We start from the raw sequence: 72,089 nt of genomic DNA, 5'->3' as shown, positions 1-72,089 counted from the left end.
ATTATTTATCTGTTCTGTTTTGTTGCTCATGAGTGAAGTTGATGTTTCAAAAGTTATTCTGATCTTTTATGTAGGTACTTATAATTCCTGTCACACTGATGTATATGTCTATTTCTATTCTTTTGTAAAGCCTGTTTTACTACAAATGTTATCTGTATTGTCATGTTATTTAATGATGTATTTTGTACCTTTGTAATTGTATTCTCATGTTGTAAATTTATAATTGTATAGACACCAGTTCTTCAAATTAAGTATCATTTCACTGCACACGTTTTTGTTGGTCATAGTATATGGACAATATGTGAGAAGTAGGGACTGTTAGTGTTTACACGTGTGTTAATAATTCAGCAAGGGACTGGATAACAGCATTGCTGGTTCTAAGGACAATTAAAAAGCTTTGTGAGTGCACAAGTGGTGGTTTATGGACTTGCTATATTGTCCGCAAGACTTTTCGATGGTGATTGTGCACCTGCACATTTGCAACAGATGGCTGCTGGCCGTCTCTACAAGGACTACAGTGAGTCTGCGTCTTTGCTGACTCACCAGTACCATTATTTCTGCAAGGACTGCAGTGGGTCTGCGCCTCTGGTGGCCCACCGATACCGTAATCTCTACCAGGACTGCAGTTGGTCTGCTCTGTGATGACCTACCAAACGATATTCTTCAAAACTTCGATTGACTCCGCTGTGGGTTTGCTCTGTTGTGGCCCATTACCTGTTAGCATGTCAAGAGTCAGCACTGTCTTTCCGTTGGAAGGACAACACTACTTCTTCAAGACTGCATGGAAATCCACTACTTCTGTGTGCAATTTCTTTTACTAATGAGACTTTGTGAAAAAAAACTGTAATTACTATTATGATGAATGATCAGAACTATCTTTATGGACTGTGAGAAAATTTTAGCTTTTGACCAACATTGTATCAATAAGTGTGTGCATTTGATTTCTTTGTTATTGTAATTACGATTATGAAAAATTTTAACAAATATGTATTGCCCATTGCCCAAAACAATTTGTAAAATTTTTTGTGGGGAGCATGGGGGCTATGTAAGTAGGCTGTTTAGGTTTTTTTATTGGTAACGCCACCTCTGTATGAAAATCACTGGCTGTGCTGTGTGCAGTCTGTGGCTGTTTTGCATTGTTGTAATACTCGCCATTGTAGTGTTAGGCAGCTGGCTGTGAACAGCGCGTAGCGTTGCGCAGTTGGAGGTGAGCCGCCAGCAGTGGTGGCTGTGGGGAGAGAGATGGCGGAGTTTGGAAATTTGTAAGATATACAATGATCTGTTATGTATATTATGAGTTTTCAACATTATTAAGGTAAATACATTGTTTGTTCTCTATTAAAATCTTTCATTTGCTAACTATGCCTATCAGTAGTTAGTGCCTTCAGTAGTTTGAATCTTTTATTTAGCTGGCAGTAGTGGCGCTCGCTGTATTGCAATAGTTCGAGTAACCAAGATTTTTGTGAGGTAAGTGATTTGTGAAACGTATAGGTTAATGTTAGTCAGGGCCATTCTTTTGTAGGGATATTTGAAAGTCAGATTGCGTTGCGTTAAAAATATTGTGTGTCAGTTTAAGCACAGTCATGTATAATTGTTAAAAAGGGGACGTTTCAAAAGCTTGCTGGTGACAGAGTTTCGGCCTGGCGTGACTTCCACCTCTGTCATGGTCCAACCTACACCGATCCACCTTCAGTAGGTAGCGAAGGAACGTTGCGTTTAATGTGGATTGGGACCCACGGTGCAACCCCATGTTGTTCAACTGCTGTTACTAGAGGCGAACAGGGGATCTGTGTGCTTATTAAAAATGGTTGCTTGATGTGAGAGGAGAACACACAGCTTAAGCACGCGTAGCAAGAATCTTTTCAACAGAGCACCTAGGTACAAAGACCTCTGGTTCACATTCATATCCTAATGAAGTAGGCTCCACAGTAAAAGTGAGTCCTGATTCCCGGGAGGTTGATTACAACCTGTTAGAAACATTCATTTCCTTGTTCGTTCATATCGACATTCATTAGAAGATTTAGCTACACACTGCGTGCTTTCGATTTGATTTCATAATAACTGAAATAAAATCACATATCAGCTAGCTGCATGAACTGGCAACTCGCTAGCATGGAGAAATTTCTGCAGGAAGTATTGCTTTCACTTGCGATTCTCCGCTGATGTATTTAATTATGGGCTATTCATAAGTATGGAGCAGTGTAAACATATAGGCTAGATATCGACCGCACTCTCATCTTTACGTTTTTAAACCACATTTCGTCTCATATAATTACGCAGGCAAGGGCGTAGTGACATTTTCTCATACAGTATATTATCTCAAATGTATTGATATATGTAATCCACCAAGCTAAAGTTTACCTAAAAAAATCGGACAGGTGCAAGTAGGATTCGCGGTTCGAGGATTACATCAAATCTTAATTTATGTTTCTAGGTGATGATAATAATGATAATAATAATAATAAGAAGAATTTCGTGTCGACAATGCTCTGGTAGAAGCCTTTTTATTGGACGCCACTTTGGCGACTAAAATACAACAAGGATAATGGAACGGACACTTGAACGTGGAATCCGATACACGTGTTGTTTCTGACGACTCCTCAAAATGTTGAGAAGTCAAGATAAGGTTAAAAGAAAGATTGGAACAACAGTGGTCCGTCCGATGCTCGATCACGCGACCTGGCGGGTCGCTGGCACACGCACTTTATCGCAAAATCACCAAGACTACGTATGTATACAACCTCATCTATCGAAGATCAGTATCAAAATATGTGACATATATATGGTAGTATCTTTAGACTGCATTGACTTCGAATCTTAAATATTTTACACCACCAAAGACTGTAGACATTAGTATTTTACTTGATACCCATACCTGTTCCTGAGAAAAAAAAGTGTTAGCAGACATACAGGCAGACGAACTACAAAGGAACAAAAAATTAGTTCAAGAAAATAACGAAAAATCACTGTGTATTAACCTTATAAACAGAAAATAATGGTTGGCCCTAACAGAGAAGCAGAAGCATGGACAGAGAGTGCCCTCAAAATGTAGCTTTAGTGGCACAAAGAAGATGTTTTATGTTAAGAACTGCATCCCAGGGATGTGTCCATTGCAGTTGTGATCTGTTTTCAACAAGCGAGGCACATTGTGGTCGCAACATACGAAGAACGGCCAAGGAAACTGCCACTATAGTCTGTTTAATATTAAATGATAGGAGACGTCTGTCACTTGGCGCTGCAGTATTGCCACATCGGCAACCGCTCGATTCAAGGTGACGTGCAAACACAGTGTTGAAATGCTGTTCATGTAACGTAGAGCGATGTCGGAAGCTGCTGCCATTAGGTATGGCGGGAACGCGAGATGCTCTGTCCACAGCTGATTTTAAACTACCAATGACTGAACTGCAGCAGACAACGGGTTTTGTAGTCCTGAATTTACACTCGTCTGCTAACCTGGCAATCTTTTAATGTGCAATGTATCCGAGAACACGGCCGTTCGCAACCTACGGCAGAACTACTAATCACGGTCGCTCTGCTCCCAGCGATAAAAACTGACCTGTACGACGAAACTAAAGACAGAAAAAGTTCGGTTTCAGTGGCAAGAGTGAAGTGTAACGGCTTGCTGTTGCAACGCGAGCTGACGCGATACCGACCGATGAGCAGTCCTGGTTGGAACTCATTTACAGGTTATAGGCGACACAGGCAGACTGGTTGGTTGATTTGGAGGAGGGGACCAAACAGCGACGTCATCAGTCCCATCGGAGTAGAGAAGGATGGGGAAGGAAGTCGGCCGTGCTCTTTCAAAGGAATCATCTCTGCATTGACCTGAAGCGATTTAGGGAAATCACTGGAGACCAACATCAGAGTGGCCGGACAGGGGGTTTGAACCGTCGTCCTCCCGATTGCGAGTCCAGTGGGATAACCACTGCGCCATCTCGCCGGGTCTGAGGGATTTTAAAAGGAAAAAAGTATGATAGGAAATAAAAATCTGAAACCAGTTAACTGAAAATGAAATAACAACCAGAGTCATTGTGATAAAGATTTATAAATAAAAACTGTTATTGTCGCTGGATGGGACTCGAACCATCAATCTTCTGCTTTTCAAAATGTAGGTTTACTACTACCCTATGGAACACTTCACCTTACGCAGTTATATTTATTTATCCCTAAAACCAGTAGCAACGATCATTCGCGCCTCCAGGAAGTTCATTTCACACCGTGTCGTATGAAGTTTATCTACTGTAAGCCGATCTCTGTGGTGATATTATTTGAATTTGTGAAGCCGAATCGTGTCATGGGCGAAAATATCCTGTAGTCTTTGGCTATTGGCGTGTACGAATGTTATTTCGTTGCCATCGTTTCGTGTGTGTTGTTTTGGGTGTGTTTATCATGTGTGATTTAATTCGAATTAAAAGGGCCAGACCCAGGATTCGGGATACAAACACAACAAGAAAAAAAGCTAAACGAGGAACTGGAGGTGAAATGACCGTTTATTGTGGTCGTTTGGCAACGGCGAGCAGTTCGGCCGTGGCAAAGAGCGCTATGGTTGGAGGAAGATAACTCCAACACGTTGAAGTGTCACCTATCAAGTAGTGTTAATTACACTATTTCGTTGCTACTGTACGACACACGTATATGTGCACTCTGCTGATGTAACACAAAAAAGCAAAGAAAAAACCTATCCAGGAATTTGGATGGAAAGCAAACTCTTGTGCACTTATTCTTCAGATTTAGTGCTCCTTATCGAAAAACAATCTGGAACATTTTTTTGTGAAAGAAAATCAACTCTAAACTTGGATTTTCGTCGTACTGTACTCAATATCAGATGCTCTCTACAACTTTGGAATCCAAAAACTGCCTGACTATCGTCAGACCATTTCAGTTAATGAAATGAGGTGAATATATTGTTGATGATTCATCTCTCTCTTATGTTTTTCTGTTATATTTCATTAACCAAGGAGAAATGGCATAAAATATGCTCTGTTCAGATACAAATGAATTACAACTTCCCTTACAATTAAAGTGTAACTTAATAAAACGAATAGTACCTGTAACACAAGGCCGATCAAAACATCACGCATTAGCAAGAATTTACGCAATTTTAGACCCCCGTATGGTTTGTGTCTACGTGAAGTCCTCTGCCCACCCAAGAAGCCTTTCGGGATTACCACAGAAATATGTAAACTTTACACTGAGAATAGACCCAGAAAGAACCCAGTTATCAAATTATTCAATACCACACATAATCAGTTGAATTGTGTAACAAAAAAATCATAATGTATCTCAGTATCAGCAGGAAAATATATGTTTTAAGAAGGGTGCAAGGTCACAATTTCCTAAATTTTCGCCCTGTACATCTGCGGGGCGCTAAATTGAAATTGCTGATGCTGAAGTTAAGATTTCCTTAACAGTTTTCAATCTGGAAGCTTACAGTTCGATAAAAGAAGTAAAAAGCCAACAAAATATTTAGAGCTATAGCGAGATTAGACCCTAAAGCACGGCAACGTTTGTTACACAAGGCATTGGGTTACCGCTTCGATACCGAACCTGCACTGCTGGCAGTACACTGTCAGTGGAATATTCTTCAGTTATAAAGATCATTAGTAAAGCTAACAGATTAGTTATAGATTCTGCGTGGAATGATCTTTATGGAATCAAATAATAATTTTGGCGCCCCATTGTTACACCTTACGTGGGACTCAATCAGATTATTTATCAGAAATAGCAACGAAATATCAGGTGAATTTAGTAGGACTGTGCTGAATTGTGCCAGGAAGTAAATCGACGATCACAGAGTTGCCGAACATATCCTATAACGTTGGAAATTCTCAGTTAGACGAGCTACAGGAAGAATACGTCGGCTTAGCTGGTGTGCTGAGCTGGTTAGCACCTGGGAATATCTCCTTTCGGAGACGCTACCGCGTTGACTGGAGGCCGAAATGTCTGAAGCATAACCCAGAGTTATTTTTTACATTTCAGTAAGTATGATTTCGATGTAAAACATAGTTACGAATAATAACCAGACTCATCGCATGTAAATCGAACATCATAAATAAAGTGTATCGGGAAATATTTGGATGGTCATACTCTTCAGTAGCTGCCGTAAAAAACTTTCTCCCTCAAACTATGAAATTCATTTTTCGGCCTCCTTTGACTTCTTTTTATTTTCTGCCATCATCAGTGGGTACACTGTAAAAATTATGAGGAAACACGTTTTATTCTTTTGTTAATTATGAACGTATAAACAACGTTTCTTAAGAATAATTTTATTTGCTTATACGGAAATCTACGAATAACATTATATTTAAAATCAAGGAGGGGAAGTAAGCTCACAAATTTGCAAAGAAATTGACCCGGCGAGTGTGTGCAGAACAAACTCGATTCGTGTCTATGCTAACACGAAGAGAGAAGCAGCTCTCACCAGCGCAAGTAAACAAGAACACAGAACCCTAACGGTTTTGTCTGAATTACTTCATTAAACGAATTTGCCATTCAGTCTGCAAAAAATCAAAGTATCGAAAGGTACCATCTACTCGTAGTGAATACAATATAATCGCGATATTGCTTTGTCAATGAAAGCGGAATGTGTCTGATGAATGGCAGCGTCAACATGCAGTACACTTCCGATGGAGGGAAACCAAAATATCAGTAAGAGGTCCATCATGTTGAGCGTGGTGTGAAGTTTCTATGGTGCGCTTCGCATTGGCGATGTTTACTCGTCACTTACTTTCTAATTGTGTCACACTAGTGAAGCATCAAGACTGTCCGTAACTTCATATGAGAATTAATACACTGTAACTTTTAAAACACGTTACTACGTTAAACAGTAGTCTGCTGGTGGCTGAATATGACTCAGTCGGTGAACCTAATTTTAATTTTATTTCATCTGCTGATGACATGCAGTATTATTCCGAACTGCTATGAAAATAATGTTGCCTGCCTTGTTTAAAGTTCAAGGACAGCTTTGTATCGGCTGACAATAATAGGTGGTTGCAGACATGCGCAAAAACTCTTCGTTGTTGTTGACGGTCACTGCACATGTTCTGTGTGTTACAATTTGATAAATAATCAGTTCACTGACACATATCTACCACTGTTTTGAATTTTACTGAAAGTATGCACATCCTGAAGGAAAGTCCCAAAGAGTATAATACATTTTCGTAGACTTATTCCTGTTTTCACCTCACTTTCGAGCACTACTTCGACTACACAAGTTAACACCTCTTTAAAAAAGCGCAAAACAATTGCCGAAAGCCGAGACATTTGCTGCTTTTCAATGTTTTACCGTACTAAACAGATTCCTAATGTATTCTGACTATTGAAATGACTCATTCTGAAAGCTTCTACACAGAAACTTTCGCCTTTGGCAATTTATCTGGCACAATTGTATTCTCATTTGAAAAATGGAAAAGAAATTCGATTCGTTTGAGGCGTGGTTTTACATAAGAATAACGAAAAGTAAGTGTCTGAAAAGACAACAAATGAAAAGCTTTGCTGCAGAAAAGATGACGAAAAGAATAAGTGGACAATCTTAATTAAAACATAGTGACAGAACAGGTGTTAAGATAGTGGGAGGAAACATTCATGATATTAGAGAGAACCGTAGAGGGTAAAGGCTGCAGGGGAAGACAGATATTCAAACACATGCATCATATAACTGCAAAAGTTGAATACAAATGGAGAGCTTGGCATAATAGAAGAAGTCAAGGCCAGCTGCATCATATCAGCCAGAGGACTGGAGGAAACAAATACTTCATTAGAAAATTATGAATATGTTGTTGCTGTTTTGGTTTTTGGCCCAAACATCGGTTTGATCCAGTTCTCTAAGCTAATTCTACATGTGCCTTATCTCTACATAACTACTGCAACCTGCATCCACTTGGACATTCCTACCACATTGAAACCACGATCTTTTTCAACTGTTCCTAACCCCCCCCCCCTCCCAAGCCCTCTCCCCCACCCCACCCCACCCACCTGCACACACACTACCAGCCACTACCGAATCACCCGAATCACTAAAATAAATTTCTTTCCTTCATCGCCTCACCGTCCTCATACCCGATCTACCCTTCTAATCTTCACCATTCTTCTTATTCACCACATTTCAAAACCTTTTATTTTCTCCTTGTTAAAACTTTTTATAGCCCATATTTCAATTCCATTTACGGTTATGCTTCAGGCAGATAGCTTCCCAAAAGACTTTCCAACATTTATATTTACTGGGTGTAAACAAGCTTCCCATTCTCAGGAACTTTTTTCTTGCTGTTGTATCCTGCTTTTTTTTATCCTCTCTACATCGATCATCATCACTTATTTTGCTGCCTAAATAACAAAACTCATCTTCTACTTTTAGTGTTCCGTTGCCTTAACTAATTTCCTCAACACCAGCTGATTTAATTCGACTACGTTTCTTTATCCTTGTTTTACTTTTGGTTCAAAATGGTTCAAATGGCTCTGAGCACTATGGGACTCAACTGCTGAGGTCATTAGTCCCCTAGAACTTAGAACTAGTTAAACCTAACTAACCTAAGGACATCACAAACATCCATGCCCGAGGCAGGATTCGAACCTGCGACCGTAGCGGTCTTGCGGTTCCAGACTGCAGCGCCTTTAACCGCACGGCCACTTCGGCCGGCTTTACTTTTGGTGACATTTATCATATCACCTTTTTTCATGACGCTGTCCATTCCGCTCAGCTGCTCCAGTAAGTCTTTTGCCGTTACTAACAGAATTACAAAGTTATCGGCGAAACTCAAAGTTTTTATTTTGTCTTTCTGAACTTTAAGTTCCTTTCAGAATTTCTTCTTGGTTCCCTTGATTGGTTTCTCAGTGCAAAGAATGATTAACACCGGGAATAGACAACAATACTCTCTCACTGCCTTCTCAATAACTGCTACCCTTCACGGCCTTCAACCACAATCTGGTCTTTTATACAAGTCGTAAATAATCTTTCGTCCCTGTATTTTATATCTGCTACCTTCAGAATTTCAGTGTGTCTTCCAGTCAACGTTGTCAAAAGCTTTCTCAAAATCGATGAACGTTAGAAACTTGAGTTTGCCAGTCTTCAACCTGTTTTCTAAGATACAGTCATTATTGCTTCACGCGTCCCTACATTTCTTCCGAAGCCAAACCGATCATCGCCGAGACGGATTCCACAAGTTTTTTTTTTTTTCGTCGATACTTCTATAAATAACTGCCAAGACTTATTAGGACGGTAGCTCGGTAACAGTCTCATTTGTCAGTAAGTGCAACATTTGGCTTGGAATTATTATGTTCTTCTTAAAGTCTGAAGGTATTTTTCCTATGTCGTATATTTTTCATACCCGATAGAGTAGTCTTTAATGGTATTTTGTACGAAGGATCTCAGTAATTTAGAGGGAACGTCGTCTACCCCAAATGCCTTGGTTTGAGTTACGTCATTCATTGTTCTGTCAATTCAGTTCTGTATCTGATGTGTTATCCGACGACTTCGTTTATATATCACTAAAACTGCTGTTAGTGTTAAGCCTTGCAGCAACCAAACGGATTTAGTTCCAACAAGAATTTATATTTAGGAAAACAAGCAATAGACAGTGTAAATAATTTATTTACAAACCATGACGGGGCAATGGTGTAGCGTGTGAGGACATGGAGTCTTGATATACACTCCTGGAAATGGAAAAAAGAACACATTGACACCGGTGTGTCAGACCCACCATACTTGCTCCGGACACTGCGAGAGGGCTGTACAAGCAATGATCACACGCATGGCACAGCGGACACACCAGGAACCGCGGTGTTGGCCGTCGAATGGCGTTAGCTGCGCAGCATTTGTGCACCGCCGCCGTCAGTGTCAGCCAGTTTGCCGTGGCATACGGAGCTCCATCGCAGTCTTTAACACTGGTAGCATGCCGCGACAGCGTGGACGTGAACCGTATGTGCAGTTGACGGACTTTGAGCGAGGGCGTATAGTGGGCATGCGGGAGGCCGGGTGGACGTACCGCCGAATTGCTCAACACGTGGGGCGTGAGGTCTCCACAGTACATCGATGTTGTCGCCAGTGGTCGGCGGAAGGTGCACGTGCCCGTCGACCTGGGACCGGACCGCAGCGACGCACGGATGCACGCCAAGACCGTAGGATCCTACGCAGTGCCGTAGGGGACCGCACCGCCACTTCCCAGCAAATTAGGGACACTGTTGCTCCTGGGGTATCGGCGAGGACCATTCGCAGCCGTCTCCATGAAGCTGGGCTACGGTCCCGCACACCGTTAGGCCGTCTTCCGCTCACGCCCCAACATCGTGCAGCCCGCCTCCAGTGGTGTCGCGACAGGCGCGAATGGAGGGACGAATGGAGACGTGTCGTCTTCAGCGATGAGAGTCGCTTCTGCCTTGGTGCCAATGATGGTCGTATGCGTGTTTGGCGCCGTGCAGGTGAGCGCCACAATCAGGACTGCATACGACCGAGGCACACAGGGCCAACACCCGGCATCATGGTGTGGGGAGCGATCTCCTACACTGGCCGTACACCACTGGTGATCGTCGAGGGGACACTGAATAGTGCACGGTACATCCAAAACCGTCATCGAACCCATCGTTCTACCATTCCTAGACCGGCAAGGGAACTTGCTGTTCCAACAGGACAATGCACGTCCGCATGTATCCCGTGCCACCCAACGTGCTCTAGAAGGTGTAAGTCAACTACCCTGGCCAGCAAGATCTCCGGATCTGTCCCCCATTGAGCATGTTTGGGACTGGATGAAGCGTCGTCTCACGCGGTCTGCACGTCCAGCACGAACGCTGGTCCAACTGAGGCGCCAGGTGGAAATGGCATGGCAAGCCGTTCCACAGGACTACATCCAGCATCTCTACGATCGTCTCCATGGGAGAATAGCAGCCTGCATTGCTGCGAAAGGTGGATATACACTGTACTAGTGCCGACATTGTGCATGCTCTGTTGCCTGTGTCTATGTGCCTGTGGTTCTGTCAATGTGATCATGTGATGTATCTGACCCCAGGAATGTGTCAATAAAGTTTCCCCTTCCTGGGACAATGAGTTCACGGTGTTCTTATTTCAATTTCCAGGAGTGTAGTTAACATATAGTTGGGCAAATTTTTCCCTATCAGAAATGAAGTATGGGTTGTAATGACGCAATAAACAGGTGCTATTGAATTGTGTCTAGTTAAGGAAGTTTTCATTTTCCAGCTCACATAGCCGGCCCGGGTGGCCGTGCGGTTCTAGGCACTCCAGTCCGGAGCCGCGCTGCTGCTACGGCCGCAGGTTCGAATCCTGCCTCGGGCATGGATGTGTGTGATGTCCTTAGGTTAGTTAGGTTTAAGTAGTTTTAAGTTCTAGGGGACTGATAACCACAGGAGTTGAGTCCCTTAGTGCTCAGAGCCATTTTGAACCAGCTCACATAAGACAGAAAAAATACAACAGCTGCCGAAGAGTTGGGCCACCCAAATAATTCCATCTAATCTCGATTTATGATGTTTAAGATGTCGTGGGTGAATCTGAAAACTAATCATAACTACGATTCAGCTTTGACACGTAGTTACAGGAATGCAAATAAAATTCATGTTTGTTCTATGTCTTTCAAAAGTAAGTAGGTGACACTCATGATACAACTAAGCTGTGGAAATATTTCTCCTGCCACTAACTAGAGACCTGACAATGTCCTAGAACATATTTGTCAATGACGATTTGATAGCATTTGCGTTACGGGTGACTTGTTTTATTATAGAAGACTTCTGTTGTAATGTTACCACCATAAGTTGCAACTCATTTGTATTAGTGCAGTGTGTACTTCATAGCGTTCTCTTCGTTAATTAATTGAACTCAGGGAATAAACGTAAGAAATCTACATCTACATCTACATCCATACTCCGCAAGCCACCTGACGGTGTGTGGCGGAGGGTACCCTGAGTACCTCTATCGGTTCTCCCTTCTATTCCAGTCTCGTATTGTTCGTGGAAAGGATTGTCGGTATGCTTCTGTGTGGGCTCTAATCTCTCCGATTTTATCCTCATGGTCTCTTCGCGAGATATACGTAGGAGGGAGCAATATACTGCTTGACTCTTCGGTGAAGGTATGTTCTCGAGCTACTGAGCGTCTCTCCTGCTGAGTCTTCCACTGGAGTTTATCTATCATCTCCGTAACGCTTCCGCGATTGCTAAATGATCCTGTAACGAAGCGCGCTGCTCTCCGTTGGATCTTCTCTATCTCTTCTATCAACCCTATCTGGTACGGATCCCACACTGCTGAGCAGTATTCAAGCAGTTAATGTTAATCACCAGCAGTATAGTCTCCCAAATTACCTAACGTTATTGAACTTGCACTATACTGATGCGCTTATCTCATTTTCTTCAGAACTTTCTAAGTCCTATTTTTTGGTCGCTGAGATTTTTTTGCGCTGTTTGCGTTACTGATTTGAAAATGATTGTTATTTGTAGTTTATGAAAATGTTTGTATATGTTCGTGTTTCTTAATCAGTGTTATGCTGTCTTTTCATTTGTGTTCTTCTATGTTACAGGTTATGCCAACGAAAGCATTCTTAAGGAAAACTGCTTTAAGTGAATAACATTAAAAAGAAAGTTACTTAGTCATAATGTCGATAGTGTCACGTGATGCTAAAAAGCGAACCCCTTCTGGTTACTGAACTGTAAGTTTGCAGTACATGTAAGATATAGAAAATAGAAATAGTTACAAGAGCTACTCAACAGTAGGGCTATCCAAATACGTCCTCGTTCGTAACTATGTTTCAGATCAAAATCATAGTTACAGAAATGCAAAACAAAAAGAAAAGAACTCTGGGCTATGCTTGAGATATTTCGGCAGTCAGTCGACGCGGTGGCAGACAGTTTCCCCAAGTGCTAGCCAGCTCAGCACTTCAGCTGAGCCTATGTACTCTTCCTGTCGCTTGTCTAATGGAGCATTACCAACGTTGTAAACTACGTTTTGCAACTATGTGATCGTCAGGTTTCTTCCTCGTGTGATTTCGTACTCTCCTGCTAAATTCACCTAGAATTTAGTTGCTATTTCCGATAAATAACCTGTTGATTCTCACGTAAGGCGTAACATTGGGGTGTCATAATTATCATTTGATTCAATAAAAGTCATTCCATACAGAATCCTTAATTAATCTCATAGTCAACATTACTAATTCTCTCTATTGCTGCGGCATACCCCACTGAGAGCGTACTGCAGGCAGCACTGTCTCGCTAGGTAAGCGGTAACGTGACTGCTTTATGCAGAAACCGCTGCGTTTTTCTTGAGGAACTACCCTCGCTACAGTGGTAACGTTTTGTTGATTTATTACTTCTTCTATTACCAAGCTATAAGCTTCCAGATATAAAACCGTTAATGAAATGTTAACTTCAACAGCATAAGTACCGTAGTAGTTGCGATTTAGTCCCCCATAGATCTATCGGTCAAAAATTTAAGACATTGTGCCCATGCACCCTTGTTAAAACTTATATTTCCCTGCTGATACCGGCAAACATCAAAATTTTTTGTTACGCAATTCAGTTGATAACGTCCGACATTGAATAATTTGATAACTGGGTTCTTTCTGGGACTATTCTCAATGGTAAGTTTTACCTCTGTGGTAACACCGAAATGCTTCTTGGGAAGGACACAGGGCTTCACGTGGACACAGATCATATGGGGATCAAAAGTGCGTGATATATTGCTAAGACCTGATGTTTCGGGCAGCTTCGTATTACAGATACTATTCATTTTATTAAATTAGATTTTAATTGTAAGGGTATCTTGGTAAGTTGTAATTCATTTGTGTCTGCACAGAGCATATTTTTATAGCATTTCTCGTTGTTTTATGGAATATAACAGAAAAACACAAGACAGAAATGAAACAGCAACAATATATTCGCCCCTTCCTCCCCATTAACTACGAAAGTCTGACGATGGCCAGACAGTTTTTCGATTCCGCGGTTGTAGAGAGCCACTGGTTTGGAAATAACTATGTCGACAATCGAATTTTAAGCGCATTTTCGTCCACAAAGAAATGTTCGATAAGATAACAGCTTTAGGGCGCCAAATTTGAAGAAGAAATTCGCAAGGGTTGTTTTTCAGACTAACTCCTGGGTAGCTTCTTTTGTGAAATCAGCAGAGTTTATACGGGCGTTCTCTAGTTGCAGCTTCCTTGGTCGCTTTTCGTATGTTGCAACCACAAGGGGCCTCAGTTGTTGAAAACCGATCGCAACTGCTGTGGACACGTTCCTGTGCTCTTCATAATATCACATGCATAACGGAACGTTTTGAGGACTCACACTGACCTCTGCTTCAGACACTTTCTGTTAGGACCAACCACTGCTTTCTATTTCTGAAGCTAATGCACAATTGTTCAAATCCGCCTCTGACCATCCCGATTTAGGTTTCTGTCATTTCATTAAATCGAGTAAGGCAAACGGTGGGATCTTTCCTGCGTATGAGCAAAGTCGATTTCATTCTCCAACCTTTACAATCGAAGATTTTGCTTTGTCTCTAATGACCTCATAGCTTACTGGATGTTTAACCTTAAGCTTTCTGTTTTTCATTTTCACCCAACATCGCCGATTGAGTGGAAGTGTCTCGCGGATTAAATGGCCACATTTCATCACAGTTGCCAGTAACCCCATATTACATACTGGTAAACCATTAAAGTGCCATTCATCAAAGCCTGTTGGTCTTAGAGAATGTGGGAAATAATTCACGTCCAAGCGATTCTACTTGAAATGAGTAAACGATATTTGACGTGATTTCTTCTATGTAATTATATCGTACATGGCACAAATCTTTCCAGCTGCCTCCGTTGCCTGCAAACGTCTATTAAATCATAAGAGAACAGAATACAAAAATATTAGAGTTTCTCACATTGCACGCTCCGTTTTCTAACTCTTGATATACCGTACATTCCTCGTAACGTTCAAATAGGCAACATTCAGTGAGTTAGTCATGGCAGGAACAATTTAGAAAAAAATGACAACATGTAAGTATATTAAGAACATACCAAAGAAAATTACCATGAAGTTAGGTACCAACCTACGTTTTTCAGACAATTTTGGCCTTTGTGCCAATGCAATTACATGAGACGAAATGCTGTTTAGAAACGTAAATATGAGAACGTGCACGACATCTAGGCAATGCATTTACAGTGCATCATATTTATTAACCGACCATAAATAACGCAATTCAGAACAGAATTACAAGTGGAAAGCAACACTTTCTGCATGCATTTTCACCATCCTGCGCTGTTGCCATTTCATGCAGCTAACTGATGTGTGATTTTATGTCAGTGGTTATTAAAACAATTCGAAAGCACGCACTGGGTAGCCATCTGGTCTGCTATGAATGTCGATATGAACGAATAAGGAAATGAATGTTTCGAACAGGTTGTAAGCAGCCTCAGAGGACTCAGATTTCACTTTTAGTGTGGAGCATCCTTCATTACTACACGAAGGTGAATCAAAGTTCTTTGTTGCTTGGTGGTCTGTTGGAAAATTCTAGCAACGTATGCTTAAGGGATGGGTATTATTCTCACATCAAGCAACCACTTTTAATAAGACCCTCCTCTTCATCTTTAGTAACGCCAGTTGAGCAGCATGAGGTTGCACTGTGGTTCCCAATACACATTAAACACAACATCATATCTCTTCGCTATCTACTGGAGGTGAGTCGGTGTAGGTTGGGCACGATAGAAGTGGAAGTCACGACAGGCTGAAACTCTGTGAGTAAGCTTTCTTACATGAGAGATTTTTTTTTTGTATTACTGAGCCAATCGTGGCGTGTCTTGGTTCGTATCCTGGTCTGGTACAAAAGTTTCTGTTCTGTCATGTCACGTTGTAGTACGCGGACTCCAAACTAAAAATGACAAATTTTTATTATTTTTAACGCCTTTCCGCTCTTTGTCAACAATAACGATGGCTACTGCTTTCGACTCCCATTCAGACACAGAACTTTTCGTCACTCTCTGATGATAATGGATTCGGAAGTCAATTTTTCGTTATGTACAGTCAACAACGATGATACGCTTAGGGTTCGACTCCCAGTCATCATAGAACTTTTTGTCGTTTTATTTCCAGTTTAGATTGTGCACAGTTCGCTACTAGTGAAGAAAACCTGTAGTGAACGTCTGTTCTTGACTAAAAGTCAACGATGATAGGTACTGGTTTCAAATCCCGGTGAGGCAAAGCTTTTTCGTATCGTTGTTTGTTTCAGTTATATCGCTACTGGTGAAAGATTACGATTTATAATATTTGATTGTGCTTAGTTAACAATCCGATTAGGTGCTGGGTTAGAATCTTCGTCCAACACAAATCTCTGTGCCATGTCATTTCAAGTTAAAACGCCCGCATACTTTGTTATTTGTGAGTGAAACCGTATTTAAGATCTTTAGTTAACAGGAACAATAGTTGGTTGATTAGAGTACGGGATCCCAGTCCAGTAAAAAAATTTTCGTCATAAAATTTCATGTTGAAACTTTCTTTTTGAAATGTCATTTACTGTAAAAAATCTGAGTTTACAAGCGTAATGGCGATGTCATTTCCAATAACCTGTTTTCTGATACTGATCGTGGTATTAATTTGTATCTGGACTGAAAGCCAGGTAAAACAGTTACCGCTTTTGGCCTATTGTAGCAACCATTTTGTATAGCAAACGACGTGCAAGACAGTTATGTTACGTGGGTTGCTTACAAATTAGGCGAAACGCAATTCAGGTCGTTCGGATACTTTTGAGGATGACGTACTGCAACTGAGATGACGGTTGATATTTTAAAGTTCAATTTTAACTTAGAGTCTTAAGAGTTTTGAGGAGTACTAGAGGATATTTGACTGGTGGAATTTCGCACATTGAACTTCAAACGTTACTAGTTTACGAGTATCTCAGTTGTAGTACATGGTTTCGAGCATCATTCAAAGCTATTTCAAACGTTTCTCTAATCTGTCACTTTTAGACAAATCATTTCCCGAAACATTTTGTCCTCTTTCTTTCAAAATGTATTTTTATTAATTTATTTATGTAACAATGTTGTCCAAAGTCGTAGAAGACACTGTAAAAAGGTCTATGTCATTGCGTTTGTAGCAGGGAACCGTTCCTTGTAGAGAGTAGCTGCACAGATACCTCAAAGTTTATCTCATATATGCAGCATCTTTCCCTGTGAGATACACATCCGAATTTATAAACAGATCTTTGAAACACTTATGCCTTTGAGAGATAACAACTGGATAACACATTGTTTTATATTACCAAATTAGCATATACATCTTCCTTCAGCGATCTATACCGACAAATCTAAATTCAGTACTGCCACCTAAGCGTGGATATAGGTCTCCGTGACACATCACGCTAAAAATTATTATAAGTTCGAAATTACTGTCATGATGACAGATACAATATACATTCGTTTCATTGACTGGCAGCTGAGTGTTCGTTATTTTAACAGTTTACCATACAGTTCGGAAGACAGTCTTTGCAAACATTTTTATATATTTGTTTCAAGATTCATTGTTATTTACCGTTAAGTAAGCTGCAATTTTCTTCGCAAACTTTTTAAGACGTCTTACATACCTAAAGCAGACGGACCTTTTAAAAAGCTTGATGATGAATTTAGTTAAACATTATTTCCACATAACTTAGTGTCTGGTAAAATAGTTTTTGACTCAGCTCATTTGGATTCCTGTTTTGCCTCAGTACGTCTCTAATTCATGAACACTAACATGCGAGTCACTTTGAGCTAGATGCTGACGTAGGCACACAAGCGATTGATGACAGACGTTTTCACCAGCATACAAAACACAGGCGCCCTCGACAAGCAAGTTCTATGTAACGCCAGAGTGCGGACCGTTCGACACAGAGCACTTAATGGTTGAGAGAGCTACACGTAGGAAGTGTAGTCGTGTGTGTGAGCAACCACCTCGGTATTCGTCTGAGGCGGGTTCAGTGGGATCACGAAAATTCTTTTTCTTCTTTTTTTGAGATGTCTGTGTTCTTACTGGATTGATGCGATTCCCCACGAATTTCTCTCCTTTGCCAGCATTTTCATCTCAGAGTAGCACTTGCAATCTACGTCCTCAATTATTTGCTGGATGTATTCTAATCTTTGTATACCTCTACAGCATTTACCCTCTACAGCGCTCCTCTAGTACCGTGGAAGTTATTCCCTGATGTCTCAGCAGATGTCCCGCCATTCTGTCCCTTCTTCTCGTCAGTGTTTATCACATATTCCTTTCCTCGTCGGTTCTGTGAAGAACCTGCTCATTGAATGAGATTTTCACTCTGCAGCGGAGTGTGCGCTGAAATGAAACTTCCTGGCAAATTAAAACTGTGTGCTGGACCGAGACTCGAACTCGGGACCTTTGCCTTTCGCAGGCAAGTGCTCTACCTTACGAGCTACCCAAGTACGACTCACGGCCCGTCCTCACAGCTTTACTCGTCTCCTGCCGTTCCAAACTTTACAAAAGCTCTCCTGGGAACCGTGCAGAACTGACACTCCTGAAAGAAAGGATATTGCGGAGACATGGCTTAGCGACAGTCTTGGGGATGTTTTCAGAATGAGATTTTCACTCTGCAGCGGAGTGTGCGCTGATATGAAACTTCTCATTCTAGTGCGATATTCGCTGTGTCGAAGTGTATGAACAGGGGCAGTAAAACAGGAAGAATAATCAGTTCTCCACCCGCTGAAAGTTAACCGAATATCACTTTGAAAACTCTGTACACGAAGTTCAATTTAATTTAGGTGCAGTGTAAACTATTTTTCATTCAGGATTTATAATAACATCTTGTAATTTAAAACCTAATTCTAATAACAAATAAGTGTTATTCAGGGGAGTCCAGCTGTTAACAATTAAACTGAATCAACAAAATTATTTCTTCAACACAGACCGCTGTCAAACGATATTATTGTGTGATTTCATATTTAACTGACTGATTTCTTCTCTAGGCGTAACTGTCTTTTAGAAATATAATTGAAATTTTTGTTCTGTTGGTTATATTGCCAGAAAAAATCTTTGAACTTGAAACGCCAAGGGAAGATTTATTGGAAATTGTGATTATTATGGTTAATTTTAACAAAAACGTTTAAAATTGGACAGTATTAATGGCTGCGTGGCACGCAGTACTGAGTTTAGCCGTCCATTTGTGTTCTGTTAGTCATGTTACTTAAGTACATCAGTTGTGTGTATATGATTAATGCATGCATGTGGAGTTTAGTGTCAAGTCCATGTGTTATTCATGACGAAGATAGGGAGGAATTAGAGAGTAAAATACAGCGCTTCAACACAGCCTTCTGCTCCCTGACAGTATCAAAGGGAATAGCGCGCCTAAATTTCCCATTCGTGAGACTATCCCATCCTTACTCAATGAAACATTGTGGAGGTATTCATAGTTTAAAGAAGGACACTGGCGCGAAGTCTCGTGATGAGGAACTACACCACCACTTCTCCTCCCGTCGCAGGCTAAAGAACTATTGATGAAAATTTATCTCTGCACCCAGGTTACTACCCGTGCCGAGCGCCGCCCCAGGTAGCGGTGTTAGCGAGCTTCGCTACTCACCCGGATGATAATATTTGTATAGAATTTTATTTTCCTAGGTGACGTAATTCAGCTCTGGAAGAGAATGCATGTAGAACTGAGAAATCGGCTGACGACATCAGACTAGCATTAAATTCATTTTTGATGATACTGAAGTCGCGGCTAACATGGTTTTATTCAGGTACTTCTCTGCAAGATCTAGCTACGAAAACTTCTAACCGGCTCCTCATGGTCCGTTAGCCGTCGAAAATTATTCATTTCGGCTTGATAGACATGACAGCTGCGCCTTTATGTGAGCGAATTTAATATGGCATCTGCAACAATGGGACTGGGGTAGTAACAGGCCAGAATACGAGCAGATATTCTATACGCGTTATTACAACGTTGTTTAGACGCTCGACTGACGTCGTGTGCTTGCCACTATCGTTACAAAGGCTCAAAAGGACGGTTACTTACAGCGCAGGTATACGAGAACAATGAAGCACCCATCTTCAATGAACTTCTTGTCGTCTGATAGGTCGAGAATGGAAATGTGGAAGGGAAAGGGAAAGAGTGTACCAAGGGATTTTGTTCCATAAATGACTTCGAATGACTCTGTCATCGCGTCTTTGACGAGTACGAGCCCAGTTCTCTCAGTGTCCTTCCCTATCTGAGACCTCGCTGTTGACATCGACAATAGAGTAAACACTGAGGGAATAACAAAATAAACGAGACGAAAATGAGCGGTAAAACGAGTGGAAAGTTCACACTAAATTTCTGTCTCGGAACAAACTCAATTTTGGTTGCGAGCGGATATAATAAACATCTAAAACTTGGAATTTCCTAACATGTGCCTAGGTATATGTTTTTAGAGTACTGTTTAGTCTGGTAATTTTCTTAAAGAGGAACGGGTATTATAAATCGACGTACTCAGATATGTCTTTGTGCCAATTTTCAGGTCATTTACGGCATGTTAAATTACATTAACGGCCAAAGAGTTACAATCGGCTAAAACACTGCAGCCGTTAAACGGAACAGGTAGATCGTGTTTAGTTTGGGAAACACTTAAGTAAGGGGTTCTAAGGTTGGTTGGTTGTTTTGGGGAAGGAGACCAGACAGCGAGGTCATCAGTCTCATCGGGTTAGAGAAGGACGGGGAAGGAAGTCGGCCGTGCCCTTTGAAAGGAACCATCCCGGCATTTGCATGGAGCGATTTAGGGAAATCACGGAAAACCTAAATCAGGATGGCCGGACGAAGGGGTTCTAAGGAGTGCAATGGAATATATTTTCGTCCTGTAATGGAAATACACATCTCTGACATGTGCCATACAATAGTCGAAACAACGGCTATGCTGGTGCACGAGTTCTACAAAGAGTAAGAACAGAGATATTTTTCCATATGCGACCTTTCTTTCCCTATTTGCTCGTAGAATAATTACAGATTATCGGACTACTTTATGAGGTTACGTTTTCATCAACAGCAACTGTAGGTACTATCGTCTAAAAGAAGACATATGAAAATTCGACATCGCTCTCTGATTCTACATACCACATAGTTGGAACGTATACTTTGTTACTGTACAACGCGGCGGCGTTACGAATAGTAGCCGATGTGCACTTGACTATGTTTTACACATGACCTTGCCTTGTGTCGAATCTCATTGTATGCGACTATTTGTGTTCGGTTCACTCAATGATGTAGATTATATATCCTCCTGGTTCCCGAAGTATTGCTAGAACTGACGTGCCCTATCATCAGAGACCTGGAGATCATGTTTACCTGCTATTATCACAGAACTGTGGACATTTCTACGAATTAGTATGTTTGTGAAGGGAAGAATCGGCTGTATATTACATGGAATACACATTATTGCCGCTCTTACTTTAGGAATGTTTTGGATTAGATCATTGCTACAATTCGTGCTGAAGAGAAATCCATTGTTTTTAAACCAGTGGCGTTGAAAACACGCTTAGCAGTGAGAGAAACCGTACAAATTGAAACATTTGTTATAGGTGTAGTAAGAAAATTATGACTTTCATGTCCTCACCTTGCTGATGGGACGATATGCTTCATTAGAATCGGTTTATAAAGAGTTTTAGAATCAGAGTTTAACAGAGCTTCAGGACATTTGCGACCAAATAAGGTGGATGGCATAGATAAGATTTCTTCTGAATTTCTAAAATAATTGGGGGAAGTGGCAACGAAAAGGCTATTCAAGTTGATTTGTGTGATGTATGAGTCTGGAGAAACGTCATTAGACATTCCGGAAAACATCATCCACACAGTCCCTAAGATAGCAAGAACAGATAAGCGCGAGAACCGTTGCACAATCAGCTTAACATTTCATGCATCCAAGTCGTTGATAAGATTAATATTCAGAAGCTTGGAAAAAAATTTGAAGATCAGTTAGATGACAATCAATTTGACTTAGGAAATATAAAGACACTAGAGAAGCGGTTCTGATATTAGGGCTAGTAATGGAAGCAAGAGTTGAGAGAATGTCACACGTTCGTAGGATTTGTCTAAATGGAAAAAGCGTTTGACAGTGTACAGTCCTCGAAGATGTTCGAAAATCTCAGGAAAATAGGGACTGTTCAACCTATACGCCGAAGAAGCAACGACGAAAGTAAAAGAAAGTCTCAATAGTGGGATTGACATTCAGGGTGAATGTATATCTGTGATAATATTTGTGATGACATTGCTATCCTCAGTGAAAGAGAAGAAGAAAGACAGGACGTGTTGAATGGAATGTATAGTCTAATGAGTGCAGAGTATGGATTGAGGGTGAACCAAAGAAAGATGAAAGGAATGAGGAGTAGCAGAAATGAGATTAGCGATAAATTTAACATCAAAGCTGATGACTACGAAGTGAAGGAATTCTTCTACCTTTGAAGCAAAATAACATATGACATGCGAAGCAAGGAAGTCATTGAAAGGAAACTAGAGCAGGCAAAGCAACTCTACTAGTATCAAACATCTGTCTCAAGCTGAGTAAGGAATTGCTGAGAATGTGTGTTTGGAAGACAGCGCACTAAGGACGTGAAACATGGAATATGGGAATACAAGTATCGAAGAGAATCGATGTAGTTGAGATAAAGTGGTATGGAAAAAATGTTCAAGATTAGGCAGAGTGATAAGAAATGAAGTTCTCTGAAGAATCGGTGAGGAGAGGAACACATGGAAAAAACACTGGAGATGGAGGTCAGATGATGGGACGTGTGTTGAGACATTAAGGAATAACTTGCATGGTACTAGAGGAGGTTTTAGAGGGTAAAAACCATACAGGAAGACTGAGACTGGGGTATCCAGCAAATAATTGAGGACGTGGGGTGCAAGTGCTACTCTCAGATGAAGACGTCGGCACAGGAGAGGCAGCATCAAACTGATCAGTGGACTAATAACGGAAAAAAAGGGTAATCAGCTTCGACACAGAAAGAGGCAATAACCTTTATAACAAGCGAAACACCGAATTTTTGAAAATGTAAGGTGAAGTTTTCATGGTACTGCAGGGTGTGCACAGAGGAACAAATTAACGGAAAGAACTCATGTTCATAGCCTTGATCCCACTCCACTACAGAGCATCGAAAATATGGGGAACTGACCGCTTCGACCGCGTGGTCTGCATCCAGTGAACGTACTTCTCTAGAAACAATCGATGGCTATCGTTTAAGAATTCCTAGTGTAGTTCTCAACTCATAAGCTAAGAGAGACGACGTGTTGACATTATGATGAAATGGTACTGTGCTGGAGTACGCTGGCGCCAGCACACCATGCGGCATAGAGGTTACGAGAGTATCGATAGAGGCCAACGACAAGACTCACTGGAAACACACCGCCAACGCCCTCTCAGCCGCCAGTATTTAAGACAGCCGCCGCTGACTGGAGGGCCAGTTTGTTGGAGTTAGCCAGTCAGTTTAGCCAGTTAGTTCGAGTCTGTACGCCATGGAGTTACAGTATGTCACCGAGACGGAGCTGCAGACTTACCGTCTAGCACAGATACAGGCAGCACATAGCAACCGTATAGTGAACATAATGAACTTATACTTCAACAGGATTGAGGCTACGTTGACTATACAGAAAAGAGCTTGTACCACGGTAAACGGAAACTTATTGTGAAGTAGCTCTTTGTTTATGAATAAAGAACCCAGTTATTAATTGCGTGCAGTTTGTGTTATAGAACGAGGACACCGGTCACCAAGCAACATCCTCTTCTTGGTTCCCATGGTGCAACCCTATAGAGACAACGAGACGACATAAAAGCGGCTAACGCGAATACAACAGATACGTCTGATACCAGACACTGGGCTGCATGTGCGCAAAGTAGGCAAGTAGCATGGCTGGGTACGGGCATCCTAACTGAACATGCGAAACACCAATTTATTAAGTTATGCACAAGTGTCCGTGGTTAGTTTGAAATGACCGGAATTTTCAGTATTCACTCCGTGTTGGATTACATCAAGTTTACTTTTCTCATCCTGGGGATATATGTGTGGTGTCACCGCCAGACACCACACTTGCTAGGTGGTAGCCTTTAAATCGGCCGCGGTCTGTCAGTATACGTCAGACCCGCGTGTCGCCACTGTCAGTGATTGCAGACCGAGCGCCGCCACACGGCAGGTCTAGAGAGACTTCCTAGCACTCGCCCCAGTGGTACAACCGACTTTGCTAGCGATGGTTCACTGACAAAATACGCTCTCATTTGCCAAGACGATAGTTAGCATAGCCTTCAGCTACGTCATTTGCTACGAACTAGCAAGGCGCCATTACCACTTACTATTCATACTGAATCATGTACAGTCAAGAGCGACGCTCATCATTAATAGATTAAAGTTAAGTATTCCACCAGCTACGTCCGTTTTTCTAAATTCTAATTTCGTTGTCCTGTTCCAGACCTCACACCAGCCTGCGTGAGCTAAAACGCGTGCCTTTCGGCTTCCTCTAATAATCACGGTGTTGGCTCTCCTGCCAACCCACAACAGTGGCGACGAGGCAACACCGCGTTCGTAACTATACTGCCCTGACTTACTTGTGTAATGGCTTCGCCACAATCTCCAGATGCACTGTCCGAATTTTATCGCTTACAGAATCAGCAGACGCAGGCCTTACTGGATGCTCATGGACAGCCCATCCAGGATCAACATGCGATGCAAAACGATGCAGCAGCCGCCGCTCCACCGCTAACGCAGCCACAACACGCAGTTGCACCAACTTTTCATCCTTTTGATGCTGCACTGGAAAGCTGGACGGAGTGGTCACGCCAATTTGGATTCCATCTCGCCGCCTACAGAATTCAAGGTAACGTGCGGCAGCCTTTTTTGTTGTCCTCAGTTGGGGTGTACACGTACTGTGTGATAGTCAAATTATTCCCTTGACGCGACGTAGCAACTCTGTCCTACGACGAAATTTTGTCTGCATTAGATGCATATTTCAAAGAATCAGTCAATGTAGTTGCCAAACGGTATACCTTCTTTCGTACAAAATGTACGGCAGGTCAGACTAATCGGGAGTGGGTTGCAACCTTGCAAGGCCTTACTAGGGATTGTGCTTTTGAGTGTCAATGTGGACTCCCTTATTCAGATACTATCGTACGTGATGCAATTGCACAGAACGTTTCTGATGTTCGTATAAGGGAACAGATTTTGAAACTGGTCAATCCCTCTCTTCAACAAGTGATGGACATATTGGATCGGCAGGACACACTTGACTTTGCTCAGGAATCATTTGAAACTTTCCCACCCATGTGTCAGGTTAATCGGCCCGCCGGGCGACTGCACGGAACAGTAAACAGTCCTCGCGCCCAGTCACGCCGCTGCTGCCAGGCTTTCAGCCACGTGTACCGCGCCGGCAAGCAAATGCATTGCTAAAATCATGCCCGCGGTGTGCTACTAGACAATCGCGTGAGAATTGTCCGTCACGCCAAGCTACTTGCGTTTACTGTAATAAAGAAGGACATGTTCAAAGTGTTTGCCAGAATAAGCTCAGATCGGAAACTCAAAATCATTCCAGGCCCTTTGCTTTGTGCCGGAATCGGAATCGAACTAAGGATACTCAGGCTCGCGACACTTCGCCCATGGAAATTCATATAGTTCATTCCACTCCACCCAGTGCCACTCTCTCTAACAGTGACTGTGTTCGTCCCACAAATAGTGTGCGTCGACATCGCCGGAACTCCCGTCAAGTCGCAAGTGATTTTGTACCAGTGTCAGTTCACGTTGCACGAGACAGTCGCTCTTGTCGTCAGCAGGGCAATAAACTTTTTGTGGACTTGGACATTAACGGCAAAGTGATACCATTCCAGCTCGAAACTGGGGCTGCAGTTTCACTGATCAATCAAGACACTTACAAACTGCTGGGCACACCTCCATTGCGTGCCGCAACTGTTAACTAGCTATTCATCTCACAAGATCCCTGTGTTAGGACAGTGCAGCCTTCTTGCAACATACAAGGGACAAACAAAACTTGTGTCATTTTACGTCCTTCGTTCTTCTTCTGCAGTGAACTTGTTTGGTTTCGATTTATTTCAGTTGTTTAACTTGTCTATAGTAAATCAGGTCCTATCAGTGAACCAGACTGTGCCTTCCGACAGTGTTTCTCGTCTATGTGAAGAATTTGCAGACATTTTTGCACCGGGCCTCGGTTGCGCTAAGAACTATAAAGCACATTTGGAACTGAAAGTAAACGCGCAATCAAAATTTTTCAGAGCGCGCAATGTTCCCCACGCATTGCGTGACGAGGTCGCAAAAACATTACACGATTTGGAATCGCAAGGTGTAATTGAACGTGTGTAGGCTTCTCTCTGGGCATCACCCTTAGTAATTTTGCCAAAACCTTCCGGAAAATTGAGACTTTGTGTGGACTTCAAGGCAACAGTGAATCCACAACTAGTGACTGCAACTTTTCCTTTACCCTGCCCGGAAGATCTTTTTGACAAACTGTGCCCGGGTAAATATTTTTCGAAGTTGGACCTAGCAGATGTGTACTTGCAAATACCGGCGGACGAAGAATCCCAGAGCGTTTTGGTGGTTAACACGCATCTTGGTTTGTATCGATTCAAACGACTGCCATTCGGGTGTGCATCCGCCCCTGCATTGTTTCAGCAATATCTACAAACTGTTTGTGCGTCGGTCCCTACTGCAGCAAACTATCTGGACGATATTGTGATCTCCGGAAAGACGGAAGAAGAACATTTAGCCAATCTCAGAACATTATTTCAGGTCTTGCGACAAAATGGTCTTCGCTTGTGGAAGGACAAATGTGTGTTTTTTGCTCGTGACTTACCCTACCTGGGACATGTACTCAATGCCCAAGGCATACATCCCAGTCCAGAGCACCTCCGTGCCATACAAGACTTGCCTTCGCCGCAGAATTTGAAGCAGCTACAGAGTGTGCTGGGAAAGGTTAATTATTACCACAGATATGTTCCACAGGCCTCTTCCATTTCAGCTCCGCTTCATCGCTTACGCCGTAAAGGTGTTCCGTTCGTTTGGACGACGGAATGCGAACGCGCCTTTCGCCAGTTGAAATCGGCGTTGCTTTCCAATACTTGCCTTACGCTATTCAATCCCCGGAAGCCCCTTTTGTTGATGGTGGATGCATCGGATTTCGGGATCGGTGCTGTGCTTGCGCACAAAGATGGATCGCACGATCGCCCTATTGCCTTTGCGTCCAAATTGCTCTCGTCTACGCAAAGAAATTATTCACAGATCGAGAAAGAAGCATTGGCTCTTGTATTTGGTGTTACAAAGTTTCATGATTTCTTGTATAGTCGTCACTTTACCATCTTCACAGACCACAAACCTTTGCAATCGCTTTTTCATACGACCAAGCCTGTACCTCCACGTACAGCGCAGAAATTCATTCGCTGGTCTACTTTCCTCTCGCAGTACCGCTACGATATCTTGCATCGGTCCACTGCTAAGCACGGAAACGCCAATGCATTGTCCCGTTTGCCTGTTGCTGAGGATAGAGCATTCGATTCCTCCGAACTTGCTTGCATGTTCATTGATTCGGAAACCGATGACGTGGTCGAATCGTTTCCGATTGATTTTTGTCGTGTTGCTACAGCCACAGCTGCCGACCCTGTCCTTGCTACCGTTCTGCGTTTTGTTGCTACGCAATGGCCCTTGGCAAAGTCACGGATCGGGGATCCGTTGGTTCGCCGATTTTTTGCTCACCAGGAGAGACTTTTTGTGCGACGTGGTGTTTTTCTGTTGCGTTCTGATAATGATCAGTCCAGGGTCGTGGTCCCACGTTCGTTACAGTCCTCTGTCTTACAGCTTCTCCACCAAGGACATTGGGGTATAGTGAGAACGAAACAACTTGCTCATCAGCACTGTACTTGGTTCGGAATCGATGCCGCGATTACGAATATGTGCTCTTCTTGCATGGTGTGTGCTGAACAACAATCAGCACCACCGCGGAAAGTCTTGGCATGGACAAAAGTCACTTCCCCTTGGCAACGTTTACACATCGATTTTGCTGGTCCATTCTGGAATGCTCGATGGTTGGTTGTGGTAGATTCATTCAGTAATTTTCCTTTTGTTGTCCGGATGTCTTCCACGACGTCATCTGCCACCATCCAAGCGTTATCTACTATCTTTTGCATTGAAGGTCTTCCACAGACTATTGTTTCCGACAATGGCCCACAATTCATGTCCGCAGAATTTCAGTCATTCTGCAAGGCCAATGGTATTCAACATCTGACGTCCGCGCCGTTTTCGCCACAGTCAAACGGTGCCGCTGAACGATTGGTCAGGACTTTCAAGTCACAGATGTTGCAGTTGAAAGAGTCGCATTCTCGGGAGGACGCGTTATTGCTCTTCTTGTCCTCGTATCGCTCTCAGCCCCGAGATGGTCGCTCGCCAGCTGAGTTGCTTCACGGTCGCCCTCATCGAACCTTGATGTCTTTGCTACATCCGCCGCATCAGGTTCCTGTGCAGCGGCAGACACCTGCTTTCACCCCAGGCGACGTTGTCTACTACCGCCACTATCGAGGTTCACGGCGTTGGATCGAAGGGCGCATTCTTCGCTGCCTCGGCCGCGCTATGTATCTGGTTTTGGGGGCCTCTGGTGAGGTGCGTCGGCATCTCAATCAGCTGCGCCTCTCTCGTCCCACGGGTTCTGCCGCTCACCGTCTGCTTTCAGCGACGGTGCCGTCCGGTCAGCGCCCTGGGGACCCATCTACTGGCTCGTCTCAGCCCCAGGTGTTACCGACGCTGCCTTCCATTTTGCCCCATGGCGACGCGCCGCCGCCGCCGCCGCCGTCGCCGCCGCCTGTTCTCCCGCCGGCGACGCCTGCAGTGGACGCGTCGCTGCAACTGCCGGGCGCCTCCCAGGGTCACGCGCCGCCGATCGCTTCCCGTGACCAGTTGTCCTCCGACATGGAACTCTTGCCCGCTCCGGACCATATGTCGTCTTCGCCCGTCGGGTGCCCTGGCCCGATGGAGGTCGACCCTTCGGCCCCTCCTGTCTCTCTGAGGGCGCATACACCGCATGTTGGCGCGCACCCTGGAGCAGGTTTTCAGGTGTTTCCTAGCTCCCCGCGGTCCGAATGGCAGGGTGCGGGTGGCACAGCAGACACCACACTTGCTAGGTGGTAGCCTTTAAATCGGCCGCGGTCCGTTAGTATACGTCGGACACGCGCGTCGCCACTATCAGTGATTGCAGACCGAGCGCCGCCACACGACAGGTCTAGAGAGACTTCCTAGCACTCGCCCCAGTGGTACAACCGACTTTGCTAGCGATGGTCCACTGTCAAAATACGTTCTCATTTGCCGAGGCGATAGTTAGCATAGCCTTCAGCTACGTCATTTGCTACGAACTAGCAAGGCGCCATTACCATTTACTATTGATATTGAATCATGTACAGTCAAGAGCGACGCTCATCATTAATGGATTAAAGTTAAGTATTCCACCAGCTACGTCTGTTTTTCTAAATTCTAATTTCCTTGTCGTGTTCCATACCTCACGCCAGCCTGCGTGGGCTAAAACGCGTGCCTTTCGGCTTCCTCTAATAATCACGGTGTTGGCTCTCCTGCCAACCCACAACAATATGTTCCGAAACTTCTGGAAAGATGCTCATGCAAACTTGCATGCACGTCACTCGCCGTTTTCTTATATAGTATTGAGATACCACTGAGAAGGATAAGAGAAATTTGTTCATAGAGTTCATAAATAAAAATTTCTGATGGGATACTAATATTATTTGGTACTCGCATTTGGTTTAAGTTAGAGGATTGACTTCCATGTGAATACTAATGGAGAATGGCCAATGGCTGCTTTAATATCTTCGGGTGTGTTACTTAAGTAATTCTGGATGTACTCAGCATAGAAATGATACATACAGGAAGAAAGGACCACCGAGATGTCATTGGAATACAAGAACATTACTGGATCCAGAACTGACCCGTGTAACACTCCTGAGAGAAAATGTTTCCAGAACAAGTTTTCATTCCTACTCCCAAAGCACTGCTGTCTAATTTAGTATTAAGTTACCGAAAGGTGCCTATTCCTTACGTTTCGATGGCACGTTTTGCCAGGATTATTCTTTTTTATACGAGATTTATGTTATTAGTTCTTTAAACTAGAGGAAATTGTCGATGATTTAAATAATGAAAACTACACCAGTTTCTTATTGTTTGGTGCTTAGCACAACGCGTTTCGAGAATTTATTCTCATTTTCAAGCGAATTTGTACATTTGTTTGCATGAATACGTTGGGTGATGTTTGCATGTGTGATTTTCTGCCTCTTTTGCTTCTTTTTGAAGTTAGAAGTTACTGTGCCTCCTCCTTTATGCAGAAAATCCCATACGGCAAATCATCACTTACACTGTTTGTTTAAAAAACATGCTACAAACATAATCATGTAAAGATATGCACTTGAAAATGAGAACAAACTCTCGAGACGCGTTGTGCTAAGCATCAAAAAATAAATAACAGGTGCAGTTTTCATTATTTAAATCATGAATGACACTGTTGCAGACTTTCAGAAACATCTAATATGACGAACGAAATTAAGAAAATTGTCGAATTTAAAACAAGTGTTGGTAAGTACGTTCTAGGCTGAGTACCCCAGTGTCCTGTGATAAAGAATATGTGAACACAGGAGACAGTTAGTCACCCACCCGGGCGATAGCAGTACTGATATCTTGAGGTCGGGCAATTGAGGAAAGCTGGAGGTCATCAGCATAGGAATGGTACTTATAAGAGGACAAGATCGACGACATGTCATTAGGGTATAAAAAGAGGAATAGTGGGCTCAGAAATGACCGCTGTCGCACTCGTAATACGTGTTTTGGCATCCTTACTTTGTTTTTCCGCGCTCTCTCTCTACAAGTCATGTTAAGTTTAGGCATAGTTTTGAAACACTCAGTTGAGTAGTCTCGTTGCTTCCGTTTTGATACACAGCCACTAGGCTGAGGGTGGCTGCGTTCCAGCGTGCTCCTGGATGCTGCTCCCCAGAGTGCAGGCCCGGCCTGCTGAAAGGCCCACGGCTGCTGTGACGTACGGCTTCCGCGTGCCAGCGCAGCGTCGCCGGTGGACGTGCGGAGCCGGCAACAGGTGCGGTGCGGCCGCAGCTCAGCTCTGCACGGCGCGGCGCTAATTTCTTACGGCCAATTAGCCGGCATTACGCGGCCCACTGGCCGAGCCCCTTCCGGCCGCACTAATCACCGCGGCCGCAGGTGACGGCTCCATTCCGCTCCCAAGAAGCAAAGCCGGTCCGCCTGCTTTCCCTGTGCATTTCGGAATCGCCACAGCAACCGAAACTAACAGCAACTATCGAAGTTTACGTATACGGTGTCATTTAAAACTATGTTATCACTCAAACGATAGAAATGCATCTGGTCATGAAATGTGTATTTAAACGACTAGCGCTGTCCTTCCCCTCCTCATGTCATCTGCAGGCTGCCTGCGACGAATTAATGAAAAGACTTTTATTTCTCCTACAGTTGCTGGTGTGACAGTGTCTTGTCACGCCGAGCAAGTGCAAATCGTAGTATAACCAGGACTCAGACGATGCTTCAATAATATCCATACAAGTAAAATTTTCTTTTATTTAAATACGATTCTTCTACAGCAGATCCTTTTCGCTAACAAGAAGCAGACTCGTGGACAATTTGGACGTGTAATGGTGAATCATGCTCGTGGGATAGTTTGCGACGTTGTGAAACAAAGGAAGACTCCATATCTCGCTATTTCAACAACACGATAATCTCTGGTGGCAATGTCCTCTTTCACACTCTAGCCATAGGCCTTTACTTGATTACGTAAGCGTCTCAATAACTCACTTCAAACGATACAGTCAAATATCAGTGTTCATGTCAGCTACGAATGGCTCCTTGACCATTCTCCACAACCAAAAATCACACCGTATCAAGTCCGTTGGTAATGGAGGACAACCCAATGGTCCTGATACTTATAAAGGAAAATGTTTGTTCAAAACATGTACGAACAGTGCGTGCATAAAACGTTGGTGCGCTATCTCCTTGGAAGAAACCCAAAGTGTTCGATTTGTAACTCAATTTCATCAGTGGCCTGTTCTTGCAGTATCATTAAGTATACATCTGTAATCACTGTAGGTTGTTAGTTGCTTTAGTGGGAGGGACCAAACAGTGATGTCACGGTCCTATCGGATTGGGGAAGAATGATGAAGGAAGTCGGCCGTGCCGTTTCAGAGGAACCATCCCGTCCTTTGCCAGAAGCTATTTATGGAAATCATCGAAAACCTAACTGAGGATGACCGGACGCGAGTCTGAACCATCGTCCTCCCGAATCCGAGTCCAATGTGTTAACTACTGCGCCACCTCGCGCTCGGTAAGATGAGGAGCGGGGTGGGGGGGTGGGGGGGCGAGGGGGTGGAGGGGGGGGGGCAAGGGCATGCTAGGGGGGTACGGCAACATTAAAGTAAAACATTCTTAATAACAAACAGTCACGTTTATATATGTGATGTGTGTTGCTTCGGACACATCAAGACATAAACGAATTAACGTTAGCTGTCCTGGGGCATTGAGTTATATCAATCGGGTAAACTGAAAATTTGGGCCGAGCCAGGATTCGAACTTGAGTCTCCTACTAACTCGGCAGATGCGCTGCCCACTACGCCGTTCAGACACACCACAACCGCATGGACCACCGTAGCGCAGAACAGGGAATCAGTGATCATAAGGCCGTTGCAGCATCCCTGAATATGGAAGAAAATGTTGTTGTTGTTGTACTCTTCAGTCCTGAGACTGGTTTGATGCAGCTCTCCATACTACTCTATCCTGTGCAAGCTTCTTCATCTCCCAGCACCTACTGCAACCTACATCCTTCTGAATCTGCTTAGTGTATTGATCTCTTGGTCTCCCTCTACGATTTTTACCCTCCACGCTGCCCTCCAATGCTAAATTTGTGATCCTTTGATGCCTCAAAACATGTCCTACCAACCGAACCCTTCTTCTAGTCAAGTTGTGCCACAAACTTCTCTTCTCCCCAATCCTATTCAGTACCTCCTCATTAGTTACGTGATCTACTTACCTAATCTTCAGCATTCTTCTGTAGCACCACATTTCGAAAGCTTCTATTCTCTTCTTGTCCAAAATATTTATCGTCCATGTTTCACTTCCATACATGGCTACACTCCATACAAATACTTTCAGAAACGACTTCCTGACACTTAAATCTATACTCGATGTTAACAAATTTCTCTTCTTCAGAAACGATTTCCTTGCCATTGCCAGTCTACATTTTATATCCTCTCTACTTCGACCATTATCAGTTATTTTGCTCCCCAAATAGCAAAACTCCTTTGCTACTTTAAGTGTCTCATTTCCTAATATGATTCCCTCAGCATCACCAGACTTAATTCGACTACATTCCATTATCCTCGTTTTGCTTTTGTTGATGTTCATCTTATACCCTCCTTTCAAGACACTGTCCATTCCGTTCAACTGCTCTTCCAAGTCCTTTGCTGTGTCTGACAGAATTACAATGTCATCGGCGATCCCTCAATGTTTTTATTTCTTCTCCATGGAAGTAAATAGTAATATAAAGAAAGGGAGGAAGGTTTATCTGTTTAGCAAGAGTAATAGGAAGCAGATTTCAGACTACCTAACAGATCAAAACGAAAATTTCTGTTCCGACACTGACAATGTTGAGTGTTTATAGAAAAAGTTCAAGGCAATCATAAAATACATTTTAGACAGGTACGTGCAGAGTAAAACTGTGAGGGAAGGGGAAAACCCACCGTGGTTCAACAACAAAGTTAGGAAACTACTGCGAAAGCAAAGAGAGCTTCACTGCAAGTTTAAACGCAGTCAAAACCTCTCAGACAAACAGAAGCTAAACGATGTCAAAGTTAGCGTAAGGAAGGCTATGCGTGAAGCGTTCAGTGAATTCGAAAGTAAAATTCTATGTACCGACTTGAAATCAGTGAGTGGATCGAAACAGTATATCCAGACACTCTGGGATGGTGGCATTGAAACAGAGGATGACACGCGTAAAGCTGAAATACTAAACACCTTTTTCAAAGCTGTTTCACAGAGGAAGACCGCACTGCAGTTCCTTCTCTAAATCCTCGCACAAACGAAAAAATAGCTGACATCGAAATAAGTGTCCAAGGAATAGAAAAGCAACTGAAATCACTCAACAGAGGAAAGTCCACTGCACCTGACGGGATACCAACTCGATTCTACACAGAGTACGCGAAAGAACTTGCCCCCCTTCTAACAGCCATGTACCGCAAGTCTCTAGAGGAACGGAAGGTTCCAAATGATTGGAAAAGAGCACGGGTAGTCCCAGTTTTCAAGAAGGGTCGTCGAGCAGATGGGCAAAACTATAGGCGTATATCTCTGACATCGATCTGTTGTAGAATTTTAGAACATGTTTTTTGCTCGCGAATTATGTCATTTCTGGAAACCCAGAATCTATTCTGTAGGAATCAACATGGATTCCGGAAACAGCGATCGTGTGAGAGCCAACTCGCTTTATTTGTTCACGAGACCCAGAAAATATTAGATACAGGCTTCCAGGTAGATGCCATTTTCCTTTACTTCCGTAAGGCGTTCGATACAGTTCTGCACTGTCGCCTGATAAAGCAAGAGCCAACGGAATATCAGACCAGCTGTGTGGCTGGATTGAAGAGTTTTTAGCAAACAGAACACAGCATGTTGTTGTCAATGGAGAGGCGTCAACAGACGTTAAAGTACTCTGGCGTGCCACAGGGGAGTGTTATGGGACCATTGCTTTTCACAATATATATAATGACCTAGTAGATAGTGTCGGAAGTTCCATGCGGCTTGTCGCGGATGATGCTGTAGTATACAGAGAAGTCGCAGCATTAGAAAATTGCAGCGAAATGCAGGAAGATGTGCAGCGGATAGGCACTTGGTGCAGGGAGTGGCAACTGACCCTTAACAAAGACAAATGTAATGTATTGCGAATACATAGAAAGAAGGATCCTTTATTGTATGATTATATGAGAGTGGAACAAAGACTGGTAGCAGTTACTTCTGTAAAATATCTGGGAGTATGCGTACGGAACGAATCGAAGTGGAATGATCATATAAAATTAATTGTTGGCAAGGCAGGTACCAGGTTGATATTCATTGGAAGAGTCCTTAGAAAATGTAGTCCATCAACAAAGGAGGTGGGCTACAAAACGCTCGTTCGGCGTATACTTGAGTATTGCTCATCAGTATGGGATCCGTACCAGGTCGGGTTGACAGAGGAGATAGAGAAGATCCAAAGAAGAGCGGCGCCATTCGTCACAGGGTTATTTGGTAAGCGTGATAGCGTTACGGAGATGTTTAGCAAACTCAAGTGGCAGACTCTGCAAGAGAGGCGCTCTGCATCGCGGTGTAGATTGCTGTCCAGGTTTCGAGAGGGTGCGTTTCTGGATGAGGTATCGAATATATTGCTTCCCCTTACTTATACTTCCCGAGGAGATCACGAATGTAAAATTAGAGAGATTCGAGCGTGCACGGAGGCTTTCTGGTAGACGTTCTTCCCGCGAACCATACGTGAGTGGAACAGGAAAGGGAGGTAATGACAGTGGCACGTAAAGTGCCCTTCGCCACACACCGTTGGGTGGCTTGCGGAGTATAAATGAAGATGTAGATGTAGAGCACGCCTTCTGTCAACTTATACCACACATAAATGACGCAGTGCCCCTGCTCATTATCCACAGTACTCGCGGCATCCCCCCGATTCTCATAAGCTCGGGCTTGGTTTGCATCTGCACTGAAAGGATCACTGACTGTCACCGCCTTCATTATATGTGTAGTGTCTGTTTTTTCGGACATGAACTGGTCCAGCACAAACCTTCAACTTGCCTCACTGATATAAGTGAATGCCGTCTGGCAGCTGATGTCTTTAACATTTATTTTTTCCTCCGAACAAATAATGGCCGTTGATATGGACTGTTTCAGTCTTAACGCCAGACGCAGTCGACTACACTGAAGCCGTGCTCATATTTTTAGCGTAGTTTGATATGATAGGGCTAGCCGGCGACGACGGGCCGGCAACGGGATCTCCCCTTGCTGGTTGCACTGTGACGATGGTTCATAAAATGGCTCTGAGCACTATGCGACATAACTTCTGAGGTCATCAGTCGCCTAGAACTTAGAACTAATTAAACCTAACTAACCTAAGGACATCACACACATCCATGTCCGAGGCAGGATTCGAACCTGCGACCGTAGCGGTCGCTCGGTTCCAGACTGTAGCGCCCAGAACCGAACGGCCACTCCGGCCGGCCACTGTGACGAGTGTGTCCTTACCTGTAGCATGAAGTGCAAGATTTGGCTCAAGTGTCTCGACGTCTCCTTAACAGTCATTCAGACTTCTCGACACTAAAGCGGTTCCTTGTTTGTGACAGATATGAACACACTAGTAGCCAATGAAATGGCACCGAGGAGGGAGATACTCCAAAGGCGAAAACGAGAGGCTACGATGAGAACTATTGATTGTGGACTTCAAGAAAACTACGATCAATCGTGAAAAATTTCTACAGCACATAATTCTAAATCTACATCTTTACTCTGCGAACAACTGTGAAGTGCATGGCAGAGGGGCGTTCCATCACACCGTTTATTAGCGCTTTTCCCCTTTCCGTTTACATATAGAGAGCGGGAAAAATAATTGTTTAAGTGTCTCTGTGGCCGAGCGGTTCTAGGCGCTTCAGTCCGGAGCCGCGCTGCTGCTGTGGTCGCAGGTTCGAATCCTGCCTTGGGAATGGATGTGTGTGATGTCCTTAGGTTAGTTAGGTTTAAGTAGTTTTAAGTCTAGGGGACCGATGACCTCAGATGTTAAGTCCCATAGTGCTCAGAGCTATTTGAATAAGTGTCTCTGTGCGTGCTGTAATTAATGTAATCTTATCCTCATGATCCGTATGCATGCGATATGTGAGGGGTTGTAGTATATTCCTACAGTCATCGTTTAAAGCTGACTCTTGAAACTTTGTTAGAAGACTTTCTGGGAGTTTTGTCTGCCTTCAGGAGCCTTCCAGTTCAGTTTCTTCAGTGTCTCTGCGATACTCTCCTACAGATCAAACTACCCTGTGGCCATTCGTGCTGCTCTTCTCTGTGTACGTTCAATATCCCCTTCTAGTGCTATTTGTTACAGGTCCTACACACTGGAACAATATTCTAGAATGGGTCGCACGAGTGATTTGCAGGCAATCTACTTTGTAGACTGATTACATTTCCCTGGTATTCTATCAATAAATCGAAGCCTGCTAACTTCTTAGCTAACGACTGGGTCTATGTCCCTACTAAGTGTTACACCCAAGTACTGGCATGAGATTACAGAATACAGCTGTGACTCACTAGTATTGCATTCGTAGGATACTATTTTTTTTTTCGTTTGGTGAAGTGCACAGTTTTACCTTTTTGAACATTTAAAGCAAGCTGCAAATCATTGCACCCCTTGAAATCTTATCAAGGATGGGATAGTTTGGGGGAGGAGACCAGACAGTGAGGTCATCGGTCTCATCGGATTAGGGAAGGACGGGGAAGGAAGTCGGCCGTGCCCTTTCACAGGAATCATCCCGGCATTTGCCTGGAGAGATTTAGGGAAATCACGGAAAACCTAAATCAGGATGGCCGGACGCGGGATTGAACCGTCGTCCTCCCGAATGCGATCTTATCAAGGACTGACAATATTAGTTCTACTTTGTTCAGATTGTACTACTTGCGAGAAGTCTGAGGTTGCTAGTGATATTGTTCACAAGATCATTAATATTTATACATCTGTCGATGACTCTTCATCCAGGATAACATCCTGCGTTCTCCCTACCAATAAATCCTCAATCCAGTCACGTAATTGTTTAACCATTTTAGTTGCTTATAGCACGAAGACTAACAAGTTAGAGAGACATCTTGGAACGAAACATCCTGAATTAATGGGGAAACTAAAAGAATTTTTGTCAGGATACTAAATATTTTACTGTCTACCCAGAAGAAATGAAACGACGAATGTGATTTCTAAGGCCATTTACCTGATTGCACATAGGATTGTTAAATGAAGAAAACCACGCACGGTTGCAGAAACTCTGGGTTTATCAGCAGCGATTGATATAGTATTAACAATTTTTGGTGACTTATTTGCTCAACAGTTGAAGAGTATTTCTGACTATAATGGTACAGCGCGTGTAGTTTTAGATATTTCTGATGATTTATTCGAGCTGTTAATCGACAAACTGCATAACAATTGTTCCGCACTTCAAATGGACGAAGCGACTGATATCCATAAAGACGCTCATTTGTTTGCTTATGTTCGTTTCGTCGACGAGTTGAATATTCGAGAGAAATTGTTTTTCTGTGAGCCGATACTGAAAACAGCTACAGATCAAAGTCTTTTTGAGACGATGAATTTTTTAAATCATAACGAGATATCACGGAATAGGTGCATTGGCGTATGCTCTGATGGAGCTCGCTCAATGCCTTGAACTCGTGGAGGACGGCAAACAAACATTCAAACTGTAGCTCCTGATCCTGTATATGATCCATCGGGAGGATGTAACTGCTAAAGAACTTAGCTCAACCCTTCATGAAGTGCTACAGACGGTTATAGAAACAGTTAAATTAATTGAGATAAAATCTATAAATTCAAGCCTTTTTAAAGTGCTGTGTGAGGAAATGGGTGCTGAACACACTCATTTGCTTTTTTTTTATTAATGTTTGATGGCTTTCAATTCAAAGTACTGAAAAGAATGTTTGAAGTGAGGAATGAACACTGTTTTTTTTTAAGAGAGGAAATTCGCTCTCTGGCAGACTGTTTCAGCGACGGAGGTTTTCTGTTGAGAATGGCGTATTTGACTGATTGTTTTGAGAAACTAAGTATTTTTAAGACCTCAGAGTAATCAGGCAACTGAAATGAAAAAGTGAAGGCGTTCATTAGGAAGTTAGAGCTGTGGAAAAACAGAAAGGAAAGAGGCATGTTAGATATGTTCCCTATTCTAGTGTCGCTGTTAGAGGACACAGATAATCTAACACTTACAATGGAGATAAAAGGTTGCCTTCTTCACCATGTTGCAACAGTAAAAGCTCACTCCGAAAAGTATTACAGCGACGATTTTGACAAATTTAATTGGATTAAAAATCCGTTCAAACCTGCTCCATGACCATCATATCTAGATACACATATGAAAAAAAAGTTTTGCATCACCTCGGTTCCAAGAGTTCCGGAACCTGCATAGAAAATTGTAATAGAGATCAACATAAACATCATTTTCGCCCTTTTTATTGTTCATTAAAACCACACATTGCATCTTGTACCACCACAAAGCGAGACCTTCAGAGGTGGTGGCCAGATTACTGTATACGCCGGCATATCTAATACGCAGTAGCACGTCCTCTTGAATTGATGCATGCTTGTATTCGTTGTGGCATAATAACCACAAGTTCATCAAGGCACTGTTGGTCCAGATTGTCCCACTCCTCAAAGGCGATTCGGTGTAGATACCTCAGAGTAGTTAGTGGGTCTTGTCGTCCATAAACAGACCCTTTTAATCTATCCCAGGCATGTTCGATAGCGTCCATGTCTGGAGAACATGCTGGCCACTTTAGTCGATCGATGTCATTATCCTGAAGGAAGTCATTCACAAGATGTGCACGATGGGGGCGCGAATTGTCGTCCATAAAGACGAATGCCTCGCCAATATGCTGCCGGTATGGTTGCACTATCGGTCGGAGGATGGAATTCACGTATCGTACAGCCATTATGGCGCCCTCCATGACCACCAGCGGCGTACATCGACCCCACGTAATGCCACCCCAAAACAGCAGGATACCTTCACCTTGCTGGACAGTGTGTCTAAGGCGTCAGCCTGACCGGGTTGCCTCCAAACACATCCCGGACAATTGTCTGGTTGAAGGCATATGCGACACTCATCGGTAAAGAGAACGTGATGCCAATCCCGAGCAGTCTATTCGACTTGTTGTTGGGCCCATCTGTACCGCGCTGCATAGTGTCGTGGTTGCAAAAATAGACCTCGCCATGGACGTCGGGAATGAAGTTGCGCATCATGCAACCTATTGCACACAGGTTGACTCGTAACACGACTTCCTGTGGCTGCACGAAAAGCATTGTTGAAAATGGTGGCGTTGCTGTCAGGGTTCCTCCAAGCCATAATCCGTAGGTAGCGGTCATCCACTACAGTAGTCTGCCTTGGGAGGCCTGAGCGAGAAATGTCATCGACAGTTCCTGTCTCTCTGTATCTCCTCCATGTCCGAACAACATCGCTTTGGTTCACTTCTTCTTCTTCTTCTTTTTTTTTTTTTTTTTTTTTGAGATGCCTGGACACTTCCCTTGTTGAGAGTCCTTCTTGGCACAAAGTGACAATGCGGACGCTATCGAACTGCGGTATTGGCCGTCTAGGCATGGTTGAACTACAGGCAACACAAGCGGTGTACCTCCTTCCTGGTGGAATGACGAACTGATCGGCTGTCGCCCCCCCCTCCCCCCTCCCCCCCGTACGTCTAGTAGGCGCTGCTCATGCAGGGTTGTTTACATCTTCGGGCGGGTTTAGTGACATCTCTGAACAGTCAAAGGGACTGTATCTGCGACACAATATCCACAGTCAACGTCTATTTTCAGGAGTTCTGGGATCCGCGGTGATGCAAAACTTTTTTTGATGTGTGTATAAAAGGACAATCACTTGTGATACGGCACTGAAGAATAAATTTAATGAAGTGTCTTTCTTGGAACGTTAGAGACATATTAGCAGATAGATTCCCAACGCTGAGACAAAACGCAGTGAAGGTCCTAATTCCTACTGCAACAACGTACTTGTGCGAGAACGGAATTGGCTTCAGTAGCTATGAAGTCGAGCTGCCGTTCAAAGCAAAGGAACTTCGAGTGGCTGTTTCTGCTAGTTCTAGAGAATCTTCCTTCTCAAAAGCACATTGAACTTTTTCATTTAAATTTTTGATGCTGTTGTGATCGTAGTTTGCTGAATTGTAAAATATTGTTGGTTTCATAATTTTTAAATAAATGTAACTGTGAGAATCAGTTTGTTCCGTATGTTCGTTATAATAATTTCTGTAGCTTTGATTTGTGTTACGTAAAATCCTTCTACATCAAATTTGGTAAAACAGAGAGTAAGGGAAAGAAATTATAAAAAAGACTACATTCGTTAGTAAAATAGGCTGCGGGTAGGGTGGCTGACGCTATTTTTCTACGTGAAACAGGTCCAGAGGAAAAAAGTTTGAGAACCACTGGTCTAAACAAAATATCTCAACAGTCGGTCTGGTCGCCATCTTGAAGTGCGAACGCCGTTTCCTCATCTCACCGGAACTCATTCATGCCAGGAACAACGGAAATGATTAAACTCTGTCAATACATTCTGCCGGCCGAGTCAAAGAGCGTTTATTTTTAATGTGAGATAAAACAGGATTTCATATTTTCTTTAAAGGGTAGCCCTTGCCTGTATTTATTACTTTAGCAGCCAGTCCAATTTCGTTACATTCCCTTAAGGCAGAGTCTCTATAGAGGGATGCAGAGAAAACTGTGTTGCCATATATCATTTTTGCATCCTCTCCGCCACAGCAGATTCCTCAGGTTGTAATAAACGTGTGTCGCTATGGTGTTTTTGACACATCGGTTGTGGACGGTACGAATTGTCTGGCCACTGTTTCCACAATGGAAAGGGCTTTTCGTAAACGCCCGACTTCACAGACCTACATCGTTTTTAACTGACACAAGTATCGTTCTAATCTTGGGTGGCGGACAAAACTCGTCTAATATTATAGGTGGTTAAAATCATTCGTATGTTTGAAGATGTATCCCCAGAAAATGATGGGAAAGCAACCGATCTTCTGCAGTTTCCACGAAGGCTCAGACTTCAAAGCATGACAAATCTGTTTATCCGTATAGTCATTCAGTTTTTACACGAGTTTAAGGAGTTCTAACTCTCATGTCAAGGTTTCCACTTCCGAGATACCTTAAGGAAACGACTAAAAAGTGACACTACATCAAAGCTCACCAGAAAATCCGAGGTAGCAAGACACAAGGACTTCGAACGATGAATAAAAACCATAGAAGTGGAGACATGGTATCCTTCTGTAGATCAGTAAGCCCAGAAGTGGAAGCTATACATTCCTTTCGACCGCCATTGTCTACGTGATGCTGGAATGAAGGAGAAGAAAATAATCCAGGAAATGTTTGAGAGCGTCTAGGTTAGTCGTGGGCAACCTTTGGTGACACGCAGGCCTCATTTACTTTTTACTTAAGCTCGCGAACCGTTTGTTCACGTGACTCGACAGCGGCGCACCTAGTGCATGAAGTGAAAGTTATAGCGTCCGTTAAGTCAATACTTGTGGATAGTATATTCCACTCCGTGCCATGCTTCCCGATACGTCAGCACAATGAAGTATACTTCAAACTACAGCTTTTCAATATAACCTGGACATTATTAATCATAGAAACTTTGTAAGTTGCTGCTGCATATTGGAAATTATTATTTTAATTTTATCTTTCCACACTTTCTCTGTAATGTGTTATTAACCAATGTGTGTCATAGAAAATTGGCTTTTCGTGTATTTTTATTTACATTCACTATACAATAAGCAGACTGGTTTGTCTCTGTACTTGAAAAGGAAATAATCCTCCGAAATTGTCGACATTCAGCATCAGCATTCGTGACATTCAGGATGGCCACGCAAACAAACTTGTTCTACTTTTCTCTTCTTAATATCAGGCATTTTTCGGATAAACTCAAAAAAGATGCATGGAAATACTTGTACGAAATTAACAAACGAGTAGGACAGAACATTACGAGTGAGCTGAAAAGAGATTAGGTTATGACCCCTGCTGCCTTGTTCAAATCGGCGCATTTCGCGACTAGTCGTTAATTTTCGTGCTATGGCCACCTACTGCGGACGTCTGTGTGGCACAGTTGTACACAGTAATCAGTAAACAACGTGTGTGTATTGTCAGCACTGATGCAGAGACGAAATACTTCTCCCCGTAGGGAGCTGTCTCCGCCAGTCTCGGCACGCACATAAGCACAAGGACCGTTGATTCCCGCGCAGACTGGAACCGTTTTTCTCTTTGTTGTTCAATCACAGCGGCGACGAATAGTTGTTGCACGTGTGCGGAGCAACCAAAACATTCGCTTGTCTCCGTCATCAAGTGCAAACACACTACGAGCCGAGCGTCAGTGAAAATGCGTTCCGGGCGAGGTACAATGTGAGCACCTTGATCTCTCCCTCTCCCGCGAATTGCTTCCGCTGGCCGTATTGAAACCAATCGCAGGCCGGATACGGCCGGCGGGCCGCCGATTGCGCGTCCGTGGTCTACGTCACGTGACTTCATCACAAACGTACCAAGATGTCTAAGAAGATTGGTAGGCTTCTAAAACGCCGTGCCCGTCTACACATACATCTACATGGCTACTTTGCAATCACACTTAAGTACCTGGCAAGAATGTTCATCGAACCAACTGCACAATGATTTCCTATAATTCCACTCTCGAACAGCGTGCGGGTAGAACGAACATCTATATCTTTCGGTGCGAGCTCTGATTTCCCATATTTTATTATGATGATGGTGTAGGTGGGCGTCTTGTCTTCAAAATCTTCCATAAATAAATTGTCAACTATGGTCGATATTGGACTTCCCATCTCGACTCCGTCAATTTGTTCAAAATGTCACTGAATAAAATAAGTCAGCATCAGAACTTCATGCCAGTGTTCAGCGTTGCTGATTCTCGCTGGCATAGAATTATCATGCAATGGAACGCTGGAAATCGAGCTCTTGAATGTAGGACCACATAAGCCAACGTTGCTTGCAAGGACACAAGTGTTCTTACATTTCATTTATATAAAAATGTCTGTACGAAAATATGACACCTTGTGTTTACAGAAGCTTTCCTGGCATTTCAACTGACGATGTTCTAGTCTGGTCTACAGCCGGATCATACAGTTATCTAGACACAATATTTCTACAGTTCGTCTGGTCACCGTCTTCAGGTGATAATGCTGCTTGGTAATCTTACCGGAACTTATTCATACCCGCAATGGCAGCAGTTATATACCTTGCGGAAATTCACAGCACGTGCCGTCTTGTGCGTCCGATGAAGGACATACTAACATTTGTGAATGAAAATGAAATGAAGTCCCATGCTTCTTTACAGAGCGTAGGGGAACGATGCGGGAGACCCGCACCGCCTTACTAGGCAAGGTCCTAATGGAGGTGGTTTGCCGTTGCCTTCCTCCGACCGTAATGGAGATGAATGATGATCATGAAGACGACAGACGAAAACTTGGATCCTAAACGTAATTGAAAAACGCACCGTAACATTGCATGTGCATGCATGTGAAAGGGATACCCCTCAAAATAAAAAAAAAAAAATGTAGTTTTGCGGGTAAGTTAAAATCTACCTCAAATTTTTATTTGTCACGCAAAAGACACAGTCTTGTGAAAACGGATGAATCTTCTTGAAGCTTCTTGTAGAACTGAACGAATAATAACGAATTTTTGTTATCATTTACGTGTAGAGCAGAATAAGAATAAGAAGTATAACAAGAAGTCTAGAGAATAGAACAAATAATAAAAAAATAATAATAAATCACGCTCTGTTTCAAATTCAGTGCCGAACAATTAAACAATAATGGGATTAACCGCAGGTTTCCAGGAATGCGGATCAGTTGCAAAGGAGAGAACGGGGGACCGGGCAATTTGACGGACGATAAACTGACTGAGGCGAGGGATATTATGCTGCGTTCAGCCTCAAAACGTTTCAAGAGACTATGTGTCCAGTCCCATGTTTCGTCTGGTAGTGCTCAGACGGCGATGCAGAAGTTAAAATGTAGCGCATATCATTTTCGTAGTGTGCAATAACTGAAGGCGGTGGGTAAAGGAAAGCATCTAGCTTATTGCGCATGGTTTCGGTCATTTGACATCGAACTGTCAGTTTAATAAGCCACGGCTGCAAAATAATAACACCAATTCTTTACAGACGAATGGAAAAACTGGTAGAAGCCGACCTTGGGGAAGATCAGTTTGAATTCCGTAGAAATATTGGAACACGTGAGGCAATACTGACTCTACGACTTATCTTAGAAAATAGATTAAGGAAAGGCAAACCTATATTTCTAGCATTTGTAGACTTAGAGAAAGATTTTGACAATGTTGACTGGAATACTGTCTTTCAAATTCTGAAGGAGGCAGGGGTAAAATACAGGGAGCGAAAGGCTATTTACAATCTGTACAGAAACCAGGTGGCAGTTATAAGAGTCGAGGGACATGAAAGGGAGGCAGTGGTTGGGAAGGGAGTGAGACAGTGTTGTAGCCTCTCCCCGATGTTATTCAATCTGTATATTGAGCAAGCAGTAAAGGAGACAAAATAAAAATTCGGAGTGGGTATTAAAATCCATGGAGAAGAAATAAAAAATTTGAGGTTCGCCGATGACAATTTAATTCTGTCAGAGACAACAAAGGACTTGGAAGAGCAGTTGAACGGAATGGACAGTGTTCTGAAAGGAGAATATAAGATGAACATTAATAAAACCAAAACGAGGATAATGGAATGTATTCGAATTACGTCGGGTGATGCTGAGGGAAGTAGATTAGGAAATGAGACACTTAAAGCAGTAAATGAGTTTTGCTATTTGGGGAGCAAAATAACTGATGATGGTGGAAGTAGAGAGGATATAAAATGTAGACTGGCAATGGCAAGGAAAGAGTTTCTGAAGAAGAGAAATCTGTTAACTTCGAGTATAGATTTAAGTGTCAGAAAGTCGTTTCTGAAAGTATTTGTATGGAGTGTAGCCATGTATGGAAGTGAAACATGGACGATAAACAGTTTGGACAGGAAGAGAATAGAAGCTTTCAAAATGTGGTGCTACAGAAGAATGCTGAGGATTAGTTGGGCAGATCACATAACTAATGAGGGGAGGAGTTTGTGGCACAACTTGAGTTGAAGGAGGGATCGGTTGGTAGGACATGCTCTGAGGCATCAAGGGATCATCAATTTAGTATTGGAGGAGACCGTGGAGGGCAAAAATCGTAGAGGGAGACCAAGAGATGAATACACTAAGCAGATTCAGAAGGATGTAGGTTGCAGTAGGTACTGGGGATGAAGACGCTTGCACACGTAGAGTAGCATGGAGAGCTGCATCAAACGAGTCTCAGGACTGAAGACCACTACAACAAGAGAATAATGGAAATGTACCGTATTTTCTTCACTGATGAGGAATGGGTTCACCTGAAGTGAATATGTGAATACCCAAACACAAGAATTTTAATGATGGGAAACCAACATTCCTTTCATTACAACACCCTGCATGGTCAGAAGATTGAAGTGTAGTGTGCTGTATCGCTTCATCGAATAATAGTCTGCTGGTGGTGGTAGTGGTGGTGGTGGAGGGGGGGGGGGTGTATTTTTTGAAGCTACAATGAGCAGTGTTTTCAGCATGACGTCGTTACGCAGTTTAATTCGCTTCTTGAGATAGATGAACCCTATTGTTGCCTGCAGTTGGACGGAGACACTTGTAACACATCTACTGAAATCGTTTTTTAATCAATGTCTTTGTTTATCGAATCATGTCAAAAAGACTATGGCTCTCACGTCCTTGCAGTTTAACGTCTACAGACTTCCCGTGTGTGGCTACCTTAAAGAAAGGGCTATGAAAACAAGCTGCACACACTGGCTGAACTAACATAATCATAACACATCAGAGATTAACATCAGTGTCAACATGACCCCAATTCTGGAAATACGAGTTCTTGAAAATGTTTATGAACAAGGTAACGATTTTGGGCACATGTTACAGTGTGTGTGAGGTCATAACATAAGATTCATATAGTAAAAAACACAAAGTCCAAAAATGGTTGAAATGGCTCTAAGCACCATGGGACTTAACATCTGAGGTCATCAGTCCCCTAGACTTAGAACTACTTACATCACACACATCCATGCCCGAAACAGGACTCGAACTTGCGACCCTAGCAGCGGCGCGGATCTGGACTGAAGTGCCTAGAACCGCTTGGCCACTACGGCCGCCACACAAAGACAGACAGACAGACAGACACACACACACACACACACACACACACACACACACACACACACACACACACACACACACGTACATACATGCACAAATGCAGGCAATACACAATTATATTTAGTGTGTGCGACTTTTTGATCGGCCTGGTACCTGAATGCTACCTGGTACCTGAATGGTATCTATTATTACATCTGCAGCTACAGTTCTATTAACATACAGTTACTATGAATTTCTCATGTTTGTGACCTGCATCCACATGACTATGAGGATCAGTCCGATCGCCGTGTCACAGTAACACTAATTTCATATATACCATAACTCACTTGTTTTTTAAACAAAGCCGCCCGCATCTCGTGGTCGTGCGGTAGCGTTCTCGCTTCCCACGCCCGGGTTCCCGGGTTCAATTCCCGGCGGGGTCAGGGATTTTCTCTGCCTCGTGATGGCTGGGTGTTGTGTGCTGTCCTTAGGTTAGTTAGGTTTAAGTAGTTCTAAGTTCTAGGGGACTGATGACCATAGATGTTAAGTCCCATAGTGCTCAGAGCCATTTGAACCATTTTAAACAAAGCTTCAGCATTGGATGTTTAGGAAGGAAGTACGAACGACACAAGTACAGGCAGTCGAAGAGGTGAAAACTTTCCTTTGTATGGTTCATTATATTCATTGTTTTTCTACACTTGTGCTGATAGCTTAGGTTCAAAAATGGTTCAAATGGCTCTGAGCACTATGGGACTTAACTTCTGAGGTCATCAGTCCCCTAGGACTTAGAACTACTTAAACCTAACTAACCTAAGGACATCACACACATCCATTCCCGAGGCAGGATTCGAACCTGCGACCGTAGCGATCGCGCGGTTCCAGACTGTAGCGCCTAGAACCGCTCGACCACTCCGGCCGGCGATATCTTAGGGCTTCGGCCGTTATACAAATACAATCTGGACCCAAGGAGATAAATCCGCCTACAGTGCGGATACAATACGTGCAGTAGAGCCAAATGTATTAAAAAAAAAAAAAAGAAAAAAACGGTCGGTGTGCTACTGAATGCGATCGCCCATAGCAGTATCCCTCCATCTCACATACATGTTGGGAAGTTAAAGGTATTGGCCATCTGGTCTCATCACCACTGATAGTTCAAACAGTGCAAGAGAGTATTTGTGACATCATAAAGTACTGAAATAAAATCAGTTTCTTGTTTTTGAAATGGAACTTCGCTATGGTTCGGGATCCAGAATGACATTTGTCAGTTGTTAACTTCAGTGCTATCAGTATGCCAATGAGCAATGAATTAGGTTCAGATACTTTTGGGAAAGAGGACATTCCTGTCGCCTGGGCGATTAGAGTTGTTCAACTTGTCACGTGACTAGGATGTTGCAAAACCTCATGAAAGAGGAGGAAGTTAGTGACTGCGCTATTTCGCTAGATCGCAAGATCTCCTGAAACGTTACTTACTCCTCTTACTCCACGGATGATGTGTTACACGTATACTAGCAGTCAGTGTGACATTATATGGGGGGATCTGTAGTTAAGCTGGATAGGTCATGTAAAACGCCATACAGCAATTGAAGTGTGACTTGACTGAACATAAATTAAGCAAGACGTGTTTCGGAATTATTTCCTTCTTATGAAATCCAAGTGTGAAGGTGGCACAAGGAGAAGAGCTTTACCAGTAGTGTGTGTAACATGAAATGACAGACTAGACTGGCATCTACTTTAGCATTTAGTCTGTCAGTGTTAACAGTTGAGAGATGATTGGGCAAGACACAATTAATCAACCCATTTGATCTAGGCCAGATTGTTCGTTACCTCATGTACTGAGCACACCACCATCTAGGTCGCGAAGACACTGGGCTCTTTACGTGCAACTGTGACAAGGGTGTACTGTTAGTACCACCTTAGGGGACAATCGCTGTCTGCAATTCTCGGAGCACTAAAGTGCAAATGAGAGGTGTCACTGCCGACTAAATCGGATTGAAAAACTCATGTCCGGTTGTAGTATGGCAACTTAAGAACTTGAAACACAGCTCGTTTCCGCTGCCTTGTTTCATATTTGTGAACACGCTTACTATGCACCAGTAATATTTATTTTCACAGATTTGGGTCGTTGGCAGTTTATCTTGCAAGCAGCTCCATCTTTGCCCTGCATCGCGTGGTAGGTCTCAGTTGCTCTCGAAATCTTGGCTTATGTCAGTCAACATAGTCATGTAGTGGTGTCTTGCAGAACAAAGCATCACTATTACCTCTGCTTTTTTTTCGATTGGGCGCAAAGTAGATGCCAGTCTTGTGTGAATAGAGACGGCTGCTTTCGACATGTCATTTCAAAGGTCTTAGAGACCTGTCTGCTTTGCTCATTCGCGTTTCACTTACACTGATGGAATCTTACGTATGCTTTAAAGCTATGCTGAATCAAACTAATCTCTCCAGTTTACTGACGGAATTTAATATTATTTGAGTCCGTTCGATTACACCCGAACACATGGAGAACATATCGAGCGATAGGTCATCCATCTGTAGACACAAGCGACTTGCAGTATCTTTCTCTCGTAAAAGCACAGTAAACATATCTGTAATATTCTATTGTCGGTTTAGTGACTAGGTATCTGTGAGGGTTTCAAATGGTTCAAATGGCTCCGAGCACTATGGGACTTAACATCTGAGCTCATCAATCCCCTAGAACTTAGAACTACTTAAACCTAACTAACCTAAGGACATCACACACATCCATGATCAAGGCACGATTCGAACCGGCCACCGTAGCAGTCGCTCGATTCCAGACTGAAGTGCCTAGAACCGCTCGGCCATCGCGGCCGGCCGTGAGCGTTTCCAGACGAAAGTGTAAAGCACAAATTTACTGGAGGACCATGAATTTAGGAAAGCAGTATAATGGTTCGAATCCATTTGGATTGTAATGAATGATATACATATCTGCTGTTTCACATGGCGCGCGATAGGGACAGCCTACCGAGCGAGAGTCCGGTCACTACTGTAACAGTCCTGTTCAGCCCTCGCTGCGGTGAGTGTACCGTTATGTTCCCTTGCAAAGATGACCTGCTGACCATTGTCCCACAGGCAGAGATATTTCCATACAGTGCAGCACTCTCCAGAGGCCCAGCCGGATGTATCGACCGAACATAATGGCTGCCAAATAAATACTGATTTCATTCCTAAATAGTACAAGTAACACAAGTCTTGCTAAATCATTGGAAACAACACAAGAAATACACAATGATTGTCTCTTTCAACCAGGTATTCTATCCACAGAGTTTGTAACTGATGCTTGAAAATCACAATCACAAACAAAAAATACACTGAAACATAAAAAATGACGAAGTACATTGAGTCTGCTGCTAGGTACACACAGGACAACGAACAGAAAACATACAGGGTACAGAACAAGAATAACAGTTCACTTTTGCATCACATCACTGGGTAAAGGACATAGCTTGCAGACAGCTCTCTTGAAATCCCCTTGTTGCATACGAATAACGGCTACTCAACGGCCTTGCCGGAGTGGATACACCGGTTCCCATCAAATCACCGAAGTTAAGCGCTGTCGGGTGTGGCCGGCACTTGGATGGGTGACCATCCGGGCCACCATGCGCTGTTGCCATTTTTCGGGGTGCAGCCAGCCTCGTGATGCCAATTGAGGAGCTACTCGACCGAAGGGTAGCGGCTCCGGTCACAGAAAACCATCATCACGACTGGGAGAGCGGTGGGCTGACCACACGCCCCTCCTATCCGCATCCTCAACTAAGGATGACACGGCGGTCGGATGGTCCCGATGGGCCACTTGCGGCCTTAAGACGGAGTGTGCACCATTCCATCACGCCCAGGGTGTATCCCTTCAATGATGGTAAGGTTCCAGGATAAGAGTCGTAGGTTATCTTCCCTTACTATGATCAGTGCTCCACGTTACACATTCCGACTGTGGGGGTGTCAATTCTTTGAATGTTGGCATATGGTTCCCAGCGTCCGCGGCAAGTGTTCCTTACTACTTCCCATACTCTGCCAGACTGTGGTGATGCAGGAGGAATAAAGCGACATTCGATGCCATCTTCGAGTCTAAAGCTTTTCGTCTGTGTCTGCTGATAATGACTGATCACAGCAGATTTTGTACCTTGCGTAACTCCGACTAACTCCAACAAAATTCGTCCCATTGTCGCTGAACAGATTTTGCCATCTACACATTTGTGCTACAAATTCATAAGAGCCGACCGAAATGCTTCACTCTTCATGTTGCCAGCTACCTCTAATTGCACCGCTCAAGAAGCCAGGCACACAAATAGGGAAACGTAGCAATTTTCCTTTAACTTGGACCTCCGTGAACCAGTTTTCACAAAAAACGGTCCTGTGTAATCTATCCAATAATTGAAGAATAGCCTCACAGCTACTAGACGTGGCCGTGTCAGTTCTCCCACGAGCCGTTGTGCAGACTTTGCCTTTAATCGCTGACAAGTCCAGCAGTGACACAGAACACGCCGGATTGCATTTCGTCCGTTAGGTATCCAGCATTGCTTCCTGAGAGATGTAAGCAATAGTTGCCACCCACCGTGATAAACACGACGATGTTGACGCTCTACTATTAGTCTCGTGAGACGGAGGTGAGTTGGCAGTACGAGCTGTTGATTCTCTTCATACAACAGACCAGCATTTAGTAGCTTGCCTCCAACCCGTAGTAATCGCATGTCATCGAGGATAGGATACAGTGATTTGAACTAGCTATTTTTATCTATTAGCTCGTTGGTCTCCAACTGGTGGATTTCCGTACCATATGTGGCTTCTTGTGCTATTTTGACACACTGTAACAACGTGTCATGCAGTCTATTGCGAGAGGGTTCAGCAGTTACTCTTGTTTCCTTTGCTGTCTTGCAATTATTGAGACAGTATGCCATTATCCGCTCCAGATTTGATGAGTTCGAGAACCGACAGACGAGATCGTCTACGATTGCTTTATTGATGTTACAGATCACTCAAAGTCATTCTTCTGGTACTTAAAGCTATACATAGACGTTGTGTCCCATGTAGACACGAAGTACCTTCTTTAAGATGAGGTGATCCCTCCCATCGGAGGTTCTTTCTTGCGGGTTTACAACGAACACTTCTCGTGACATCAGATGAGCTGGGTTCTCCATTGTGGATGCCTGGTAGAACATCTTGGCTCCTGTGATCTTCTGTATCTCTGACACACGGTACCCCATGAATGTCTTCATATCGTCTTATGGACTCAATGTAGCTTCCCTTAAGCTTCCGCTGGATCTCTTATCTCTGTTAATTGCGAGAGAAGCGTTTGCTGCACTGTGAATAGAGTCACCAAGCTGACTTGGCTCTTCGCAAAATGGAAGTTGGACAACGAATATGCATGGTGAATATTTCGTGGTTGTTGTTGTTGTTGTGGCCTTCAATCCCGAGACTGGTCTGATGCAGCTCTCCATGCTACTCTATCCTGTGCAAGCCTCTTCATCTCCCAGTACCTACAGCAGCCTACATCCTTCTGAATCTGCTTAGTGTACTTATCTCTTGGTCTCCCTCTACCATTATTGCCCTCCACGGTCCCCTCCAATACTAAATTGGTGATCCCTTGATGCCTCAGAACATGTCCTACCAACCGATCCCTTCTTCTAGTCAAGTTGTGCCACAAACTCCTCTTCTCCCCAATTCTGTTCAATACCTCCTAATTAGTTGTGTGATCTACACATCTAATCTTCAGCATTCTTCTGTAGCACCACATTTCGAAAGCTTCTATTCTCTTCTTGTCTAAACTATTTATCGTCCACGTTTCACTTCCATACATGGCTACACTCCATACAAATACTTTCAGAAACGACTTTCTGACATTTAAATCTATACTCGATGTTAACAAATTTTTCTTCTTCAGAAACGTTTTCCTTGCCATTGCCAGTCTACATTTTATATCCTCTGTACTTCGACCATCGTCAGTTATTTTGCTCCCTAAATAGCAAAACTCCTTTACTACTTTAAGTGTCTCATTTCCTAATCCAACTCCCCCAGCATCACCCGACTTAATTCGACTACATTCCATTATCCTCGTTTTGCTTTTGTTGATGTTCATCTTATACCCTCCTTTCAAGACACTGTCCATTCCGTTCAACTGCTCTTCCAAGTCCTTTGCTGTTTCTGACAGAATTACAATGTCATCGGCGAACCTCAAAGTTTTTATTTCTACTCCATGGATGTTAATACCTACTCCGAACTTTTCTTTTGTTTCCTTTACTGCTTGCTCAATATACAGATTGAATAACATCGGGGAGAGGCTACAACCTTGTCTCACTCCCTTCCCAACCACTGCTTCCCTTTCATGTCCCTCACTCTTATAACTGCCATCTGGTTTCTGAACAGATTGTAAATAGCCTTTCGCTCCCTGTATTTTACCCCTGCCACCTTCAGAATTTGAAAGACAGTATTCCAGTCAACATTGTCAAAGGCTTTCTGTAATTCCACAAATGCTAGAAATATAGGTTTGCCTTTCCGTAATCTTTCTTCTAAGATAAGTCGTAGGGTCAGTATTGCCTCACGTGTTCCAACATTTCTACGGAATCCAAACTGATCTTCCCAGAGGTCGGCTTCTACCAGTTTTTCCATTCGTCTGTAAAGAATTCGCGTTAGTATTTTGCAGCTGTGACTTATTAAACTGATAGTTGGGTAATTTTCACATCTGTCAACACCTGCTTTCTTTGGGATTGGAATTATTATATTCTTCTTGAAGTCTGAGGGAATTTCGCCTATCTCATACATCTTGCTCACCAGATGGTAGAGTTTTGTCAGGACTGGCTCTCCCAAGGCTGTCAGTAGTTCTAATGGAATGCTGTCTACTCCCGGGGTCTTGTTTTGACTTAGGTCTTTCAGTGCTCTGTCAAACCCTTCACTCTGTATCATATCTCCCATTTCATCTTCATCTACATCCTCTTCCATTTCCATGATATTGTTCTCAAGAACATCGCCCCTGTATAGACCCTCTGCTTTCCCATCTTTGCTTAGAACTGGGTTTCCATCTGAGCTCTTGATATTCATGCAAGTGGTTCTCTTTTCTCCAAAGGTATCTTTAATTTTCCTGAGGCAGTATCTATCTTACCCCTCGTGGGATAACTCTCTACATCCTTACATTTGTCCTCTAGCCATCCCTGCTTAGCCATTTTGCAGTTCCTGTCGATCTTGTTTTTGAGACGTTTGTATTCCTTTTTGCCTGCTTCACTTACTTCATTTTTGAATTTTCTCCTTGCGTCAATTAAATTCAGTATCTCTTCTGTTACCCAAGGATTTCTACCAGCCCTCGTCTTTTTACCTACTTGATCCTCTGCTGCCTTCACTATTTCATTCCTCAAAGCTACCCATTCTTCTTCTCGTGTATTTCTTTCCCCCATTCCTGTCAATTGTTCCCTTATGCTCTCCCTGAAACTCTGTACAACCTCTGGTTCTTTCAGTTTATCCAGGTCCCATCTCCTTAAATTCCCACCTTTTTGCAGTTTTTTCAGTTTTAATCTGCAGTTCATAACCAATAGATTGTAGTCAGAGTCCACATATGCCCCAGAAAACGTCTTACAATTTAAAACCTGGTTCCTAAATCTCTGTCTTACCATTATATAATCTATCTGAAACCTTTTAGTATCTCCAGGGTTCTTCCATGTATACAACCTTCTTTCATGATTCTTGGACCAAGTGTTAGCTATGATTAAGTTATGCTCTGTGCGAAATTCTACCAGGCGGCTTCCTCTTTCATTTCTTAGCCCCAATCCATATTCACCTACTACGTTTCCTTCTCTTCCTTTTCCTACTGTCGAATTCCAGTCACCCATGACTATTAAATTTTCGTTTCCCTTCACTACCTGAATAATTTCTTTCATCTCATCATACATTTCATCAATTTCTTCATCATCTGCAGAGCTAGTTGGCATATAAACTTGTACTACTGTAGTAGGCATGGGCTTTGTGTCTATCTTGGCCACAATAATGCGTTCACTATGCTGTTTGTAGTAGCTTACCCGCACTCCTATTTTTTATTCATTATTAAACCTACTCCTGCATTACCCCTATTTGATTGTGTATTTATAACCTTGTATTCACCTGACCAAAAGTCTTGTTCCTCCTGCCACCGAACTTCACTAATTCCCACTATATTTAACTTTAACCTATCCATTTCCCTTTGAAAATTTTCTAACCTACCTGCCCGATTAAGGGATTTGACATTCCGCGCTCCGATCCGTAGAACGCTAGTTTTCTTTCTCCTGATAACGACGTCCTCCTGAGTAGTCCCCGCCCGGAGATCCGAATGGGGGACTATTTTACTTCCGGAATATTTTACCCAAGAGAACGCCATCATCACTTAATCATACAGTACAGCTGCATGCCCTCGGGAAAAATTACGGCTATAGTTTCCCCTTGGTTTCAGCCGTTCGCAGTACCAGCACAGCAAAGCCGTTTTGGTTAGTGTTACGAGGCCAGATCAGTCAATCATCCAGACTGTTGTCCCTGCAACTACTTAAAAGGCTGCTGCCCCTCTTCAGGAACCACACGTTTGTCTGGCCTCTCAACAGATACCCCTCCGTTGTGGTTGTACCTACGGTACGGCTATCTGTGTCGTTGAGGCACGCATACCTCCCCACCAACGGCAAGGTCAATGGTTCATGGGGGGAAGGGGGTTCCACAAAATGTGCTTCGTACTTTTCTTTTGAGATTGTAACTTGATGTAATTCTTCTATCTCCCAGACCTGAATATGACTGAACGTCAGTGTCGATTTCTTTGCAATACTTTGCCTGATGCGTTAGAAAACGTTCCACTTGGTGTTCGGAGACAGCGATGCTTTCAACATGATTGTGCGTAACAATCTAATGAAGCGTTTCCAGGGAAATGGACTGGTTGTGGAGGTGCAGTGTTCTAGCTTCCACTAGATTTTTATTCGTGGGGACTCTGAAAGGAACAAATTTATAGTACTACATCCATGGATGTACAGTACCCAATAACTCGCATGCATGCCACTTCGGCAATGGTGGACGAAGGTATGTTGTGTAGGGTCCAGCAAAGCATGATTCAACGAGTGACGAAGTTTTGGAAAAAGCGACATTTTGTCCATGGAGTGAGTGATTGATTATTTAGTAAAATGTTTTTGTTTATTTATAGACGCAATCACATTCTTATGACACAGTGATAAGCGGTTTCGGCCATACAATGACCATCTTCAGATTCTAAAACAATACAAAAGAAAATTTATATTAAAACCTAAAAATAAGTGCAATATTTAATCAGGCTTATTAGTAATCTTACTGAATTTTTGCGAAATACATATAGTTCATACCTAAAGGCGGCATACACTGAACACAGGTTCATGCATTGTCAAACTAGCTAAAAAATGTAAAACACCGGTGTTATATAGATCTAAAAATTTGTTAGATTTTGTATACACTTTTTGTGCTAGATGCGCGAGTCCTCTATAAATAGTCTTTATTTTTCAAACGTCTAAAACATGACAAATTTACTATTAATATTTAGGTCTAAAGCATATAAAATTTAAAATTATAGAACAGATCGTTAAATCAGTGAAATAACATTTCAGAACAAGGCGAAAACATTGCTATAGATGCAAATAGTAGTAGGACTTGTAGAGTGTATTTCTGACTTCCGATAGCGCTGTATTTCCGGCTATTGCTTGTTTATGCCGTTGTCCACTGGTACGGCAGGGACGACACGGGCAGGACGACGAGTGTAGAGCTCTGCTGCAGGTGGCTGGCACGCTCCTCCGCCTTAGAGGTTGTTGACATCTGCGGCGGCCCGCACTAGACAGTGCAGTACTCGACCGCCGGAAGGCTCCATCCTCAGCTGAAGCACCCATGTAGTAAAAACGATTCGCTCAGGTGAACAGATCGTCGTACATGTTGAAGTATGCGTCTGTTGCAAATTCATTCTGTTCAGTTCAATGAGGAGTTTGTCAGGTTCTCTGCGTCTCGTAACGTAAATCTCCAGTTGTTCTGTCCGAAAGACGTGCAGGTCCTTTGATGCAAGGTTTAAAGAACATACGTATCCCAGTAATAAGACAGCGCTAGGCTTACATATGCAAGAGGAGGGTCATAATAGTGGTACCATCGGCGAACAGCTTCAAATTCTACATGAAGTTATACAAAGTAAACGATTAGACATTTTAGAACAACTGGAGGTTTATGTTACGAGACACAGAGAACCTGACAAATTTACTCGTATCTTGGCCATCGTCACCAGAGAGCGCGGAAGGATGTCTCATGTGGTGACACACAGTTGCTGTCATCGTAACGCCCTCTTCTTCTTCTGTCTCCTATAGATAGCGATCTGTTGAATAAGGTTTGAACTTGGGTTTCTCGCCAAACAGTAAAGAACATCCCTATGTTTAACAGCCGTAAAATAAATTGATGATGCTGCAACTGCAGTGAAACATTTTTGGGAAAAAAATTGTCTTTTTCTAAAGGCGAACTCCATCCAAAACCACATGTATTGTTAAAGCAAATACGGACAAAGGAGCTTCAACCTCAAGATGATTACTTGTGTGCAATGTGGAACCAGAAGGGACTGTTCAAAACCATTCGACGAATTTGGGACGCTATCTGCCGCAGCAGAGTGTGCCTAAGCTTTTTCACCCCTCCTGTTGTGCGCCCTCTTGTGGCATGATCACGGAGGGGTGCGACATTGACACATGCGTCGTGAATATGACAAAAGGGCATGTAGACAACCACTTGGCTCTTGAGCGTCCTGGCTTGCTTACTAGCAGGAAACTAGAACTCCCTTATCCTTAGCTCTTTGTGGAGATATATTTTGAAAGTGTTCAACAAAATTGGGCTGGTAATACTGTAATACTACCAGTATTCCCGAACTGTCGGGGGGGGGGGGGGGGGGAGGGAGGTTGTCTTAGGACGAAACCTATGCCATTTTATTCAAGCTGTAGAAGTATAAGAACCCTTTCCTGCTTCTGATCGCGCACAAACGTCGTTGAATGATATCAAATGGTCCCTTGTGGCTACACGCTGTGCACCAGAGCAAAAACCGCAGTCGCACTGCACTGAAAAGGAGTGAGATCACGGTGAATGGGGTCACTGGCCCATGATGTGCTGAAGCGTCCTTGGGATGTCAGTAGTGAGAAAGACTTTTTGGAAAGTCGTCCTGTTGCTCATCGCATTGCGAACTGTCATTTTCGAACGCAAAATGTGCGGGAATCAACGAATCAAGGACGGTTTCATTGGTGCCATTTCATGCCACCCCCTGAGGCCTTTGCTAGTCAGTTGTGACCGGTAATGTGTCTGAAACGATTTCCTCAGCCGTACTTATGAAAACCGCATGACTGGAACACTGCGCATTACCATTCTATCCTCCATCGCGGAGGCGTCAAAGAAAAGGTAAAGTGTGGGTAAGACTAGGTGTGACGACCTTCCTATCATATGACACGTCCACGGTGGGGTTGGGCAGAATTGTGGTGATTTTTTGGTGCCGAAGTGATATCATTAACCCACTTGACACCTCACACCTCATATGAATTTCTGAGCTCTGACTTCTCTTTTAAGATGTGTCAACATCTTATAACGGTACAGCCTCCCACAGGACTCATATGAAGTGTCCGATTCCACTTTTTTTTACTTGCTTCCGGATAATTATCAGACAATTCAGTGCTTCCTAAGGCCTTGTATGTGTTTCATATATATATATATATATATATATATATATATATATATATATATATATATATTTGATAAAAAGCTCGATATTCATTGCGAAGGCCTGTGGAATGTTCTGGAAGGACGTGCGTTGTCATAATTATTGGTGGATTGTTTTCATAGATAAAATTATGTACTGTAACGTCTAGTAGAAAAACAACATATTATGTAGGAATTAGAAAATTAGATGTATCATATTGTGTCATTGTATAAAATTATGTATTTTTTTTTATTATTTATATTTGAGAATATCTGCGTCGGCGAATAATGAAAACGCCACAGACAATAAATGTTGAACAAAGATTAAAAAAGGTATCTAGTATATAATACGTGATAAACATTAATTTCTTTGTCTTCTTAATCTGAGAGTCGTGCGAGTAAGATGTCCTGTATTGTAATAGCGAACGCTAATGGAGCTTTCTTTTGTCGAGGCTAAGAGATGTACGCCATTACGTGTGAATTCATAAAGGTCTGTAATCATTGAGATATTTAAATGTTTTAATAGAGTTGTTTAAATGAAAACTTGCATTATTAATTGTTAAAGCTTGCTTGCCTATTATCCCATCCTGTTGAGACATTTTTCAGTTATATATAAATATTATCTGTGGTGCTGAGCTGCGCGACGAACGAAAGAGTATTCAAACTACTTCCAATATTATTTCTTTCAGCTTCCAGACTTGCAGTGAAGATCAGCAGATTTTATGATGTGTTGCAGGTTGACGCGGGCTGCTGATAGTATATAATTCACAGTACAAATAAGTTAATGTACCTCCAAAATTTAATAAGAATCTTGCTGTGCTCTGTTCTGGTCTGGCAAACTTTATAGTGAAAACGTATTATTTTAATAAGAGTCTCATGTTCTTGTGCTAGTCGTGGTATTGAATGGTGTTTTACCGAGAAACAAAATCCACTGCAAACTTTTGTTGTTGAACGATCATACGAACTGTAACATCAGTGTTCATGACAAAGTAATTTCAATTTTCAATAGCTATAAAGTAGGGAAGATATATTGAGTTTTAGCATGAGTTACAGTTACGAAAAAACGTTCCTTTAAATGTAGGCCAGATACAGAACAATAAGATCTCAATATATATATATATATATATATATATATATAATTTATTTTTTTTTAAAGGTAATGACGATAAAGAATTTCAAAGCACAGCATTAATAAAAGTATTTCACGTAACTCTTTTCATACATGCGTTACTACGCGAGCAATAACAAAAACAAAACCAAAATAAATAAATAAAGAGCAATAATTTACAATTCACGAGAGTTACGTGAAACTGGCGCCCAAAAACGCGGGGCCCGAATTTGCAGTGGCCACAAATATAAAACATTATGTAGTTTTCTTTCAGTGTTGATTGTTATGTGTATATATATATATATATATATATATATATATATATATATATATATATATATATATATGTATTGAGTGATAATTGTATGTATGTATATCATGATTAATGCCATGTATTAATAAATGTGCAACCACTCTTTCATGAAAAACGTACTACTGCAAGCGAATCAGAGAAGACGATCCTGATAGTACTGAGAAACTGTAACGACTACGTAATCCGGGGGCAGCCGAACCCCGAGATCAGTTAAAATAAAGGTAAGACTACAGTGTAGTTGTCCTGTCTGTAGAAGCTGAGCTCCAGTGATGTGATCTCATATCGCTAGTGGTGTGCATATTGTGCGTAGTTTGATGTTAGTGTTTGTGACAGGACAAAGTTGAATGGTAGATAGTGTGCAGTGTAGTGTAGATAAATTAACGTATTTTGTGTGCAAGTGGCAAAACTGTCAGATTTTGTGTTCAAATAAGCAATTTAGGAATATGGTTAAGTTGCGTAGTCAATGTCCGAGCAATATGGATACTGAGGAACAACAATTAGTTAGTGTAGGAAATGTAGAACCGGGTACCTTAAGCAGTACAAGTACTCTCTTTGAGGATATAACATGCGAAAATGTGGGGGCAGGGGCACAGGAAGTGGTGCCACCGCCCACTAGTGCTCAAGGAGATGCAGATAAAGAAATTGCACCACCACCAGAAAAGCAGGAACCAGAGAGTATTCACTTCAGGCTATATTAGAGCGTGTGCTAAATTACCAGGCAGAATTTGCGCAACAGCAAGCCGAGCGAGATCGCCAGCAGGCTGAGAGGGATCGCCAGCAAGCTGAGCGAGATCGCAGGCTAGAGGAAAATTTACTTGCCCAGCAAGCCGAGCGAGATCGCCAGCAGGCTGAGAGGGATCGCCAGCAAGCTGAGCGGGATCAGCAACTTGTGCAATCGTTAGAAAATATGAAAAAAGGAGATTGCAGATATGAAACAGAATTATGAGTCGATACCTAAGGCCGTGCAGGAGTTGACGGTACAGGTCAACAACCTGCAAGTAGCAAACGCTAACAGGGTAGACGAAATAGGTGTATTAGCCAACCGAGTAGAAAAGCTAGAAATAGATTCCACACAGCTTGTAGAGCAGAAGTGGAACGAACAAGCAACTAAAATCGAAACCGAATTCAACTCATGGCTAGAAGTGAAGGAGAGTGAGATTGACAAAAATATTAATTCTAAAGTAGAAGCAGCCATAGCAAATAGAGATTCCGAATCGTTCAGTGCCGCAGTAAATAGTCAGGTACAGAACGACGTGCAAACCATCAAACAAATACTCAGTGAGGATATTCCGCAGTGGCAAGTGAATATTAACAAACGGATATCCGACCTGGAGAAAGGTTTAGCACAAGGCAGAAAACATGTGGAACAGGAACCTATGTCGCCAACAGCCCATGGTTTTGGCAACACACAAACTTATACCCGATACAACAATGGGGAATCGGTAGTCGATAATGCGAAGAGCTGTAGCTTCGGTTCGGAGCACACAGCATATGTCCCAGGAGCAAACCCATGTAGTTCAAAAATATTAGTTGAAGAAAGTCTAATCAAAAATAGGCAGTTCCAAACGTTTACTACTGAACGGAAGTCAGTACACCCAGTAGTATTCATAAAGAGCTTTAAAAATATCTTGCCTAGTGTGTGGAATGAAACACAGAAAATTCAATACGTCATGTCATACATTCAAGGTGACGCAGCGTTGTGGGCTACAGAAGTAGCAGACAGCTGCATGACATATGAACAATTTGAAAGGGCATTTCTGTCGAAATATTGGTCGCCTTGTATACAAGAGCGGCTAAGAAAAGAAGTATATAATCCCGAACCGTACTCACCCCGTCTTGGGAATTTGAGACGGTATTTTGAAAAGTATATAAACAAAACGCGCTACTGGGACGAGCCTATATCACCAAGAGACATAATAAGACTACTAAAATCACATTTACCCCTTCATATTAAAGAAAAATTAATACACGTACCAGAAAGCGACATGGAAAACTTCCTGTCTGTGCTAGATTCAATAGACTTGATCCAGGAAGACGCAAAATCAGCGTGCGATCACTCGCGGAATAATGGATCAGGGTGTAAACATGACAGAAACAATAGTACACAAAACCACAACCATGGAAATGGTGGGGGTGGTAACAAGCGGCAAGAACATTCACAAAATTGTAGTAATGGTAGAAACCAGAACGGGTATGGACAACCAACTTATAACAAAAAGCGTCGATTTGACGACCGGTACGAATCCGGAATGTCAGGGACCAACCGCTGGAAAAATGCGCGAGGTCAGTGGCAGAGCAATTACAGTGATAGTAATCGAAATTGGCAGCAGAATCAGCGAACAAGCCCAGAGCGACAGGGTAATGACCGGTATGACAACAATAGACCACCACCGCAAAACGCGCCTATTGCGCAGCCGTGGCGGCCTACAAATCAGAATGTACATATAGTGGAGGTCGCGGACAATAGCCGTCCAAGTAAGTACCTCACAAGTAAGCAATTCAACAAACTAGAATCGGCCTCGATACGCTCTCCATCGATGGCCGAGGGGTGGAGTGAGAGCAACACGAGTGATAATGTACCTGGAATATGTATGCTGCGATACAATGACGGTGTCAGTATGGATAAAGATCTACTGAACGAACCGCACGAATGTAAGAAAGATAATAACGAAAATGTGCAAGCCTTAATAGAAGCGAAAATCAATGATGTTGCAGTGAATATAATCATCGACACAGGTGCCTCAGTAAGTGTAATGAGTATGGAGTTGTTTAAAGCACTGGGGAAAGGACGTAGCATTCCGACTTTCCCGGTTAATAATTGTAAGGTGTCTGGAGCCATTAGTGCACAGAGCCAATTAGTTAGGTACCAGGTGCAGGTGGAGATTTGTAAGGAAGGCGAAGCCATAGTGAGCTCGTTCCTCGTTGTCAAAGGATTAAAGGTGGCCTGCATTCTGGGAGTAGATTTTCTCCGTGAGAGGGACGCAGTGATCGACCTCTCCTTGGGGAAATTAAGCATAGTTAATAGAGGTAGGAGGATTGAGTTATCTATGATGAAATCGAAGGAGGTACTTGTGCCGTGTTGTAATCGAATTAATATCAAAGGTAGGAACCCTTGGGTACTACAACTCGATGATTTTTCACATGTAGCAGACCTCTATTACCCGAATTTAGAGGATCGAAATTTTGAAACAGATGTTCAGGCATTTCAAACCAAAGTGCAGGAATCCGAAGGTTTAAACGATACACAAAAGCAACAGTTGACGCAGCTGCTATCGGAATATACTATGGTATTTACCGACCGACCAGGAATAGTCAAAGGGTACCACTATCACATAGAGGTGATGCCCCACAAAACATACTGTCGCGCAACTTACTCCATCCCTTGGTCGAGGAGGGAATTAGTAGCTAAAGAGATTCGGAAGATGTTAGAGTGGGATATCATTGAGCCCTCCTTCTCTCCATACAGTAGTCCTCTTGTAGCAGTGGCGAAAGCCAATGGAAAAATCAGGCTAGTGTTAGATGCGAGGGACATTAACAAAATTATTATACCTGTCCGGACTCGTCCAGAGAATTTAGATGAGCAGATACAAAAATTTCATGGAGTGCAGTACTTGACCTCGGTCGATCTTAAAAGTTCATATTGGCAAATTCCACTTACACCGGAATCAAGGAAGTACACAGCTTTCATATTCGGAGGGCGAAGTTACCAATTCAAGGTACTTCCCTTCGGATTGAATGTGAGTGCTGGAGTGTTTATTACTGCTCTAGACACGGTACTGGGTCCAGACTTGTTAGAAAAAATCACAGTATATGTTGATGATCTGGTATCGCTACTGCTACTTGGGACGAACATATGGAATTGCTGAATAGAGTACTAGAGAGATTTAAGCAAGCAGGTGTAACAGCAAATCTCGAAAAGTCAAAATTTGGACGAAATAAAATTAAATTTTTAGGCCATCTTATTACACCACTTGGTATCAGCCCAGACAACAAAAAACTAGAGGCGATCCGAGAATTTCCAAGCCCCCGCACTAAGAGACAATTGAAAGCGTTCCTTGGACTTACGTCTTTTTTCAGAAGGTTCGTGCCCAATCAGTTGTTAAATGACGCGTCACTACTAAATCTACTACGAAAAAATGTGCAGTGGGTTTGGACTGACAAATGTCAACAAGCTTTCGAAGCGATTAAAACCGCCCTACTGAATGCAAATATTTTGCAGCACCCAGATCTGTCAAAAGATTTTTGTCTTGCGACGGATTCCTGTTCCTATGGCTTGGGAGCGTGCCTGTTTCAGTGGGAGGAAGGAAACGACCCGGCAACAATAAAGACTATCAGCTTCGCCAGTAGGACTTTAACTAGCTGCGAGAGAGCCTACTCGGCAACCGAACTGGAAGCGCTTGCAGTAGTCTGGGCTGTAAAAAAGTTTAATTACTATCTACAGGGGAAGGAGATTAGAGTGTATAGTGACCACCAGGCGTTAAGTTTTTTGATGTCATGCAAACTATTCCATACCAGACTGAGGAGATGGATGCTTATCTTACAAGAATACCGGATAAAGATTATGTACATAAAAGGCCAAGATAACGTAATAGCGGATGCTCTGTCGCGACTGCCGGTATGATTACCGGAGTTAGCAGAAATGTTAGAGCAATCCGCGGAGTATAAAGTGCTGTTAGTGCGTGACAATACTTACATGAAGGATTTTTTATATATATGTAAAAACATGTTCGAATTACAGAGATCAGATCCGATGTGGGAAAAAATCATTAATAATATTGAAGAGGGTGTTAACAATAGAGATGAGCAAGGTTTTAAGATAGTGAACAATATTTTGTATCATAAACTTAGCACGAAAGAAGACTGCTGGGCAGTATGTATATCTAACCAGTCGGTAAAAGTTATGCTATGGCACACGCACTTGGCATGGGGCCATGCAGGGATTGGAAAGTGCGCAGAAATCATGGCGAGATACTACTACTTTCCCCATTTGAAACACCAGATACAGGCAACAGTTAGAACTTGCGTGATATGTCAAAAAGCAAAACACTATAATAGATCCACCAAGTTTGAACTACATCCCATAGTTCCACTCAGGCCGCTTCAATTAGTATCTGTGGATGTAGCAGGTCCCTATCCCATGGCCAGAGGAGGTATGAAATATATACTGGCCATGTACGATATTTTTTCCAAATACTTAGCAATTTATTGTATAAAATCAGCTACTGCCAAAACCATAGTCAGGCGGATCAATCAAGAATACCTGCCTCAAGTGGGAAAACCCGAAGCCATAACGACTGATAATGCCTCTTATTTCACGGGTCGCACTTGGAAAAATCACCTACGGGAACAAAATATACAGCATATTCTGGTATCCCGGTTCCATCCAGAAGCAAGTCTAGTTGAAAGAATATTCAGAGAATTGAATAAGTTCCTTAGAATCTACATAGGGAACCGACATACAAAATGGCCCGGGTTAGTACCTAAATTTGTAGAAATACACAATTTAACACCCCATTCAAGTACAGGCTACCCACCGGTAGAGATATTGAATGGAGTTAATGAGACACCAAATGAATGGCTCACGCCTTTACCGAGATTACCAGCCAGGGCAGAAACAAGGGAGGAAAAGATGAAAAAGATATGGAACAGACTAACCAACTGTGCGGCAAAGAGGAAAAGGAAGTACGATCGAGGTGTAACTAATGAACAGAAATATAATGTAGGAGACCTAGTACTTATTCGGAACCACCCTAAATCCTCAGCCACCTTAAAACAGAATAGTAAGTGGCAATTGCTATATTCAGGGCCCTTTGAAGTAATAAGCGTGCCACACGAATGTAGCTATTTGTTAGCACATCCCCATACGGGGAAGATCAAAGGATTGTATCCACGTAAAGATGTGAAGTTATTTATTAAGTGACATCTCACATATAAAGAGGAATAGTTGTAAGAAGATGTTAATTATGTTTTAGAGTATAAGTATGTTAGTATTAAGAAAGAAATTTGTGTGTAATTAAACTTGGAGGAAGTGGAATCAGAAAGTGAACAATAGCTTACACAGGAAAGATTTTGTTTAAAGACAATTAGAGCCATTAAAATATTATATGCTCATCAAGCAACGAACAATCTTCTTGTTGATAAAGTGAGGATTAATTTCTTGAATCATTTTACAAAGGATTAATTTCTTGAATCATTTTCTATGTGTAGTATGTGAGTACAATTAATGATGCAATCTTATAGTGTAAGGTAACAGTTGTAATTGTATTAGAATAAGGAACCCTGAGAGAGAGAGTCTTTACTAGCCAAAAATTGACTTTGTAATATGGAACAATTATGTGATGTGATGTTTGCTGCCAGTAGTGATTTGAGAACGACACTGGAGCAGAAGCTAATTAAAAACAAGCCTGTTCCAAGTAAACTCCGCTTTGTATGTAGCAATGCTTCAATTGAAGCCTGTGTACTTGGTACACACCCTTGAATATTCATTACGCGATACGCGAATTAAGTCAACCGATGCGGAACCTACACTGTAGTCATGTAGGAAAAATCATTAAAAATACTGCTAGTGCTAAATAAAGTATTTATTGAGCAATATGCCCAAGTCAAACTGTCATGCACATGGTAAAATCTGTTTGCTAGATGGGTGATAACCAGGCAAGCTACACAGAAAGAAGGAAAGGAAAACTATGTACAAAAAAATCACACACCTTTAAAAAATTTACAAAAGGGCCATATACGCCTAGTAACAATATTAAAAGTGTGTTGTGACAAGGTAAAAACAAATAGACGCAATGGAAATGAGAGTGATTATGCGAAGAACAGTTAAAAGGTATGAACAATAAACTGTGTGCATAAATAATTGAGGAAAGGACGGAATATTGTGTGTAGTAGGGACGGAAAATGACTGTTGTATCTGCACCAATATATACGTCGATAAGTCAAGTGTTGAGTGACAGACTGTCCTAGTGCAGAGCTCAACGAACAATAGACAGTGTATAAAAACAGTAGTTATTGATCCGTTCGGAGTCGATTCAAATAAACATCGCTCGACGGAGACATTTAGTATGTGTGTACCGAAACATTTTCGCGGGTTGAAAGACGCTATGGCAGTGTATCAACCGTGAGAGTGAGTGAAAGTGTGTAGTACAATGTGCGTGTGACGAACCCTGAATACCAGTGTCACAATGCCACAAGAAACCTGTTATCACGCCAAAACATCCTGTGCATACCAGTGAAGCGACGGCTTACTGAACAATAAACGCTTTTAACAAATTGCACTTTCTTCCACAGCGAGTAATCTGTGTCCTTAAAGACAGTACACCGGTGTGGAATGTTTGTTTCATGCACTACGACGGGGAGCCATGCGGAGAAGCAGAGACGAGTGCAGTGCCGCAAGCCAGCCGGTCGCGGTAAACCACTGCAACTCGCCGACACCAGCGAATGGGTCGGCGCGGTTCGCGACTGCTTGGGCGTCACGTCAGCACTACGTCGCTGTTACTGAGAGTCGGTCGTCGAACCCAGCGGCCGTCGGCACGCCGCGTTCCAGACGACGCTACTCAACAATTGCTTCGCGCCGCCAGCTCCGTACAACATTGTTGTCATTCAAATGAACTATCAACTATGTGTTTAATGCACTAATATGAATAGGGTTTATTGGACACGAAATGACGTGACAAACATTTGTTTTTTTCTTGAGTTACTCAATGCAGACTCAAAGTATTCATTGGTTCAGTGATGTATAGATATAATATGTTTCCGTCATGTTAATGAAGTATACTTGCACGAATGCTAGAACATTTTAAAACAATTGTCGTGAGTAAGTGCAGAGACGATTCATTATACTACTTTAAAAATGTGTAATAAGTGACTTTCATTACAATACAGAACACAAATATGAAAAAGGGTAGAAAGTATATTGGTAATAAAGAGACTAAAGGTTTAACATGCTCTCACAAAAGCCTTTGTTATATGTGAACATTGGATAAAGTCTGAACTTTTTGTGATCAAACTGGGTATTAAAACAAACCAGGCGAGATGACCATGGCTCCGGCGCAGTTTTCCCAGGTTTTCTGATCGCAAGTAGCCCGAATGGGGGAGCCAGATAAATGTAATGACCCTGGGACTAGGTTTACGGTCACCTCGCAAAGTGTAAAAATAATATAAAAAGTGTAATTAAACCTACAGTGTAAAAGAACTAAGAAATGTAAAGTGAATGTTCCAACCAATGTAACAAACAATAACCAAACAGACGTTAGTGGCAGCATATTGCCGAACATTTTAATGTTAGTCAGTTGCTGCCAGGGGGCATTGTAACGTCTAGTAGAAAAACAACATATTATGTAGGAATTAGAAAATTAGATGTATCATATTGTGTCATTGTATAAAATTATGTATTTTTTTTATTATTTATATTTGAGAATATCTGCGTCGGCGAATAATGAAAACGCCACAGACAATAAATGTTGAACAAAGATTAAAAAAAGTATCTAGTATATAATACGTGATAAACATTAATTTCTTTGTCTTCTTAATCTGAGAGTCGTGCGAGTAAGATGTCCTGTATTGTAGTAGCGAACGCTAATGGAGCTTTCCTTTGTCGAGGCTAAGAGATGTACGCCATTACGTGTGAATTCATAAAGGTCTGTAATCATTGAGATATTTAAATGTTTTAATAGAGTTGTTTAAATGAAAACTTGCATTATTAATTGTTAAAGCTTGCTTGCCTATTATCCCATCCTGTTGAGACATTTTTCAGTTATATATAAATATTATCTGTGGTGCTGAGCTGCACGACGAACGAAAGAGCCGCTGCCGCGGCGTATTCAAACTACTTCCAATATTATTTCTTTCAGCTTCCAGACTTGCAGTGAAGATCAGCAGATTTTATGATGTGTTGCAGGTTGACGCGGGCTGCTGATAGTATATAATTCACAGTACAAATAAGTTAATGTACCTCCAAAATTTAATAAGAATCTTGCTGTGCTCTGTTCTGGTCTGGCAAACTTTATAGTGAAAACGTATTATTTTAATAAGAGTCTCATGTTCTTGTGCTAGTCGTGGTATTGAATGGTGTTTTACCGAGAAACAAAATCCACTGCAAACTTTTGTTGTTGAACGATCATACGAACTGTAACATCAGTGTTCATGACAAAGTAATTTCAATTTTCAATAGCTATAAAGTAGGGAAGATATATTGAGTTTTAGCATGAGTTACAGTTACGAAAAAACGTTCCTTTAAGTGTAGGCCAGATACAGAACAATAAGATCTCAATATATATATATATATATATATATATATATATATATATATATATATAATTTATTTTTTTTAAAGGTAATGACGATAAAGAATTTCAAAGCACAGCATTAATAAAAGTATTTCACGTAACTCTTTTCATACATGCGTTACTACGCGAGCAATAACAAAAACAAAACCAAAATAAATAAATAAAGAGCCATAATTTACAATTCACGAGAGTTACGTGAAAGTACATATACTAAATTAAGTAACTAATCAAGAAACTGAAGTAATAATTCCTTAAAAATAAATAAATAGAGACTGCAGAGATGTCAGCATGAAAAATCAGTGCTTCTAATTAACAAAATTGCAATCTAAACATCGAGTAACCTTAGACCTCACTATCTTGAGAAACAGCTTAAAAGTTATTAGCAAGCGATATATTTTCATTTGTTATTTATTTTTATGTCTTCCTCTGTAATTAATATTCTTTATAATTAGATTTCTAATTTACTCTCCAATTGTTTACATCTCGCAGTTTTTCAATTTCCTGAATCTGAGGCCTTATTTTTACGTTCTATGTATTTAATCTGGTAAAGCATGAGCTCTGTACTACCATTATATGATAGTAACCAAATCCAAACTGTAATTAACTACGTACCATAAAAGATTGTCAGTAAATATTGTATTTTATACCTTCAAGAAGAATATAATAATTCCAATCCCAAAGAAAGCAGGTGTTGACAGATGTGAAAATTACCGAACTATCAGTTTAATAAGTCACAGCTGCAAAACACTAACACGAATTCTTTACAGACGAATGGAAAAACTAGTAGAAGCCAACCTCGGGGAAGATCAGTTTGGATTCCGTAGAAACACTGGAACACGTGAGGCAATGCTGACCTTACGACTTATCTTAGAAGAAAGATTAAGGAAAGGCAAACCTACGTTTCTAGCATTTGTAGAATTACAGAAAGCTTTTGACAATGTTGACTGGAATACTCTCTTTCAAATTCTAAAGGTGGCAGGGGTAAAATACAGGGAGCGAATGGCTATTTACAATTTGTACAGAAACCAGATGGCAGTTATAAGAGTCGAGGGGCATGAAAGGGAAGCAGTGGTTGGGAAGGGAGTAAGACAGGGTTGTAGCCTCTCCCCGACGTTGTTCAAGCTGTATATTGAGCAAGCAGTAAAGGAAACAAAAGAAAAGTTCGGAGTAGGTATTAAAATTCATGGAGTAGAAATAAAAACTTTGAGGTTCGCCGATGACATTGTAATTCTGTCAGAGACAGCAAAGGACTTGGAAGAGCAGTTGAACGGAATGGACAGTGTCTTGAAAGGAGGATATAAGATGCACATCAACAAAAGCAAAACAAGGATAATGGAATGTAGTCTAATTAAGTCGGGTGATGCTGAGGGAATTGGATTAGGAAATGAGACACTTAAAGTAGTAAAGGAGTTTTGCTATTTGGGGAGCAAAATAACTGATGATGGTGGAAGTAGAGAGGATATAAAATGTAGACTGGCAATGGCAAGGAAAGCGTTTCTGAAGAAGAGAAATCTGTTAACATCGAGTATAGATTTAAGTGTCAGGAAGTCATTTCTGAAAGTATTTGTATGGAGTGTAGCCATGTATGGAAGTGAAACATGGACGATAAATAGTTTGGACAAGAAGAGAATAGAAGCTTTCGAAATGTGGTGCTACAGAAGAATGCTGAAGATTAGATGGGTAGATCACATAACTAATGAGGAAGTATTGAATAGGATTGGGGAGAAGAGAAGTTTGTGGCACAACTTGACCAGAAGAAGGGATCGGTTGGTAGGACATGTTCTGAGGCATCAAGGGATCACCAATTTAGTATTGGAGGGCAGCGTGGAGGGTAAAAATCGTAGAGGGAGACCAAGAGATGAATACACTAAGCAGATTCAGAAGGATGTAGGTTGCAGTAGGTACTGGGAGATGAAAAAGCTTGCACAGGATAGAGTAGCATGGAGAGCTGCATCAAACCAGTCTCAGGACTGAACACCACAACAACAACAACCTTATTCGGCTGTAACATCAGTTTCTTTCCGTGTTTTAAATTTTAATTGTAATATCAAAATTGTAAAAAATTAATAATGATTTATTTTGCAAGCTATTGTTAAAATTCTACATAAAGCGATGGAGCGATGCTGCGACAGGTCAGTTTCGAAGTTACTTTTGGAAGTCAAAGAGATCAGTGAAGTCCGTCCTTGTTTTGTTCACATGACGATTGTGCAGTTCGGATGTCAATTAATGTGAATAAATTTTGTGAAGCGTGAACATTTCCCATTCATTCATCAATGAACCAGGCAGAAGAAACTTAAGTAACATTCTACATGAATCATTACAGCCTTCATGTTTGAAGCGTCGCCGGGCCCAAGGGTGAGGTCGGAGGGCGCCACGCTTTTGGACCTTTACAGACGAATGTTGTAGGCACCTTTGAGCCAAATTTCAGACTTATATGTCGCAATGAGAAATAATTACAGGGTTTCGAAAAGTGATCCTTTAATTGTGTTGTGCAGTATATTTGGAAAGGTGGAAGCAGATGCAGTAACAAACGACTCCTCTCCCAGAACGGAACCACGGACCCACACCTGCGGTAGGTACCTGAGCGCGGGTGCATTGAGAGTGGAAGCACGGCAGGCGCCTCTGAGAGCTGCTCGGGCAGGCGCACGCCGCCTGCTGACGTCACGAGTCACTCGCAAAGCGCGAGCCGCGGGTCTCGCAGACAAAGGCGGCCGCGCCACTCCCGCAGATTGCACGTCGCCTGCCGCCG

The sequence above is a fragment of the Schistocerca nitens genome, chromosome 2 (genome assembly GCF_023898315.1).
Source record: "Schistocerca nitens isolate TAMUIC-IGC-003100 chromosome 2, iqSchNite1.1, whole genome shotgun sequence".
In the NCBI taxonomy this organism is placed as follows: domain Eukaryota; kingdom Metazoa; phylum Arthropoda; class Insecta; order Orthoptera; family Acrididae; genus Schistocerca; species Schistocerca nitens.
Note: the sequence above shows the minus strand (reverse complement) of the source record.